The sequence below is a fragment of the Gopherus flavomarginatus genome, chromosome 14, assembly GCF_025201925.1.
Source record: "Gopherus flavomarginatus isolate rGopFla2 chromosome 14, rGopFla2.mat.asm, whole genome shotgun sequence".
NCBI classification, from domain to species: Eukaryota; Metazoa; Chordata; order Testudines; family Testudinidae; genus Gopherus; species Gopherus flavomarginatus.
In genome coordinates, this window is record NC_066630.1 from 31,114,217 (window position 1) to 31,172,426 (window position 58,210).

A 58,210-nucleotide genomic window follows, 5' to 3' on the forward strand; every position below is an offset into this window, starting at 1 on the left:
TTGTGCCACAAATGAATCCAGCTCCATAAACAATTGGTTAAATAATAGATCAATTTCAGTGTACATAGACTAATTAATAATTCCTGCTGACTCACAAGCAATTCATGAATCATTTTCTGAATGCTGAAAAGTGGTTCATGAATCTGGAAAAAAATAAGGGAAATTAACAAAATAAGTAGTTGGTAATTATCTTGCTCATGAGTCCAGCCATGGGATTTCAAGTTCACTATAATTAGTCTATCCAACTGAATCCTGAAGAACCAATTAAATTATCAGTCTAGAATTCCATTTCCCCTGACATCATTAGAATATTTCTATGGGATTGGCACCATTTCAAGTCCATGTACAGCCTCGACTGTTTAATTATGTGATTTCAATTCCAGGGTGAAATCTGCATTGGATAACAATCCAGACCATTACTGTGTCTTTTGTACATAACCAAGTTACACTGTTTAGGTGCTTAGTATTGAAATAAGAATGTGACTTGCATTCCTTCCACTCAATGTTTCTGTCTTTTTTCTTTTTAATTAGAGGGTCCCTGACATTGCCCTGGCCAAGCCACTTTTAATATCTGCTGTCAACCCTATTTCTCTGACTAAACAGTTACAAGACAGTGCAAAATATCCCAAAGATGCAGCTCACTGAGTTGTTGTCTGGTTGGTACATATGAAGAGTGTTCTACAAGTCGTGTGGCAGCTCAGACATGTGTTTTGAGGTTTTTTTGGTGTGGCCACATGTCACTCAAGCCTCTTGGCCCAATGTCCCTTGTATGGCTGGCTGATAGATTTTCTCCTAGCAGAATATGCTGCATGTGGAAAATAGACTTTGATTGGTGGAGTTGCCAACATATTTCCTTTGGCTGACATCAAAATATAAGAAATTCTGTCATGGTTAAGGCAATCTTTTTTTAAAAACCCAATATTAATTTAATATAATTAAATCAATGAACAAGCCTCATGTATTTGTTACTCACTGGGCACAGGTCCCCCCCACTGTGCCTGATGCACAGAAGACATAGGTCTGTTACATCACTTTTGAGAGCCTGGCTCATGCTTTTAGCACCCAAGATCCCCCAGTTCAAATCCTGGAGCTGGCCAAAGTGTTACTACTGTTGACCAAACAAAACAAAAATCCCAATAATTTCCAGCATCCCATAGGGTGCCCACCCCAAATTCCAGTTGGCTTTAGTGAGCATTTGTGGTGCTTTTCCTATGACAGGCTCAGCCTCTGGTTGTACAGTGGAAGTATTTGTCTTAATTTCTAACCCATCCAGACTCTCCCAGTTACTAAAATCCCATATTTTAACCCTCAGAATAAATATGCCTCACTTGCTGTGTGACTCTGGGCCAGTCATTTAATCACTCCGTGACTCCGTTTATCTGTCTGTATGGCGCAGAGCACATTGCCTTCATTGCAAAGAAGAGCCACAGACAAAAGCTTGGAGAGCCACAGATGGAAAATGCTATTCTTAATCACTTATCCTTGTGACTGACTATTTTAACATTCTAAATGGTAAGGGGCCTCTCTTATGAATTACTTTGAAAAGGATAAAACCTGCTCCAGGTTTTCCAGCTGTTATAGCTTTTTATGATGTTAATAGTGAGAAAGGGTACAAATTAAAATGCATATTACTTATTTTTGCTGTTTGGCTATAGAGGGGATTTTACTTTTCTTATGCTCAGACATACGAGCAACAGTGATATATATCCAAAGGAAATCTTTTATCCCATCCCATCCTTGGATGAAATATATTTTCTTCCCCTTTTTTTCTCCTATTATTTGTAACACTCACTGCAATCACATTGTGCCTGTGCTGGAGCACTTACAATGTCGTGAATGGAGTGTGTTATGATTCCAGTGAACAGCATACTGAATGGGGAGGCAAGAGACCTGAGGCTTAAGGTTAGTGGTAGAGGTGGGGCTAGAACCCAGGAATTTGATTTTCTGTTGCCCTGTACCCTGTGTAGGCAATTACATCAGAACAAAGTAAAAGGCTTTGTCAGTATGGAAGTCAGTATGGAAGCATTTTGCACTGATATCAACAACTACACAAGATGACGGGAAACAGAGAATCAACTCTCTGGGGTCTATTCCCAGCTCTGACACTGACCTTCAGTATGGCCTTGGACAAGTTGCTTTACCCCCCTCTGTGTATTGGACAGGCCATCTTTCAGAAAGAGCTATACATGAAAAGCACTATAGAAAACTGAATTATGTATTTTTTTATTTGCACCTCATATTTTTGGTGCGATATAAATACGAATATATTGATAATGGTTTGTTAGTTGTTATACTTTGTCCTTAGGCATTGCCAACTGTTAGCCTTAAGAACATTAAAAATGTAGAAAGAATAGTGTAAAGCGAAGGGTGTTGGGCTTCAAACACAAAGGGGACTTAGACTCAGCATTGCAATGGCCAGCATTTGGGTGCCCTCAAGCCTCGTTGAGTCTACAGCCCTGAGTTAGGCACCCAAGACCCTGCTTCAATGCATGGAGAGAGTTAGGCTCCTCTGAATGGGCTCCACAAAAGTCAGTAATCTGAGTAGGGAGCCACCAAAGACAGATAACAGGAAACACATAGGCTGGGGAGTGGGTTGTGCACGAAGAGCGTTAGATGTTTAAGACCTATATTCAAATCCATGCCATATATCAGGTAAGGAAGGATTTGAACCTGGGTCTCCTACATCCTGCATGAATGTCTAACCACTGGGCTAAAAGTTGTAAGGGGTCTACCTTCTCCTCAGGCTGTCTTGTGCATTAGGCACACCTGATGGCTTAGGCCTCACAGATCAGCTAGCTGTTGTCCTGCCTAGTTTGAAAATGCTGCTGGAACTTAGGCATGTGCTAGGTGCCTAGAGGTTATGCACTGGCAGAAATTAAGGAACCTATAGGGCTTTACCAGTGGAAGTGTAAATACATAGGGATTAAGGGGCAGCTGAGTTTTTGAGGATCTACATTTTGAACTTAGACACCTAAATCTCTTTGTGGATCTAGCCCTTCGGCACAATATAGAGTCTAAAGAAAAGCTCTGTTATACAGAAGTAATAGGGGAGTAACAAACTTCAATAGCTAGGCAGGCAGTCTCCTTGATTGTACATATGTTTTAACTTGTGGATAGACAAGAACAGTCTTCATGCCACAGATGTCTAAAAACTTGCTGAGCTGTCATCTCATGAAGCTATCAGTCAAGACCCTAGTCGTTTTGTTTCAGTCTCTTGTGGTTTTTTTCCCCACCTCTCTGCATTTTATTGTAAAGGAACTCAGAAAAGTCTCAAGTGTTGTTTTTATTGTTATTATTTTCTACAGAGCCTTAATCTGTTTTACATCTGTGTTTGACTGCAGAAAGGCAAGAAGGGGTGAAAATGGATCAATCCACAGTTAAGGCAGTCAGAAAGCTATTTAGTACTATGCTGAAATAACACCTGTCCAATCCTGACAGATTTCAGTGCAAGGAGCTGCAAGAAATGTTAAACAATCCTTCATAATTTTTTAAAGCTAAGTACTAATATTCCCTCTTGGTGCATTTCTAAAACTATTCATTTGTAGGTTCACTGGAAATATTTAGGAGAAACAGCTGGACATTACAAGGAAGCTGTCTTTTATACTTAGCCTCCTTATACAACTGAGTTCATATTTATGGAATTTTTTATTGCTTCAGACTTCCTCCTGCTACCCCCAAATTTGCTGTATTTTCCTTTAACAGGAAATTTTTTAAAAGTGGCCCAACATAGAGTGCAGATTTTCAAAACCCTAAGGACCTGATCCTGAACTCCTCACTCAGACACAGCTCTTGGAGAACTCCTGGTGCTTGAGTTAGGTGTCAGTTCAAGATCAGGTCCTGGGAAGGGGTTTACTCACTTCAGGAACGCCTCCCCATGGATGGAGTGTGGTAGCAGCTGTCATTTGGTCTGAAGCCCCCCGTTGATGGCTAGTCCATCACTGTAGTGTTCTCTCCTCCTATATCTCGACTCTACAATCAGCAGCCAAGGTCTGCACAGTCCAACTCCTTGCTGCTGTTTCCCTCGGCTTCTCTCTACCCAGCCTTTCTCAGGCCTTCTTCCCTGCAATGTCTCTAGGGTGACTCTTCTTTCAGGTTAGGATCCCAGGACTCATTCTCCTCCCTGGGCTTCTGCCAACACACTTCTCTGTTCCCAGAGGGGGACTGCAGACTCTCTCCCTGCAGCCCCTCTTCTTGGTCTTTTTTTTTAAAGAGGGTGAAAAAGCCACACCCCCGAGAAACATAGCTAAGCCAACCTAACCCCCCTAGTGGACAGCGCTAGGTCAACAGAAGAATTCTTCCATCCACCTAGCTCCTGCCTCTTGGGGAGATGGATTAACTACAGTGACCGGAGAACCTCCTCCCTTCCCAGTGACGACACTGAGACACCGCTGGAGCATTTCTAGTGGAAACACAGCCGTTGTCTTTGTTTTTTCAGCTCACAAGCCTTTCAAGCCCATGTCTACTACAAACCTCTTTTTTCTATACTAACCAGCCTACTCCTGACTAGCTGGGCTTCATGATCAATTAAGCCCGGATCTCCTTCCAGGTGCAGCTAGGTAATATAACTGGCATCCTAGGCCCACATTAACCCATTCATGGTCCATGGGGGGTACATACCACTTCACAGGCCTCTTAGGGGAGTAATTTTCTAAACCGTCCCTGACATTTTATATGTAAAACCGCAGCCACACAGATGTAGATCTGCATATGGCAAATCATATTTAATCAAATTTAAACATGCAGTCACCTGATTTGTGTTCACAAATACTCATAAATGAGTACAGCCAATTTTTCAGGTACTGCTTCTGCAAATGATGCTGTCAGTATTACTGACCTGCTGCTGTGAATACTTTAGGACAGAGTTATTGATATGCTTTGGTTTGGTCCAACACACCACCAATGAAACTCCACGACAGCATTAAATCATTTTAACTGGGCTCAAAATAGATAAACAAACATCCCTGAAGTCCGTGCTGCTATTAGATCATAATCTGGCTAAAACATAGAAAGTACAAAATGTCCTCAGAGGATTTTTTTTCCTCTTATTTTTGTTTCAATCTATCAGATCAAGCAGTTGATGCAAGATTTGGAATGAATATAACATTTCAATAACTCATATTTTAATCAGAATCAGCCGTATAAATTCTTTTTTGAAACCAGCCCAGAAGAATTTTCTTTAGGGTATTTTGGAAGCATTGCATATAAACTGTGATGTAGTATCTCCCAGTGTTCTGGGAGAGTATTTATCTTCATTACTACTAAACTATTTCATCATTATTTGCACTTGACAGTATAAACTGAACAAATAATAGGTCATGACAAGTAAACTGTTAGGAGAACCAAAGATATGTTTTTAGTGTTGTTTTTCCAAAAAAAGCCCCCAATCTGAGTTGGAGGAAAATGTGTGCTTTATAAAAGAACAATTTAAAAACAACTAAAACCCTGTAGTAATATTTTGCCATTCAAAAAAACAAATTACTTCTCCCCAGTAGATGACAGGTTGCTGACAGTCACTCACACAGGCCCCGATCCAGCAGAGCACTGAGCTCCCCTCTAAACTAGAAGCACTTTACCAGTATAAGAATACTGGCATGCTATAAAAGCGTGTTTTGCCGTGTCTACATTAGGGGCTTCTGACAGCCTGTGAATTCAGGATGCAGTCATTCCAGCAAAGCTGTGATTTGTACTGGTATTGCAAAACCACCTCCACAAGTGAAATGAGCTGTACCGAAAAAAGCCGTTTTGATAGTATAACTGCATCTACATGAGGAGGTTCTGCCAGCACTGATATGCTGGTCAGGGATCACACCTCTTCACACTCCGGACTGACGTAGCTAGGCCAGCTGAAATCTGTAGTGTAGACACAGCCTAAAGCACATATTCAATTTTATGTGAGCAGGGCTATTGCCTTCAGCAGGACAAATCACATACTTAAAGTCAACAGCATGCTTTGCTGGAACTGGGCCACACACACGTCCTTGCTCTCTGTACTGTGTGACAAACCCAAACAGCCTTAGGTAAGTAGCCTAGTCAAAGGGGCAGCGATAGCTGCTGGTGACCACTTAGAACCATGTGCTGCTCTTCCCCTTCCTTCTTCCCTGTTCGATTCAGCAAATTTTGGACCAGTGAGACCAGACAAGGAAGCAACTCAGCCCACAAGCTTGGTTCTTTCAAATCATGAGACAGAACCTCATATTAAAGACAGTGTAGGCTGAGGCACACTAGTGTAATATGCATCTTGATTAGAAGATCAGCTGTATTTTCCCCATCAACTTCTTATCTAGGCCCAGGCTACAACAATACAGTCTGGATGCATGGCCACTGAGTCATTGTTCTGATGGGAACCACTTGCTAGATCCCATTATGACTGTTTCTGTTTGACTGCCCAACACCATAGATGAATCTGATAGGATCCAGAGCTGAACACTGTACTAATTCCCAGAGGATGAGCCATGCAATCCAGAGAATGACCACTCAATTCCTCAGAGTGTTTCCTCCTTCCAACTAGTATTGCTATTGACTTGCCTGGGTTCACTTCATCTAGGTTCCAATCTCTTTCGTGCCCTGAGAGTTCCAGAGGATAGTACTGACTGTGCTGGACAAAAAGGATCTATGTATTCCCTAGAAAATGTTGTGTAATAATGTTGGTTATACATGGTAAATAAACTGGATAGTAGTTTGAGAATTAGAATAAATTAGAGATTGGATGGTAGGTAGTGAGTTTATTGGCACTGAGTGTAAATTACCCAAGAATGGATTTAAATACCTGTGTAATAGATGTATCTTCTTATTTTTAATTCCTCTTAAAGAAGCCTCCTCAATCCTCTGTTCCAAATCAAATAGATATTTTTCTCCTCTTTTTTTCATTCTAGAAAGAATAACTCATGGAAATTTTAAACTTTGTACCTAACTGTATCTCCATTCTAATTTCCATGAACCAATGGAAAATCTGACATGAAAACAAATCTGACATTTTCTGTTTTTTTTTGAATTTAGCAGGATTTCCCCCCACAAATACAACTGGTCTTAACTTTCCAAAGCATAAAAACTGCTTTTGTCTCTATCTCAAGACAATGCTGTAAATGATTTCTCCAGACACCTTCGCTTGCATAGTTAGAAACAGATTGTGATAGCCCTTGATTGGCTATTGTACCAAGGTATGAATTGTGCAAGGATGCTTCTCATGCTCCAACCCCTTTACATTGCGAAGTGACGCTTCCTACAGTAGTAGTTTGTGTGCTCGCTATTTTCTGGGGATCGCAGACACTGTTTGTTCCTACTTTCCTCAACAGGGAACAAGTCCCTCAAAACAGGGTGGTGGAGCAAGGAAGAGGCATAGCAGATGGAACAGATTGCATGTTGCCACCTCCTGAGCATACAGAGTAGCAGCAGCTGGCAAGATTGTGCCTGTCTGAGGCACTATATCCCTGGTCTTCCTTCTGGAGCAATGTGGCTTGATGCTGCCCCTACACAGGGCTGTAGTTTAAATGACAGGATCTAGCTCTTAAATAACATACAGCTTGAGTTTAAACTGTTCCTAGGTTCTAGAAAATAGTTTCCCAGCCCCCTGAAGGGATACGGGGAGAAAAAGAGAATGAATCTTGAAAACCCTTATGTTCTCTTTGGAAGAAAATTACCATCATCTGTTTTTTTCCTTTCTTGCAAGCTCCTAAAGCCTCTGAGTAGTGCCCTGCTGCTGTATCTCAGAACTGCCCATTTTGCCAAATATCTTTCTGATGCAGGTGCCAATGTCATTTATCCAAGGATGATGTCAACATTCTTGTGTCATACGTGATAAATGACAGCTTAAAGAGTGCCTCCTGAATTCTGTTCCTTTCACATGGTTCTTTCCTCATTTACTTTACACTCTCAAGTGAAATGACATTTTATTTCCCATAATGTTTCAGTTTACACTTATGCTGTCTCTGGAGAGGTGAACTTTCAAACTGGCTCAGGATAAATGATTAGTGCCAGGCATATAAGGCCAAATTCATTCCCAGTGAAAAATTAGGAAGGCACTGGAGGACTATCAATGGTTTAGCCTGTGTCCTCATTGCAAAGTGGGCAGATTACCAGCCTGGATGAAAATAGATGAACTCCAGCCTATCCCACCAGTGGGGCCAGATAGCCTGAGTTTAAAAGTACCACTAAATTCAGGTGAGAGGATTTTGTGTATGAACCGAAGGGGATTAGGGGCAGGGGCTCTATGTATTTTGCTGCCCCAAGCATGGCAGTCAGGCGGCTTTTGGCAGTGCGCCTGCGGAAGGTCCGCCGGTCCCGCACCTTTTGCCTACCCACCACTGAATTGCCGCCAAAACCACGCCAGGCATGCACTTTGTGCACTGGCGCCTGGAGCCGCCCCTGATTAGGGGTAATGCCCAAGTAAGGGCCCAAGTTATCTCTACAATGAAGACGTGGCTTTATAGTGAGATTTTCTAAATGGATCAGCACCCAGCATGCTACGGTCTTTGAAAATCTGGCCCCAATAGTAGCTGCTGAGCCACACTGAAAATTCCAGCCCTTGTGCCTTGAAGGTTGTTTGCACAAGTTCAGGGCACAGTATTCAAATCAAGATGAAACTGATTTTTCTGAAGCAGTTGGCAATCCATTCAATTCCATTATCAATACGTTCCCTCACACGGTCTATTGACGTATCCATCTATCTTAAGGTTTTTCTACTGCTGCCCATTCATGTAGTGCCTGGATGCCTTCCATGTAAAACCAATAGCAACAGCTAAGTCCCTAGTGGACTTCATGGAGTATTGGTCTCTTATTTCTATATCGGATAAAACCTACGTTAGAGGTTTTTGTTTTATCTTTGAGTGAGTGGGAAAGAGGTAGATTTTATTAATTTCCTCTTATTCCATCCAATCCACACTGGAACTTTAGCAGTTTGGGCCTACCAAACTATCTCCCCAAAATAACTGAATCTTGTCTCCCAAAATACACTACTTTGCACAGAGACACCCCAACTATTTTGAGGAGAGTTAAGGAAATGATTCTTCAGATTACACCCTATTCTGAAGCCACTCATTTTAAAGCTGGTCTACACACACGAACTTGCACCAAAATAAAGAACTGGTTTTGATTCACATCTTTTGTTATTTCAGAGCAAGTCTGCACGTGGACAGTAAAAAGGGAGATGTAAGGAAAAGCACTTTTATTCCACAAAATGAATGTGCACACACACAGAACAAAAGGGGTGAACTGAAAATGATTTAGTCATTTTGATGCACGTTTGCATGTAGACTAATCCTTACATACAAAGTATGTGAGGTGCAGAATCAGATCTTTCTTTCCCTCCTGCTTCCTGTGGCAGATCCTTTCATCATTAATGTTCATTTATGTTTTCAGGGGTTTCTTTACAAGGACTAGGGCTAGAAATGGTTTTTAATTTTATTTTTAAAGCAAAAGGTGAGATTTTTTTCTTTACATTTATCATTTGCCCAAATCAGGGCTCCTTCTTTAGCTGCAGGCTTCACCAGCCCCAAAGGCTGTGATCTTACCTTAGGCTGCCTGATACCTGTTGCTGGGTTTTCTTTTACAGAAATGACCAAAGGCTTGGTATTTTTTTCTAGACCTTAGATACATAATACGAGACCTTAAGGCATTTAATCTTATCTCACAATTCTACTCTAATATTTTCAGAACTGCCAGATCTCCCACCACCTACTAAATTACTATATTCCCAGAATATGTTGGTGACATTCACACTCACAGTAACTTAGTGCAAAGGTAGAGCTTTGCAGTCTGCAGCTTTGCAGTCTGCAGTCTTCTCTGGCTATACCGAAAGGAGGACAGGAGACATTTGACAAGGGTTTAATCAGGCCACAACTTTATTATTAGATGTCTGGGCCTACCCAGCAGATAAAAGTGTACAGTACAGGTAACCCCATGTTTATTCCATAATTACCCAGGGGACTTTTACCACTTCCCCCTCTTTTTCCATCCAGGTCCCTCCAGCAAATACATTACAAGACCGTACCATCCACCTCCCCACCCCCCTCATAGGAGGGTTAAGGTGGGCCATAATAATGGGGTTGGCTCCCTGCTGTACCAATCAGAGGAGTTCCCAACTGCGCCCCCACCTCCTATTCACTCCTTTACCGAACGTTCTCCTTTCTCAAGCCATTTATCCAGTCACTGTATTCCTTTCCTATGGAGTACCTGCACTGAACATCCGCCCTACACTTAAATAATGAGTTGCAACATATAGCCTGCTGCCCATGCATGAACAGAGCCCACCCGAACCCGCTATGGGGAAGGTGAAAACCTCCCAACTCCACCTAGGCCAGTATGGTGGCAAGGGAAAAATTCCTTCCTAGAGCCCTCAACAAAGGGGCGGCTAGTGTAATGCCCACAGCAGGTCTGGACCAAACCAGGCATTTCCCCAGCTAAAGGGGGAGGGAGGGTGGATGCTGCCTCACCATGTTCCATGCAAAAGGGAGAGTTAAGGCACAGGGCTGCCCCTTTAAAATCCCTCGTTCCCAAGGGATGAGTCAGCAACCACGCTGATCCTTTTGCAGCAGTCTTCATTCATCCCCCATCCCTAAGCCATAAAGCACAGTTCCCTTCATTGGCCTGCCAGCCAAATACCCCCGTTTCCCTCCACCTTCCACTTAAAGGTAAAGGGCGGACATTCTCTCAGATAATCCTGTTGTTAATATTTTTACGTGAAAGCTTTCGTTCAGGCTTTCCAGGCTCTGAGAAACATTCCTCATTCTCTAGTTACTGCCAGGCTTCTGACAGGAGCACACCAGGTAACTTTTCAAGTCATGTTAGGTCAAGATCACTTTAAAAAAAGAAAAGATAGGAATTGATAATTTCTTAATGCTTATCTAGTCTGGCTTTATCCATTATTCTTTAAGAGCAGTTTTTCTGTACTCTCTGTTTCTCTAATGAAGCCTCTTTACCAAAAACATCAGTCTCTCCCCTGTGCCCCTGTGCTTTATATGGTTTGTAACTCAAAAATTAGACACAGTTATTATAATCAAACTACCTTGCTGCCTTTATGTAGATAATTATCTATTTAGACTCTTTAAGGCAGCCGCAGCTCTTGTGCAAATACAGTAACTCCTCACTTAACTGTGTAGTTATGGTCCTGAAAAATACAACTTTAAGGGAAACAATGTTAAGCAAATCCAATTCTCCTATAAGATTTAATGTAATTGGGGGGGTTAGGTTCCAGGGAAGATATTTTTGCCAGACAGAAGTCTTTGTATATATTTTCAACAATTTTTAACCAAGCAATTTAATACTACGCTGGGGGGGAGGGAGTAGTGTGTACATGCTGTGTGTTTACAAACATACTGTACATACAGTACAGTACTATAGTTGGGAGAGTGGAGCATTGCACAACTTTAAATGAGCATGTTCCCTAATTGATCAGCAATGAAACCACATTAACCGGGATGACTTAAAATGAGGAGTTACTGTAATACCAAGGTTCAGGGGGATGCTCAGGGGCCTTGGGAACAGAAGAGTTAGTGGGAAAGATCAGTTTTATACCTTATTCCCTCAAGAACATATATGACTTGTCCACTGTTGTCACTCCATCCTCTCACAGCCAATCTAATGTATCCTCTCCACTAGATTACACCCACTGTGAATCCAGCCCAGATCAGTCATATCCAATGGCTCTTTGGTGAATTGTGTTGTTGGTGGTCTTAGTCCAGTTTCCTGGGAGGAAGTTTTCATATCACAAAGCACACTATCACACTTTGCATGAGCTGGGAACCTCATTGGCAGACTCAGCAGCGAGACAAAGGATGTAACTGGTGTAAAGACTGGCCTATCCCCTCCCCTATACGGGTCATGACTAAGACACACAGTGGGGCATTGTAGGGGAGCTTGCACAACTCCTGTCCTGCTGTGGATGAACAGATTACTTCAGATGTCAGTTGTCAGTACATCATGATTAGTGTTTGCATTACAATTACACCTAGAGGCACCACCTGAGACTGTGCTATGCACTGTACAAATACATAGCAAAAGATAATCCTTACTCTGAAGAGCAAATGGACAAGAGGTGAGGTAACTTGTCCAAGGTAACACAGCTGGTCAGTGGCAGAGCATAGGTTATAAAGCAGGTCTCCTTAGCTGCAGGCCAGTGCCCTGTCCACTTAGTCACATACATTTAAATGAAAGCAGCACAATTTTCAAACATATATCTGCAAGTTGATGGTCTTTGTTGATATTGGAAATTATACCTCAGTATAGAACGGTGCAACTTAGAGACACTAACTATATAAGGAAAGCACCAAAATGATGAGTTAGTAAATGGCATACGTTATCTGAACAGATTTCTGAGTATGAGGGTATCTCTATACTATGGGATTATTCCGATTTTACAGAAACCGGTTTTTTAAAACAGATTGTATAAAGTCGAGTGCACTTTATAAGTAAGGCCACACTTAGCACATTAATTCGGTGGTGTGTGTCCATGTACCGAGGCTAGCGTCGATTTCCTGAGCGTTGCACTGTGGGTAGCTATCCCATAGCTAACTCATAGTTTCTGCAGTCTCCCCCCACCCATTGGAATTCTGGGTTGAGATCCCAGTGCCTGATGGGGCAAAAAAAACATTGCCGCTGGTGCTTCTGGGTACAGCCTCACCCCTCCCTCCGTGAAAGCAGCAGCAGCCAACCGTTTCGCGCCTTTTTTCCTGGGTGAACTGTGCAGATGCCATTCTACGGCAAGCATGGACCCTGCTGAGCTCAAGACAGCAATCATGGATGTTTTAAACACCTCGTGCATTCTCATGCAGTCAATGCTGAACCGGGATCTGCAAAGCCAGGCGAGGAGGCGGCTGCTGTGGCAGAGCCACGACGAGAGTGATGAGGACATGGACACAGAATTCTCTCAAACCGCGGGTCCCTGCGCTTTGGAGATCCTGCCAGTAATGGGGCAGGTTCTAGCCATTGAATGCCGATTTGGGGCCCGGGAAACAAGCACAGACTGGTGGGACCGCATAGTGTTGCAGGTGTGGGACGATTCCCAGTGGCTGCGAAACTTTCGCATGCATAAGGGCACTTTCATGGAACTTTGTGACTTGCTTTCCCCTGCTCTGAAGCGCCAGAATACAAAGATGAGAGCAGCCCTCACAGTTGAGAAGTGAGTGGCAAAAGCCCTCTGGAAGCTTGCAATGCCAGACAGCTACTGGTCAGTTGGGAATCAATTTGGAGTGGGCAAATCTACTGTGGGGGGCTGCTGTGATGCAAGTAGCCAAAGCAATCACTAAGCTGCTGCTACGAAAGGTTGTGACTCTGGGAAACGTGCAGGTCATAGTGGATGGCTTTGCTGCAATGGGATTCCCTAACTGTGGTGGGGCAATAGATGGAACCCATATCCCTATCTTGGCACTGGAGTACCAGGGCACCCACTACATAAATCACAAGGGGTACTTTTCCATGGTGCTGCAAGCACTGGTGAATCACAAGGGATGTTTCACCAACATCCACGTGGGATGGCCGGGAAGGGTTCATGACGCTCGTGTCTTCAGGAACACTACTCTGTTTAAACGGCTGCAGCAAGGGAATTACTTCCCAGACCAGACAATAGCAGTTGGGAATGTTGAAATGCCTGTCGTTATCCTGGGGGACCCAGCCTACCCCTTGATGCCATGGCTCATGAAGCCATACACAGGCAGCCTGGACAGTAGTCAGGAGCTGTTCAACTACAGGCTGAGCAAGTGCAGAATGGTGGTAGAATGTGCATTTGGCTGTTTAAAGGCGCGCTGGCGCACATTACTGACTCGCTCAGACCTCAGCCAGACCAATGTCCCCATTGTTATTACTGCTTGCTGTGTGCTCCACAATCTGTGTGAGAGTAAGGGGGAGACCTTTATGACGGGGTGGGAGGCTGAGGCAAATCACCTGGCCGCTGATAACTCACAGCCAGACACCAGGGCGATTAGAAGGGCACACCAGGAAGCGCTGCGCATTAGAGAAGCTTTGAAAACCCAGTTTCATCACTGGTCAGGGTACAGTGTGACTGTTCTGTGTGTTTCTCCTTGATGAACACACCCCCCCTTGATTGACTCATTCCCTGTAAGCCACCCACCCACCCACCCCCTTCGATCACAGCTTGCTTTCTAAGGAAATAAAGTCACTCTTGTTTAAAAATCATGTATTCTTTATTACTTAATTATAAAAAGAGGGAGAGAACTGACAAGGTAGCCCTGGTGGGGTTTGGGAGGAGAATAGTAGGGAAGGAAAAGGCCACTAAAAAAATTTCATAATAATGAGAGCCTTTTGGTTGGGCTGTCCACTGGGGTGGAGTGGGTGGGTGCATGGAGCCTACCTCCACGAGTTCTTACTCATCTGGTGGATGAGGAGGCTAAGGAACATGGTGTGGGGGGAAGGTGGTTATACAGGGGCTGCAGCGGCACTCTGTGATCCTGCTGCCATTCCTGAAGCTCCACTATACGCTGGAGCATGTCAGTTTGATCATGCAGCAGCCCCAGCGTTGCATCCCGCCACCGCTGATCTTCCGCCTGCCACCTCTCATCTCGAGCATCTCTCCCTCTCATCTCGAGCGTCTCTCCTGTCCTCACGTTTGTCCCTCCTGTCCTCACATTGGTCCCACCTGTCCTCACGGTCACTGGCATCTTTCCTGTACTTTGCTACCACGTCCTTCCACTCATTCAGATGAGCTCTTTCATTGAGGGTCACTTCCATGATTTCCAAGAACATTTCGTCTCGCGTCTTTTTTTTTTTTCCGCTGCCTTATCTGAGATAGCCTTCGGGACAGAGTAGGGAGGCTTGAAGAATTTGCAGCCACATGAGGGAGGGAAAAAAGGGAGAGAAGTATTTAAAAAGATACATTTTAGAGAACAATAGTCATATGCTTTCACGGTGAACAACACTATTCACCGTACATAGCACATGTGTTTTCACTACAAGGTCGCATTTTGCATCTTAATATTGAGTGCCTGCGGCTTTGGTGTTACAGATCACAGACGCAGGTCCAGACAGCAGAATTCAGCTTGCATGTGGCCATGGTAAGCCATAGTCTTTCGTCTTCTGCAGCCTTTATCTATCCAGTGCCCTCCTTTCCCAAATAGCAAGCAAAGCCCGTTGAGTGCTGCTTCTTTCCTGTTAACGTGCGGCAGCATAAAACTACCCCGTGGCTGGTATCATGGAAGATCACTGCTAAACACCCCCCTTTACGTCCCCCCCAACCGTGTGGCTGGTAGCAGGAAAGATCCCTTCTAGACAAACGCAGAAAAGCTCAGCGCCAGTCGCGCCCCCACCTTCCACCCGCTTGGCTACCTGCAGGGAAGGATTTTTTTTAAGCTACAGGCAAACAGCCCAGTAGGAATGGCCATCTCTGTCCCCTTACTTAAATTCCTGAATTTCAACCAGGTTACCATGAACGATATCACTCTTCTGAGGATAACACAGCGAGATAAAGAACGGATGTTGCTTGAATGCCAGCAATCACCGGGACCATACACAGCTAGGCTTTGTCATGCAATGATACCAGATTACTTGCTACATGCATGGCATGGTCAAGTGTCCTACCATGGAGGACAGAATAAAGCAGCGCTCCCAGAAACCTTCTGCAAAGGCTTTTAGAGTACCTCCAGGAGAGCTTCATGGAGATGTCCCTGGAGGATTTCCACTCCATCCCCAGACATGTTAACAGACTTTTCCAGTAACTGTACTGGCCGCAAATGCATCCCAAGTCCTCAGGGCAAATTAATCATTAAAAAATGCTTGCTTTTAAACCATGTCTTATATTTACAAGATACACTCACCAGAGGTTCCTTCCATGGCTTCATTGTCTGGGATAGTTGCTTGGGAGGGCTGGGGGGATAATTTCATCAGGGTAAGAAAAAGCTCCTGGCTGTTGGGGAGAACGGAGTGCTGTGTGCTCTCTACAAGCTCATCCTCATCTTCCCCATCCACAGAATCCTCAGCCATGACTTCAATTACCACCCCTACCTCGGACTCCATGGACAGGGGTGGGGTAGTGGTGGCAGACCCCCCTAGAATTGCATGCAGCTCAGCATAGAAGCGGCATGTTTTTGGCCCTGCCCCAAACTTTCCATTTGCTTCTTTGGTTTTCTGGTAGGCTTGTCTGAGCTCCTTAACTTTCATACGGCACTGTACTGAGTCCCTGGTGTGGCCTCTGCATCATGGCCTTGGAAATTTTTTCAAATGTTTTTTCATTTCGTCTTTTGGAACGGAGTTCTGTTAGCACGGAATCCTCTCCCCATACAGCGATCAGATCCAGTACCTCCCATGCAGTCCATGCTGGAGTTCTTCTTCGATTCTCCGGAGACTGCATTGTTACTTGATGATGAGCTCTGCATGATCGCCTGTGCTGGTGAGCTCCCCGCGCTGGCCAAACAGGAAATGAAATTCAAAAGTTCGCAGGGCTTTTCCTCTCTACCTGGCCAGTGCATCCAAGTTCAGATGACTTTCCAGAGCGGTCACAATGGTGCACTGTGGGATAGCTCCCAGAGGCCAATACCATTGAATTGCGGCTATGCTAACCCTAATCCGACATGGCAATACTGATTTCAGCGCTACTCCCTTCATTGGGGAGGAGTACAGAAATCGGTTTTAAGAGCCCTTTATGTCGATATAAAGGGCTTCATTGTGTGGACGGGTGCAGCGTAAAATTGGTTTAACGCTGCTAAATTTGGTATAAACGCCTAGTGTAGACTAGGCCTGAGAAACCAAGTGCTAGTGTAAAAGGAATAAGTTAATGATATGGATGCTTCTACACACTTACAATTATCAACCTTTTACTTGCCCATCTTTTCATATGAGATGACAGATAATAGGAAGAAGTCAGATATGTTAAAAATATACTTAGCTTTAACAGCACTGAGACACTTAAGTTGTCAGCAGCCCAATTATTAATCAGATTAATGGACTTTTAGAAACCCACTGCACCCCTAGGACAATTGCTTGGTTCATGTTTCTTGAATACAGAATAAGGTTGCTCACATGTTACAAGACCCTCAATAATGAAAGATATTAGAAACTAGCATTCTTTAGAATGCGGTGCTACAGCATCTCAGCTACAGGGATGCTGAGTACTGCCTGTATGAGAGCATGGTTTAATGACACTTTTTCACATATGGGCACAGTGGGCGTAAGGAACTCTTGTCAAAACTTAATTTTAGAAAAAAATGTTCTGATTGTATTTTTAAAAAATTGTTTCTTTGTACACTATTAGAAATATAAAAAATAACTGTAAGAGCCAACAAGGGCACCAGCAGTAGTAATAACCAATCTAAAAAGTGCATTCGATAGCTAATTTATTTCAGCCAAGGTAACAATAACTTGACAATATGAAAGAAGTTTTCATAGACTTGTAAGGGAACTGAAATCTAACCACATGCTGAAATGAAATCTATGTCTGAGATTTTTCTAAGCCACCTATTTCCTGTTAGAAATGTGATGTCCAAAAAGTTCTGGTAGTCTTATAAAACTTTCAGTTATGCCTGACAAAATCATCTTACAATAATGGAAAGAGAAAAGGATCAATAAAACAGTTCAGCTTCTGCATTATTTTCATGAGATCTTGAAAATGCACAACTGGGTAGGCACATTTAAGACTGAGCAATACTATATTTTGTATATTGGCATTAATTTCAATATTTTGCTTAATTATTTGAGATATTTTGTTCATTTGCTAAAATTGTATTTTTGGAAGGCGGGAGGAAAACACATAGGAGTTTTGCCATTGAAGGCCTGATCCAAATCCCATTGAAGTAAATGGAAAAACTCCCATTGATTTTAATGAACTTTGGATCAGTGGGATCAGAATAGGGTCCCTTATGGTATGTCTGTCAGCATTTTAGAGCAAGCCTCACAGCCTTGGTTGACAGTCTTGGGCTAGTGCTTACACTAGTGATCATAAAAATAGCTGTGTAGACACTGCTTTGAAGGTGCAGCTCAGGTGCTGAAGTGTAGGCAGGGCGGGTATGCTGTGTAGACTTACCCTTAGAGGCCATTGAAGTCAATGGCAAAACTTCCATTGATTTTAATAGAGCGGGATTGGTCCCTAAGGCCTTGAGCCTACATGACTGACATGTATGGGATCTTTGCCATTGACTTCAAAGGACGTCAGATCAGGGGCTAAGTCTCTGGCTAAAGTTAAGCACCACGCTTAGGTGCTTTCCTGAATTAGGGTGTAAGTGACTAATGGATAAAGCAGGAACATTAGTGGGAGAATACACTTTCTAGTCCCTCCTAAAAGCAGTGGATGTCTGAACTGGTAAGAAACCCCTCTCCCCCCAGAGGAAAAGTAAATAATATACAAATAAGACTAGAGCCTGTATATTTAATAGCTTTTCAGTTTAGCAATTTAAACCTAATTACTAAGCAGCTTCTATTTCAACTACATTGCCACTGAAACTAGTTGCACTAAAAGGCATCTTTATATATTTGTCTCATGTATTTTATACAATTGTAATTTTACCTGTACATCTGTAACTTGCCTTTTTATTAAAATAGGGCTCGTGGGGGCTTTTAGGAAAAGAAATAATAAATAAAACCAGCTTCTCTTAAGGAACCACTAAACTTCTGCTATGTTGGTTGAAGCCAATAGGTATCGTACCCAAAATTACAAAAGTCTTTGGCCTTCTGTGGGGTGTGTGAGTTTTAGTTTAATTACCGTAAATATTTCCCCTTAAATGATTTATTAGCTTCCTTTGTAATTTTGTCAGTGTTCACTTGCCGTTTCAATCTGAAATGGCTATTAGCCCCCTCCCCCCACTTTCTTAGCAAGAAGTAAATCTCTGCTGTTTGCTGATTTGTTTATTACGGTCTGGAAACTTAATCCCCAACAAAGTCAGAGATTTTAAATATGTCAAATCATCTTAAAGCTACATACTAGTTATATGGGTGACATTATATGTGTTTGTGAGAAAATCATTTCAAGTACTACAAATGAGTCCTTTAGTAATACCCAGGAGTCATAATGTCTGTGACATAATGAACCCCCTAAATTACAGTCTACACTAATTAGATCACTACTGCTACATTCCAGTCCCTGAAACAATTTGCTTAAAGTGGTAGTTACCTTTAATGAAAAGACACATAACGGAAAATGTCAGCAACCTTTTACATTCTGCATGACTTATCATATGGACTGTCTAGTGTGAAGTGCTAACAGTCTTGCTGCATCGTCACCAATGAGACTGATTCTACTGTAACTGTGTGGCTAGGGCATAAGAAAAGTACAGTGTCCCCCTCACCCCCCGCCCCGAGGTAAAATATTCTGGAAAGTTTTGATATTCTCTTCACCACTTCACTGGTTAGGTGTTCTCTCAGTTTTAATCTTGAATCAACTCTGTTTTAAATGTAATATTCTATTATCTCTTCATTACATTTTCAATGTCCTTTCAGGAGCTCAACAATATTTTTATCCACTTACGGGAAACATTCACGCTTTCCCTCACTCACACTCTCTTACTTATGCAAGAGACAAAATGACATGGCTTAGTATTATTTGATGTTACTGACTGACATGCACACTGCCCTGGGAAAAGTATATGGGCCCAGTCCAGATATCGGCCCAATCCTTGCTTAGGCAAAACTCTCTGATCTAGTATCCCAGTGGGACCACTGAGATCAGTAAAAAGAAAGTGGCTGTCTATTAGTTAATTGATACTGAAGAATTAGAAGGGGGGCAAGACAGCACAAAACTTTGCTTCTAGGTGGAGTCTTTTAAAAAAACTGGGAAAATGGTAAATTATTTTTAAATAATTAACATTTAGAATATGGCAGAAATTCCAGCAATGAAAAGGGCTCAATTTTTTGTGCTTAAACTTTTTAAGCAGGACCCTTTTAAAAGAGTGAGATGAGACTATAAAAGTTGGTGGTACACTGTTGTGTACGCACATGTGCTCGTGATTGTCAGTTCAGGGTAAAGTCTGTCTCCTCCTCCTTACACCACTGTGGGTGAAGAGGATCCTCTCACTGGAGAATCAGGCTGGTTCCACTGCTCCTACTGGAGGACTGGACTCTGAGAACCAGTGTAGGGTGCACATCTTCTGCATACCAGAAAACCAGGGGCGGCTCTAGACATTTCACTGCCTCAAGCAGGGCAGCATGCCCCAGGAGACACACCTGCAGGAGGTCCACCAGAGCCACCTGCTGCCCTCCTGGCGACCGTCAGAGCGCCCCTCGCGGCATGCCACCCCAAGCATGCGCTTGGCGTGCTGGGGTCTGGAGCCGCCCCTGCAGAAAACCCAACTCCACTGAAGCTCCCTGAACCCCAAAGGTGGTTTGGAATGAGGCAGTTAGGATACCAGAGGTGGAAAGGTTCATTCCCTCGCCTTATCTCTTGCCTGGATCTATGTACTTAGGGCTTCACTGGGACCAAGAATAACAAATGTCTGGCATTGGAGAGGTTTGAACAGGTGAATGTTTGCAAGGCTGATATCACTTTCAATGCATAAAAAATAATAAGAATGAGTCATTGAGATGCTTGTGGCTTCAGAGTCACCTGGTTACAAGCAAAAATGTTCAGAAGAAACATTCCACCTTTGAAAGTGGCATAAACATCCTGGACGCCTAATCTCAACCCATCAACTCTTGCCTTTCAAATCTGCTTCCATACCTGTGCTATAAACACGCTCCTACATTAAACTATAGTCCTAGATTAAACAGCACATTATGATCTTACCAAGTTTCCTTCTTATGGTATTAGCTTTATTGACCACCCCTGCACTGTACAAGTTTTCATACTGTAGTGCCTAACCTCATAAAGTCTGTGCTGGACATAGATTCTCTGGGGGCCACCTTCACACCCACACACACCTCCTAATTCCTGATTTGTGCCACATGTTCCTTGCCTGCAGTGGTGACTGTTTTACTCTAGTTTTAAGGTGGTCACTGTTTGCAACCATGTAGGATACCAGCTCACCCCCACACTTTTTAAACAATGTTGCATTTTTAAATTAGCTTTTTAAAATTTTCTTTTCTCCTTTTTATGATACTTTAATATTCTTGTAACTTGACTGTTTGCTCAGCATCCTAAGCATGTTGGCAAGGGGAACGGGCAGAAAGGATATACCTGTATAAGTAAAATTGCTGTTACTTTATTTAAGATTAGCTTCTGAGAATTCTGCAGACCTTCCCACGCCAACACCCACCTAAACAAACATTGCATTGAATAGAATACTAGACTAGGAACTCCCTTGCTTAAACTTTTGGTAGATGGTATTTTCCTGTTACTAGAAAAAGTCTCTGATCCCTCCAGCTAATTTGTACATGAGCCTATGCTTTGACTTGGAATTTACTCTTCAGAAGACCATGACTTTATTTATTTTGCCTTCTCATTTTAGGAAGAAAACATGTCCATGTGAGTAAGAAGGACTCCACCTGTTGTTAAATTGCTGTGCGTACATGATGTTAAAGTAGCCAAAACAGTAACACAACTTTTTTTTCCAGCTGCCTCTGCAAAATAAGTTGCAAGGAACCTGGGACACTTAAGGAGGCTGACAGGCATGGAAAGGTCAAAATAAAGCAGGAGAGCTGTTTCAGCATATTCCTTCTGGTAATTCCCAACTGACTTTTCTTAGACCAAACGGCTTTTTTTTTTCATTCAAGAAAATTAAGAGATGACAGGCTGAAACTGCCTACTTTCCTTTCAGTGTCAGAAAAAGTAAATAGTTTTAATCTGCAGTGGTTTCTGATTGAATATCCTTTTGAAGTAATGATAGCTATAATTTAAAGCAACAGTTACCACATTTTCTTTTCTCTATGACATTCTTTGATGCAGTAAGTTTAACTCTGCTGAAAATAGCTGTAGCTATCCGTGAACATACTACTAGGATCTGCTGAGGTTCTGCCGTTAATTGCCATCATATGTATCTGATATCACAAACATAACTGACTAATGACAAGGTTACTGCAAATAATTTCTTGACATAAGAAGAAAGTAGTTCAGTGAGGCACATTCAGTTCAAATCGGTTTGCTTTCACTAAACTTTTTTTTAAAAGAAATTCCTTCTAATTAATGTAAATAGTTCTTCTCTGCAATAAGGCTGTCTGCGGCTAGCTGTACATGCGTCAGTATGCTATAATGAGATGTACTTCATGTTATGAGATAGCATCAAAATTCATGATTTTAAAAAAATGGAGTAAAGACAATTTCAGAAATTTATTTTAAGTATGTAACAAAACGTCCAGACTTCTTATATTGTTACATAACAAATTATATTTTATGAAAATGAAGCAGAACCCTCTTTGAGAGTATAGATTTTCTTTCTTGCTTTCTTCGAACAATTCAATTTTATGTGGTGGATCACTGGAATCTCACTTTGCACACTGCAGTCCTCTGAAACAACTCATGGCTTTTCATTCCATTCCACTGTAAAGACAGTTAAGTATGTCTGAATTCTCTCAATGGATTCACTTTAAGGACATGGTAACATTATTCTGGATGATTTTGCAATCCAGTGGAGAGGGAAAATGCACTGGACAATTATTTTAAATGACTTGTTCAATTATTTATTTTAAATATTTTTAAATTGCTATTTGAATGAGTGGTGATGAAGGATCAATCTGTTACATTTTTGCATGAGGGGTGAGACCTCTGAAAGGTCCTTCCCACAAAAACAGCCATGGCTTCCACTCATGAGAGAGTAGGGATTGCACAGACGCAGGTACCAATTAAGGATGTGTCTTAACTGCAGCATTCACTTGGGTGATTGGCACCCAGATCCGAGCACCAGGGTTAGCCTAGCGCTGATGTGAGCTGCTACACTGCAAAGCCATACTTGAGTTACTGTGTCCTCACTAGTGCTGCACTTGTGTGTGTGTTTCTAGAATTTCTGGGGGAATATGCCATGGTTCTTTGTGCTGCAGAAAGCTGAGCTGCTCTAGGATGCTTTCCCAGGGAATTATGGGAGAACTTGTCTGTCTTGACATACAGGGTGAATTGTGAGAAGGCAATGGAGGACAATCAGCACCTGAGTGGGTTAGCATGTGTCCTCATTGCAAAGTGGGTGGGTTACCAGCTTGAGTGAAAGCTTCACTCAGACTTCAGCCTAGAGCCCCAAATAAGCCAGCTAGTTTGGGTTGAATGCACCACCAAATTTCGGTCAGAGGTTTTCATGTGAATGGGATGGGGGTTAGGGGCAACACACATATAAGAGTCTGAGTTAGCAGTGAAAGATATTTCCCTAATTATAGAGAACAAATGAAATGTGCAGGGGTGGGTGAGAGGTCAGAGGGATATTAAAGGGGACCAGAAGGGTACATGGAGCAGAGAACCATGGACAGTGTCTTGAAGGGGAGGGCTCTGTCTATAGAAAGAACAAAGAGCTCCCCCTTCAACAGTGGGGAAGGGCCAAACATGCGCCCATGGAATCAACTTAAATACATGGAACAAATAATTAATAAAAAGAAAGGGGTGGGGGTAGACCTTGGGTCAAAGCAAGGGTTGCAGAATGAGACCCTGAGCGGAGAACCCTGGACAATACCCACTGCCCTGTAAAGATGTCATAGGAGTCAGTAGATGTAATGCGTCAGACTTTAAACCCAGGTGGCTGAAGTCCTAGCCATGATAGGTACTGCATGGGCAGTCATTACACAAATTTTCTGCCACCACTCTGGGAATGTGTCACAACCTTTTTCTGCAGGGCCCATACCCTAGCGAGGTGAGGAGGTGGTTTGATTTTCATCCATATTTGTTCCTTGTCCTCTCTGCTGAGACTCACAAGTCAACGCCAGCGGCAGTGGTGGCAGATTGGTTTCTGAAGGTAACTCTCAGGATCACACATGCTGCAGTGAAACAAAAAATCTATGAATTTACATTTTAAAGGGTTTTTTTTTCCTATTGCGATGCCAGTTTAGCAATTCATTCAATCCCACAATAAATATCAGACAAACATTGATTATTCTGCTAATTATTCCTTGGTATGTACAAATTAATCATGATATGCAGCACTACTCATCTGCAGCAGTGCCACCATCGGCAGCAATTTCTATCAGTCCACTGCTGGATAAATATCCCATACAGTTGAATGCTCATTTCCACCCAAGACTGTCAAATTATGCTTGCTTCACTCATGCAGGAAGGCCCCGATCCTACAATGTATTTAGACGCCTAACATCCATTGATTTCAATGTGGAGTAGGCTAAAGGACTGCATGACATTTTGGGGGATTAAAAGTCTGATTGAGAATCCTCTGATGGGGGGGGGGGCTCTTGGGTTACAACAGGTTTGCCACTAAACACATTCTCTACACTAGTTTTCCCATGCAAAGCATGGCAGCCCCCAAGGCCATCACAGACATTTGTTCATCTGTTTATGATCACACCATAATTTGCATGTTTAAGAATCCCAAGATGTTAAACTCATAAATATTTTTCTTTTAAAGCATGAAAGAAAAAATCACAAGGGGCCACAGAGAAAAGTGCAGCCTTAGCCAATGTATAATATGTTGTGGGCATGATCCCGCAGTACCTAAGTCAATGGGCATTTTGTAATTAACTTCAATGGGAGCAGTATTGGAACATGTGTTCCTCTGATGGCAAATTTCTGGGTTTGGGTTTTTTTTGGTTTGGATACAGAAAACAGGTTTCTGAGTTGTTAACTCTGGTAGCCGGATGGGGCTCCCAGTGAAGCTGATTGAACTAATGTCTTCAATGGAATCAAAATCAGGCCCTAATTCTGCTTCAGGCTAAATGGGAAATTGTTCTTTACAGTTTTTCTCATATTCCTGAATGTTCTCAAGCCAACTTTGCATGGTTTGCCTCCTTACTTATTTCCTCTTGTTTCTACATGAACATCTGTCTGAAGTTCTGTATTCCATACTAATTTTTCCATTTCATTTTTTTTTGCATGCTTGAACATGATCACAGTGTTTGAGTTCATTTGCACTCATTTGCCTAGTTTATATGCTTTTGATCTTTTTATCAGTTCTCATAGTTCATGAGTAGTAAGTGTGTATGTGACCAGGACAAGCATTTCTATAGCATTTCCTGTCTCAGCTAACTCTTTGACAGTGTCTTATATGTAAATGATAGGGAGCTGATGATGGGACTGTTATTTTTTTACAGAGAGTATCTAAAATGGTGTAATGTAGGAGTCAAAGTGACACAGTGATGGGTGGGCATTTACAATCTGCTATGATCTTGTTGGCTAGCATTGTACAGATATAAAGACAGTGTTGTTACAAGTTTGTGTATAGCCTAGGCCCTGATCTGGTCCCATAGGTTACACTGTAATAGAGATAATAAAAGTTCCTTGCATTTTTTTGGTGTGGAAATTTTTTGTGTGGAAATTATTCTCTACAGAACAATGTAAGCACAATATAAAAAGTCATATCTGAGGCCTGGTCCACACTACAGCGTTAAATCGATTTAAACAGCGTTAAATCGATTTAACGCTGTACCCGTCCACACTACAAGGCACTTTAAATCGATTTTAAGGGCTCTTAAAATCGATTTCTGTACTCCTCCCCAACGAGAGGAGTAACCCTAAAATCGATATTACTATATTGATTTAGGGTTAGTGTGGACGGAAATCGAAGTTATTGGTCTCATTCTTTTACTGAGCTACCCAGAGTGCACCGCTCCGGAAATCGATGGTAGCCTAGGACCATGGACGCACACCACCGAATTAATGTGCCCTAGTGTGGACACGTAAAATCGATTTTATAAAACCAGTTTTATAAAACCGGTTTTAATAATTTTGATTTTATGCTGTAGTGTAGACGTGGCCTTAGTGGACTAGAAATGTTTTAATGGAACGTGAACATCTTACAGCTAGTCTAGGGCATAGCTGTGTTTGTTGATTATCCTAATTAAAATTATGACTTTTGCTGTGGTGTTTGACATGGGACATTATTTAATAACTTAATTGCTCCATCCTTGGGTGAAAGTATTCCTGCAAGAGCAACCCCTGGAAGCATAGAATCTCACATTAAAGTTGCAGTGTGTCTTAACTGGGACCTTCTCTGCTCCCTTAGTGAAAGTGGAAGGCAGTGTCCATGCTTTGCTTTACTTCTGCTTTGAACAAAAGGAACTATTTTTGCATTGTGGTAGTAAAGCAGGGCAAACAAAGTGTGATTTTTTTTAAACAGACTGTCCCTGTGGCAAGAGTGAGTGTTATGGCACTATAACCATATGGTGTCTAACAGGTTCTTGACTTCACTGGTCTCACTTCCAGCCATCCTTTTTTAGTGTACTGTTCAGAATAAAAACATGACTGGTGATGGCTCAGATCACACCTCACAACATTTGCAACTCTTATGCTTGCCCACTTCTGCCACTCCCTCCAATTCCACAAGGCCAGAGAGTGGTTATTGGAGAAGTTCAAGCCCCCTCAGTTTAAAAGAGAGGAAGCTGCCAACAGGGCATTTTCCATGAGTGGCTTTCAGCATTGTAACTTTGGTCAAAAGCACTCACACGGCTGATCTTTATCCAGTCTTTGTGGCACAAAGGGGTTTTGATTTCAACAACTGTTCATTATTTCTGGTTCTGTGGGGAGGAGTTGCAGTGGTTTGAATCTTTTATGTGACAATCTTTTGTTTTACAGCACAGAGAGCCTAAGATGGGCACTCTTAAATATACATAGTACAAACTGAGAGAAATGCCACTTCTAAGGCTCATTGGAGGCAGCATCCAGACCTCTGGTCTTTTGATATTCTAGAATGGTTTCAGTAGGTCATCGTGAAAGAAGGCCCTTCTAGGCCCAACCCTAAATTACATGCAGAAGGCTTACACGTCCTTTGGCAGCTTTCTTATAAACCATGAGAATGCATTGCTGGGGCAAGGTTCTTTCTGTCTTAGGGATGCTCTTTTTGTCTCTCTACTGGGGACACGTTTGTTAGTTTATCTGTTGTTGTTAGGCTCCCATCTCGTTTCTGATACCACAAGGCTGACGTTATTGCTCAATTGGAAGATGTATTTCACCTTTCATTTCATTTCCCATTCCTGCTATCATAGAGTATGTTGATATATGTTTGCCTAGATCCATTCCTGTAGAGTTTGAGAGTAAAACTCTTCATCACATGTCATCTTTGTCTATAATTACTGTTCCATCATTGTCCTGGAGAAGAACATCTTCTGTCACCCCCATCATCAGTTTTTTTCTTAATTTTTGAAGCTTCACTGTCTCTTGTATGTATCACAGATGATGCTGATGTTAGATTTTGTCATGTCTTTTTTGATCTTCCTCTCACACACCAGCTCTTACTCCGCAATCTTCCTTGCATTTCTGTCATTGCTGATAAAATATATTTCTATCATTGTTATCAGTATTTTAATAGAATCACTGAAAATAAATATTCCAGCTGTCATAACAGCAAATACCATGCCAAGAGCCATCACCTTGTGTTGGCTAGTGCTCAGAGCTGTAGCTATATCAGTTCACATATCTTTCCTAGATACATCTCTTCCACAAAAGTCAGGTGGAATAACTAATACAATTTTGCAGTTAATTAGCACGCTTGTAAGTTTCTAAAAACATTCAAAGTCCTTCTTAACTTGTTCCTTATTCTATTGCCATACATTAAAGACCCTGATGCCTCAACCTCAACTCAATTTTAAATAGTTGTGGGACTTCAAATGCCTGCTTGCAATGGTATTGTTATATAGCTCGTTGAGTCTTTTTTTAAGTATCCTTTGTTTGTCTTTATATATGTTATATAAATGTTACAAGTAGAAATTGTCTATTGTACTAGCTAATTCAGAACTTGATAAAATACCTTCCCAAAGTAAACTTTTACCATTGCATTAAAAAAAAAAATAAGCATGATACTTTTATCACCCACATGCAGTTCTCTTTTAAAATATCTCCCATTTAAAAGTCTTTACTGTAATAACTAGGATATGAGCACAAAGGCTTGAATTTTTCCCAATAAGAAAGCTTTAAGCCATTATTTCTTAGTATAAAAATTTCTTTTTCTTAAATTATATACATGTATTTTCAGCAGGACCTCCTGAGTACAACTATGCAGTATGAACACAGGTATTACAAATACCCTCTCACTTTTCAGTTGCACGTTATGGTGGGGTGTTACTTGTGCTCAAATGTGTTACTCTCTGCTCTTCATTCTCAGGATCACCATTCTCTTGAGCTTCTTAAGACCTCTGGAGAGAAGTGGATCATAGACTTCTGTTTGGGAGTATAGATACTGCGTCAGAGCAAAGCACAAAGCACAAAGCTTCTTCACTTCACATTTTATACAAAATCATTTTTAAGCTCAGCCTTGTCGTTTGCTCTGTTGCATCTCCAGGCCTACTGCAAAATCAGCTGCTCCTCTTCCTTTTTTCTAAACCTGTATGTTCATATTTGGAAGAGAAAAATCTATCCCATTCTTCAAAAAGAAGGAACTGGTGCAGCAGCAAATCACCGTGTACTTAAGACTAAGAATTTCAGTGGAGATTTCAATGGGGTTTGGGTACCAAATAGCCTTAGATCATTCTGAAAATTGGTCTAATGGTTCTCTGGTTTTGCTCTGATGAGTATCAAAAATTACATTTGCAGTAGAATTTTTCCCTTAACTTCCCATATTCCTCCAAGGTGCACCCAACATAGAGTGCCTTAAGAGCATGGCATAGCATCCTCTAATTTTGCCTCCCCATTTCCTTCCCTCTGAAATCAAGCTGATTCCACTGGCTCAGGAAGGAGGAATCGCATGGTCATATTGGATCTGAGGTCTCTCATATGGTAACACATGACTGTCTAGAGTAACATTTTTTTGAAATTTCTATATACATTTTTAACTACTTCATGATTAACTCCCTTCATACCATGCTAGTCTATAAAAACAGTTATGTGGGTGTTGTGATTTTTTTTCCCATGAAATTTTTGTAAATAGTGTGTAAGGAATGCCTTACTGAACAAGGAAAATACTCAGACAATGTGTTTGCCTTTCAGCACATGAGCAGGGTTTAATTCAGCATGCAGTCACCTCTAAAAATCTAATACTGTTGTGGAGTAACTTTAAGCTAAAGATGTATATGATTCTATAATAAATAAGAACTTGCTCAGCAGTGTATTCAAAAGTCATGAAAGATTGTCATCAAAGTGTAATTAGCAATGCATAGTCTTGGAGCTTGCTTTTCATACTTCTATTTTTTATATAATTTCAACATTTAAAAAAAAACAGAATTGCATATGCATATGCTCTTCAAATTGTGAATGTTCTTTCCTTTATAAGAATTCAGCGTGAATCTCAGGAAACTTGCTAGTAGACAGAAGATAAGACTTCACCACAGATCTGACTAGCCTGGAGGGTCATATTATCACACAGATTAACCATTCTCAAGCAATTTCTCAAATTCATTAGGCAGCTAAGATGTTCTATTAACATTCATCATGTGTACTTTGTCCTTCTACCATTTGTTCTTAAACATATTTATTAGCAGGAAAAACCACTCAGTTAGCTTCCCATCTGTCCTTATAGCATCTTGTTTGTACAATTTTGTCTAATTATTTTTTCTAAAATGAAAGCAGTTAAGTGTAGAACAACAAGGTCTACTATGTATTGCTGCTTCACAACCTCGTGTCTAGATGAATGGTACCAAGAAGCACTTCCTTGCATGTGTGACACCTATGAAGTTTAAATATTATACAATAAAATAAGAGATAACAGGTTTTTATTCAATAAATGTTTTCATACGCTATTTCCTAAAAGTTAACAAAGCTAATGCATGCTGTATGGAGCCACTTGGCATTGATTCAGTAAATAAAGGTTTGAGCCTGCATGAACTCTGGGTGAAGTTGCTTAGTACATAGCCCTCTACCACACTTAGGGCCTGTGGAGCAACCACGTACCCTAGAGAGAGTCTCAGAACCAACCCTGCATGGGCTGTCTGGGTGGCTGATGTAGGGGGAGGGCAGAAGCAGGCTCTGAGAGTGAGCAGGCTGTGCATTGATATGGATCAACTGACCCCCATAACCTAAGCCAGTGACAGAGAGGAGCTGCAGTTGCTCTTCCAGGCCACTGCAAAGAGGCTGCTTTCACTCATAGGCCAAATGGCAAGGGAGTAGATTTCATATACTTTAGAACACCTAAAGCCCTCCCATCCTGGCAAATAAGCCAGAAGGAAGATCACCATGACAAGGCTTTGGAGGAAAAAAATGGGTAAATTCTTGTCCCATACAAACTGAAATTGAAAACTATTCTAGAACAGTTTCATTTCTTTTCCAATCATTTAGAACATAAATATTTTCTCTTCACAGAAATCGTCTGCAAAACGGTAGTCCTACTCTTACACCAACTCACTTAATAAGTTTAATTAAATGGAAGCTTATGATAATTAAACCGAAAGCCTAAGGGCCTGTTCTGTGAGGACTTACTCCTTGCATAAGGCCAGTTTCCATGTAATTTAGACAATATAATAGTGGAACTGTACTTTCCCATCTAATTTATGTGAAATGTGTATTCTCCAACCCAGATTTCTCTAACACTGCAAACACACTTACTCACTTAGCAGGAGTGAGAGGAAACTAATGCACAAGTACACTGGAAGATGAAACGGGAGGGATTTAAAAAATTTTTTTTCATTGTATTTTTTTGAGTGCACAAATTAAAGCTAAACTTTGCTTAAGGATCAAATATAGTAAAACAGTTTCGCTAACATATTAGCCACTTGTAGATTCTTCTTTCATATCTGATTTACGTCTTTCAGGTATATCCTTGAACTAAGGGTTGTGAGCAATATAATGGAATGCCTCAGTAGCTCTTTCACAGTGTCCCAAAAGAGTAATACCAGACATGATTCTGTCCTGCACTTGTACTTTTCAAACAAAGCTTCATGACTGTAGAGAACTACATTACTCTAGTTTTACACCAGTCTACCTTAACTGAAGTCAATGACTAGGTTAAAACTAATGTAATGCAGTGGGAAATTCCCTATTGTACGAGTGGAGGAATAGTAGTCTGACTGCTCCTTCTTTTCCTGCACAGGTTCTGGTGGTGCAGGTACCCCCTTAGGGAGGCAATGGAGATGCTCTTTGCCCTCGCTCTTGCTACTCAGGTAGGCAGCAGGCCCTTAATAGTTAGTGACCTCGCTGTGCAGGCAGTTCCATCATTGGAAGTCTGAAGTGGATTTTTCTCCTCTTAACACACACAAAGACTTAGAATGTATCAATTTTAAATCTAAGAGCATGAGCAAGGGATAGACAGCAGTGGGTATGGTGGTTTTTGTAGCAGAAGATGATAGCATTAGAAGCATCAGCATGAACATGTTGCACTAGGAACCAAACAATTCTTGTGTATGCTGCTTTGTTACTCACTAAATGGTTACTTGTACATTTTTTCATATGGTCAGAGAATTAATACACCTATTTGAAGTCCACTCATAGAGCTAATAGGCAACATCATCTTAGGTAGCCTATATCTGTTGCTAATACTTATCTTCCTGCAGCGGTAGGGAGTCACTGACTATCTTTATACTGCTGCTTCACTTCTACGGCAGGCTGAATACATGACAAACAGCTAAAACTCAGCCCAGACAATATGGAAATATTCGTTGTGGGACACACCATCTGGAAGAGCTCATCGCTTGATGGCTGCCCTATGTATTGGTGGGATTTAACCCAAGCAAACTGAGGTTTGCATCCCGAGGGTCATTTTTGACAGCAATCTGAACTTGGAAAGCTTTTATTTCTTTATTTATGAAAGCAATCGCCAAAAGAGGCTTTTTAAAAAAAAAAGGATTCTAAAGTATTCAAAATTTGTGACCTTTAATTCCAGGCACAGACCTTGTCATCGTGATCTATGTCTTTGCGGCCTCAAGGCCAGATTACTGTAATGTGCACCACTGAAAACCACCTGCAGGCTGGAGCTATTGCAGAACACAGAAGCAGGACTGCTCAAGGGGCTTCATCTGTGAGAGTTGGCAAACCCCCATGCTCTGTAAACTACATTAGCAAGTATGATTCAAGGTCTTTTACTATTATTTTTTAAAGCCTAAAACAATATGGAGCCGGAATTCCTGAAGTAGTAGTTATAAATATAATATGATCTAATGACAACAAGTGCAGGGTGTTCTCACTCTTGGGGCAGCAGCTCTGGCCTGATCCATCATGCACTAATCATGAGAGTAGGTCTGTGACATTCTTTGATCTCAGGATCTTTGTGCACCCTGTTTGGTTTATGTTGTTTAGTGTCAGGTTGTTTGAAAATATAACCACCATAGAAGACAGAAAAGAGCCCCATCAAATCATCTAGACAATTTCCCTGCCAAGGCAGGATTGCGGAAACAAAAGATTATTCTCCAGTGCATATTTAGTAGTGTTGTGTCCCAACCAGACAGTGGGTCTTCCACCATTTTCCTTGGCAGCCAATTCCACACCCTACTAGCTTATGTATCAGCAGGTTTCTTGATATTTTGAGCACATTTTTCTTTCTTTTTAAGTATGACCAAATCTCTACTTCAATTAAAGAGACTCCTGAACTAAAACATCACATCTGACCTCATGAGTTTTGTATCCTCACCTACATCTAGACCTGCAGCAAATAAATGGCCCTATCTTTAGAACAAGTTAAACTAAAACATCTCATCGAACACATCTTCACTTTATAATGGGACCCAAATACCTTGAAACTCCAGAGTGTTAAAATATGGATCCAGACTTAGCAGGTGGGCCTAGCGTTCCTCATATTCTATGGTGTGATGCTTCTTTTGTTTATTTTGCGCCTGCACTTGGAATTATTTGGATAAGTTGATGATGTGTGATAATCGGGTGCCTGATTTTTCAGCCCTTAAATGTGTGACTAGTCCCACTAAAATCATTGAGGCTATTCAGGTGCGGATGGATTGCAGGAGTGGGCCCTTAGCATTTTTGCTAAAGCTCAGAGAAGACTTTGGGCATGAGGGACAGATGGAGGAGGAAAAATGCCAAAGATAGTGACTCTTCCCCATTCTACCCCTGCTAAAATTCCATTGAGCCAAGTTTGCATGAAGCTCTTTTTCAGGGGCCTTTGTGTCAGAGGATCAATGCCACAGAGGCAGCATTCCTCCTTTTTGCACCCACCATAAGAAATCTGCCATAGCAACCACTTCACAGAAACCAATGGAATGACTGAGGCCAATATTATTATTATTATTATTTTATTGCAAAGCCACTCCCATAGGTAGGTAAAGCCTTTCTTGCATGCTGTCAAATGGTTGTGTATTTAGGAGGAATGTTCTACTGCAAATTTTTCAGACAGTGCACTCACAGGGACAAAATCTGTTATCTGTACCACAGGTTTAAATTTGGCTGTGGTGCTATGTTAAAAAAAAACACGTCACAAGGAAAAAGATATTCACCCACAAATTACAAAACCAAACAATCACACTTTGTGTTCACACACATTTCCTAGCTGATATAAAGTCTGTGTGTCAGGCCAGAGTCAGACCTGGTGTAATTTCCATGAAAGTCAATGGGATCATACCCACTTACACCGAATCGGAATTTGGCCCATGGCATTTGTTAAATGTCCCAGAAAAATGATAATTTATCTTGCAAGAGCAGAGTAATCCAACAGCCATAAAGAAACAAACAGAGTACAAGCTGAACACAGAGCTATAAAACTGAGCTTCTGAGGTAGAACAATCCTTCTCATGTACTTTCCAACGCCAGCTCTTACCATCTGGTTTCAGACACATTTCCTTAACAGTAGTGTATCAAGTGAAGGAAAAAATATGTCTTATTAGTTCACATGCGGCACTGAGATTCTGAACTACAATGATAAATAATGTACAAAGCTGAGAAAGTATAATTCTGTTTATTCTGGGCCTCTTGTTACCAAGATGTGAGGTAAAAGGAGAAAAACACTTATCCTGCTAAATTTGTGGAGCTGACAACTATACTGGCATGGCAGGAACTAAGACAGATGAGACAATCAGTTAGCCAAACATACTACATGCCTGCCAGTCATCTGCAGTCTTAGTTCACTAAGGCTCTTTTCATAGGAGAGATTCCATGTACCAACACATTGCAGACACAAAGCCATTTCTAGGATGTCATTCCCTTGCTGTTATTTTACACGTCCTTCTCAAAATCTTCAAAGTCTATTTTTAACATATTTTTATTAAAACTTTTTATCACTTATTCAAAAGAATGTTTGAATCACCACTTGCAACCCCACTGTCTAATGCTTGCCGACTTGCTGAAAAAAAGGAGGCAAGGGAAGCTTTGCTTTGTCGGGAGGAGAGGGGGGAAGAAAATAAAGAGAAATCGGCCTAGCTTCAAAGGGCACATTTCCATAATTGCCCTGTAACTTTGGCAAAATAAATCTGAAGGGCTGAGAAAAGCGCAATCTCTCAGATGAGTGCACTACAAAAGCCCTAGAGATTCCCCAGTCCCACTTGTTACTATTCTAATTCAGTGAGAGAATTCAGTTCCCTAACCTCAGTAACAAAAGCCATGAAATCACTGTCCTCCCATTCCACTGGCCTATTCCTAAAGAATAAGACCTTATCCAGCCTTTGTCTCCAGCCTGCCCACTAACATTCAGTTAAAAAAAAATTAGAATAGCATTAAGAAGCAGAAGAGCTGCTAGAGGTGAAAAGAGAGAGAGCGAGAGAGAGAGAGCGATTCCCCCAACCTTGGTTTCGTCTTTCAAAAGATTTGCTGAAATCTGTTCTCACATAATAAATGACAAACCTATCCTTTTTGCTTCCTCTAACATAACATTAGCCACATTTTTTTTTCTTTTAAGACTCACTGAACTAAATTTGAGTTGCTTGCCTACTAAACTTCTGGGACAAAACAATCATAGCACATTTCTTTTGTTTGTTTTGCTTAAAATCTAACATCTTCAGTAAACGCTGGCCAAATGGTTTCGTTTTTGTTCTAGGCATGAGGCCATCATTCCAAATAAATAATAGGAAGGATAACTTAAATAAGCTTTGAGAAGAGACTGTTTCAATGTGCCGTTTTATGAGGGTGTCCATGTTTGCTGGTACTTCAAGCCAAACCTTATAATGCTGGAATGAAAAAAAAAAAAAAAGACTATGGCGTGTGAATAGTAGGCCTTTTACAGGAAAGGCCCAATCACCCTTCATTTGGCTTCTCTCTGACTTTATTTTCTCAATAAGACAAGCTTTTGTGGTGATGTTCAGTATGGACAAGCAGGATAGCCTTATAAAGGAATTTAGCAGTGTACACAAAGGGCTGCGGCAGCATCAAAGCCAGCCCAGCAGCACAATAGAGATGACATTTTTACATCCCAGGGCTTGGGCGGGCATTGCCTCAATACTCTGTCCATAGAGGTGTCAGTAAACAATGAATAAACTGGGGAAGGGGTAAAAACACAAGTCAAAATCTTTTTATTGGTGTCCCCTACACATTCATTGGGCAGTTTTAGCTCTGTATTTGAAAGCTCTTCCATTTACTTACTCTCCAGACTCTCCTATTTAACTAACTGACTGATGATGGCTCCATTTTGATATCCGAAAGAAAAGAATGGGACTTTCTTACTAGATTAAATATATTAATCCACAAGGTTTAACTGCATTTTGTTTGCAGTGAACAAAATATTATCCCCCTCCTCTTTTTCTTAGTGGGATAATGTCAAGTTAAAAAAAAAATCATATGTTACCAAAAAACAGCATCTGTACCCAGGCCGCAGATTATATCTTAGATGCTGATAAGTGAAAGCATTTTAAAATTTAATTTAGTTTTCTCCATTTATGCAGGTTACTTTTTTTGGATTGTGAAAACAGACTAGTCTGTTTCACTTTTGATTCTAGCCAGTTTCACTTCCAGTTTCTCATGTATTAGCATAAGGCTGCAATATTGTGGGTGCAGAACCTGCAGAGAAAAGTTTAAAACCAAAGGGTCACATCTTTGTTACTTTGTTCAAGAAAACAGTCCTGTTGACTTCAGTGGGTATAACATGATAGCTCGCTTTGACCGAAAATGTCTTTCCACTGAATTTTCATTTTCAATTTCATGAAACGATTTCTATTAATACTAGTTTATTCATTTAATTTGGTAAACAAAACCTAAATGTTGACCCTAAATTTCCTGACAGTCTCATTCAACAATTAGAGCTCTGCGCAGATACAAAATTTGTATCTGCATCCAAATTCACAATTTGCAAACATGGGCTGCAGCTATAAAGCATATATCCACAGATTTGCAGGGGTCTAGTTATAAAATTTGGATCTGCGTCCCTCTGCAATCCACAGATGTGGCTAATCACAGATTTGCAGGGCTCTATTAATAAATAATACCTTGTACATGTCTTCCATATGAGCACATACACACTAACCCTGATGTCCTACAACATTTCTTAAATGCTTGTTCATATTAAATTATTGGGAAGTGGCTAATCACTTATTAATGGAAGCAAATCAGTATGAAGAAGCTTACTGTTTATATCTAATTTCATTTAAAACATATATTTTATGCATATCAAATTAACTGTTTCCTATGGAGCTTGCAGTAGTATGTAGAATTATTTATGCGGATAAGGATTGTGTATTTTTGGTGTGGTACACTAATAATTATTGATGAATTCTATTCAGTGGTGGTGCTCACATATTTTCGACAGAAATGACCATATTCCTTTTTCACTGTTTTGTTTGAAAATAAATTTAGTGATAAGATGTTAATATATCAGAACCATAGTTTCATGCATAGCTAGTAATTGTATTCTAGACTGGCTAGCTGGCCTACTGACATGCATTTCTACAATTGCTAAAAATAATGAGGAATCCAAGTGACATGCCGTTATGGCTAGGAGTGCCATCACATCCCTTGACCTAATTGATCATGCCTATACACCTTAGCGTGCTTTGCATAACCAACTTAGACAGCAGCAAGATTTTCAGCCAGATTGATTGACATACTTTATTTCGAACTTAAGCTTAATCATGACCAAGAATGATTCATTTCTACCTCAAACTTTAGGAATTGACACAGAAGACAACTAAGCTGCAGGCTCCAGCGTAAGTGATGGAACAATCATAAGTAGCTTAATAAACTATATTTATATAGGTTTTTTCCCCTCATAACTGCTGAGGCTGATGTAATAAAATGGATTAATTAAGTGGTGGCAGAGTTACTTTATTTTATACAACCTATGTCAAACTAAATTTTTGCATAGACGGTTTTATCCTAAATCACTCCTCTACTGAACATCTGTGCGAATAATTGTATCTAAAACCTTGCAAATGTACTGTATCATACCTTTGATTTCTATAAAACAGGTGGCCAATTTTTTATAAAGCAGGTGGTTCACAGCAATAGCCAAACTGATTCTCAGGCTTAGAATCTTGGATATTTAAGGCATAAAACATCTTCAAATGAATATCAGAGCTTTCCATCTGATTTGCCTAAAACAACGAGAACAAAGCTCCTAATAGAAGAGACTGTAATAAAAGTGCTATTTCCAATGTGTTTGCCTGTGACTGCTCTCTGCTGAGAATGTCCTGTAGCACTTTTTAACCGTATTCTCTAGTGTGTCAGCAAAGAGACTCCATCAGAGTATTTAACATTGCTGGGAGCAAAGGAATAAAGTGGAGTCACTGTTGATTATTGCTCATTAGCCACAAGGACACCTACTTAACACGTGAATAAATGAATGACACCATGTCCTAATGGAAATGGTCTCAATATACCTTTAAGCAAAATGTTGTTTAATATCTTCCATTTGCTGAATAGTAAAGAGGCCTGTTGGACATTCAGAGTCAGCAAGCAGCCATTGTCGCTTTGTTCCCATTTCAGCATTTAATGAAAGATTTTGTCTTAATTATATACTACACTTTTAAACATCAGCTTCCTAAAAACCCAAAGGGCAGCATATCCTTTTCCCAATCTGCAGATTCAGACTGTTTTGTTTAAAGGGTTAACATCCAAGCAAATATTTAAAAGGTGCATGTTCCTTTTTATTCTGTTTTATAGTCAAACCTATGTAAAATAAGAACCTGTGATCTCTTTATTGGTTTTCTTAGATAAAATGCAATCTGTGTATAAGCCTTAATTTTCTTATATCCATTTGTTAACAGGGAAGAGAACACTTTCAAAAGTACATGATTAGGGCTCACTTTGATTTGTATCTTGTTAGTGCTTCCAAGGCAGATTGTATTATTGTTTTGTTTCACTCATATTTCTCATCGGTCTTAAAAAAAAAGAATTTTGAACATGTAAATATTAGACGTGAAGGTAAACGGCGTAGTCTGAATTGCATTTTGAAAATTGCCATGCCTGAGCATATGTTGGAAAACATAAATCATCACAGATCAGAGATATATTAATATCCTGAAACCCTACAGAAACAGTCAAAATGAGACTGTTAGCCTGCAAATCACTGAAGCAATAACTTATTTAATTCAAGACTTATTTTTCTTTTTTAAAGTTTGCCCAATTTATCCAAATAAAACAGCTGCAGATTAAATATTAAGGATGGTAATCATATTAGAGACTATGACATTAATATTGTGATTTACATGATCAAGTACTGTGACAGAATGCATTCTTTCTACTGGGATAAAATGGGGTTGAACTATCCAAGAAGTATAAAAAAGCAAGGGTATAACATGAAAGGTTTCATTTTTATTTTCACAGTATATTTTGATTCTAGATAGCAGAAAAGGTGGTTTGTTTAGTTTTTTAAACAATATTTTCCTTCCCACTTTCTGTTTGTCTGCAAAATGGTTAAGTAGATTGAGAGGGAGCAGTGTGCTGAAGCCAACTCACTGATATTTATTAGTTCAGAGGAGCTTTCCCCTCTCTTATCAAAAGTCCGTGATAGGCACTTTGGCTGCAATGAATGGCAAGCATTACATGGCTTGCTGAACTCTGAGAGCTGTTTTCTAACAGGCTCAGCTAGAAGTTGGTTTGACAGCTTGGAAGTATTCTCCTGCCATCTCCTTCCTGTGTCACTTCCTCCCTCCTTGCCCCATGGAGGAAGGGAGTGAGCAGGAGATGATTACATCAATCTGTGTCAGGCCTGGGCACTGTGATTTATGAATATGCATAATAAGTTCTCACCTTTGAGAAGGACTAGCTAGGAAGATAATTGATTAGACAGAAGAGAGCAGCCTAGAAAGAGAGACTGAGTGAGAGAGAGAGAGCAGGAGGGAGGGAGGGAAAGACAGGGAGGCCTTGCTAAGAGGTCTCAAATAGTCCCTGCTCGAGTTCCAGTAAACTGTGACAGTGAGAGACGGAGCTTTCCAAACATGTAAACAAGATTTTGAATGTCTCCCTGAAACATGCATTGCAAAATCTTTGCTCACAAAATTAATGGGAGTCTCCTCCACCTTATTGAGGATTGGCTAGACCTATGGATTCCTCCAGGCAGCCCACACCACCCATTCAATAGAACTCCCTCTCTGAGGAAGACAACTTCTCCAGCAACTCCAGAGGAGGAAAGGGTGGGAGGAAATTGCCTCTGGCTCTCCCTGCCCCCCCCCCCCCAAATCTTATGTGTGATTAACCTTTTCCCAGAAGGAAGAGAAGCTGGGAAATAAAATACAGCAACTTGGGTTCCATTTACATGAGATACAACCTCCTGCTATACATACCACCCAAGGAGTTTGCTCATCTGTAGTAACTACACGCAAGGCTGTTGCACAGACACCTAGGGCTGCAGGGAGAAAACCTATTTATTTCCTGAGTGATTGGTGCTGGGAGAGCACATTTTTAAAAAGAAAGAAGCTAAAATGCACAGATTACAAACTGCTAAACTTTCTGGGCCCCTTCTGCCTGCCTCTGTTTGTGCTTAAGCCTGCTCCATTGCAGTGATTATTAACAAAAGCTCAGGGATTTGTGCGCACACACACACACACACACTGCAAGGTATATTCACTCCACTGTGAAGCAACAATAACATACGCCTGGCAGTTGGAATACCAATCATGTAATTTGGAGGAGGGGGGAGACAAAAAACGTGCTGCTTACAAATATCTAGAATTTAAAATGTAGTTTAGCAGCCTACTGCAACCAAATCCTATAAATAATACATTCCTATCACTATGACCTCAAAATGTCAATACTGCACACCCCTGCACATTTGCATATCTTGCACTGTCTAAACTTGAAGCATGTCAGCTATGCGCTTCTGTTTGTACTTTAACTTTCATTTTAACTCTTGCCTCTTAGCACCTAGCACCCTTCTTCCCATAGGACCTGGCCCCGAAATAAGTAAGGCCCCAGCCATTTAATCACCACCTCCAAAATTCTGCCACTGCCAGGATGAGTAAAAAAAATTACAGAGGGAACGTAAGCAAGAGGCTCTGAACACAAGCTGGCAAGAACTGTCCTGCTGCTTATACAGCCCAAGTTGTTAATCACAATAGTTTGTTAGCGCCAATATGACGTGTCATTTTCAACATAGCCCTGCTCGACCTCATTACAGACTTTACTTTAGCTTTTAACATTCAATAACTGCTCACATGTAATTTTGGAATTTACCAGGGGAAAGGAAAGGGAGGGAAAAAAGGCCTGGGCTGGTTTTAATTTGATTGTACTGATTTCACTAAGTCTAAAGCAAAGGGGTCAGCCTCTAGAATGTGTCTGCTTTAATTTTCTTAATGAGAAAAGACAAATGCATGAGGAAGTCCTCCCCCTCTGAAGCCCTGGCTCCTTTCAGGTTGCAGACACAATTTTCCCAGCACTCTCAAGCTGGCAGGTAGAATTGAAGTGACTCTAAGCGTTTTGACCTCTTACAGAGCTGACCAATTTTCAGCACTTTGCCAAGGAAATGAAGCTAAAAGTTGTCGACGCTGCAGCTAGCCTCAGCTTAAAATGTAATTTGCAAAGTTGTAGCTATTTTAATTAAAACCAAATTGGGGAGGATCTCAATAGCTCCCCGCCTTTTGAGGGTGTGTTTTAGATTAGGCATAACAAACCCCCTGTTTTAGGTGGGTGATCCCTACCCTTTCACTGTGCAGGGTTTGCAACATGCTCCCCAATCAAAGTAACAGTTCATTAGAAAATTATTTGCTCTAAATTCTCCTGACTAGGAGAGCAGCTCCCTTCTGCACTTGTATTCGAACCCAAATATTGTTGTTACTTTGAGAATTCAAGACCTGATCCAAAGCCCACTGAAATCAATGAAAAAAGATGTCCCTTGACTTCAGTGAGCTGTGTTGGGTGATCAGACAGCAAATGTGAAAAATCGGGATGGGGGGGTAATAGGAGCCTATATAAGAAAAAGACCCACAAATCGGGATTGTCTGTATAAAATAGGGATATCTAGGCACCCTAGTGGCTCAGGCTCTAAAAGCTTTACATAGTATATACAGAGAGCTATATTACTCATACGATATAAATGTATCCCATCAATAACTTATTCACATGGCGATCCAGTAAGTTTTACCACTCCTGCAGCAGGGCAGCTTCACAACAAATTATAATGATACCAGATATTATTGTCATTATTTTACTGCTGGCAGAAGACAAACCATCTTTATTTTAAATAATATCATGTAAAAGAGTAGCCAGGCCCCATCTCCAATTCCTTCACAGTCTAGGCAGCACTTAAAAAGCCATGTTCACTCAAAACAGAAGCTCAACAAGAAATGCACAAAGAAGGAAGTCAAACCAAATCGACAAAGACTCCCCATCACCCCATTCTGTTGTTGTTTTGCTGCCATTCATTGAACTTGCAGTGTAGCTTGTTTCCTACATAAGCAGTTACTCCCAGGGACAGAAAGCAAGGCTCTTCTCTAGTCTGACCTCTTTGACTCTGAGGCTCTCGAAGTTTTCTTTAAATCAAACCCTCCCTTACTCCATGATTCAATTGCCACTTGTACGGGGGTGGGGGAGGAGGGCAGCCATAGCTAACACCGAGTAATAAGGTCCTGGAGGGGGTCATAGGTCACAGTTGAGCTGCTCCCAGATAGTCATTGCTCACCAAGTGAAAGGCCTCCAGACTCACCTCTCCCCACCCACTTCTACTTTTCCCCAGGGGATTTTTAAATCACCCTCCCCTCCCCAGGCTATAGGTGTAACTTACATGGCCATCGGTTTTGGAAACCAACGCAGCTCTGATTCTTAAACAAATAACCGCCAGACCGTTCAAAGAACAACGGAGAAAACAAGACAAAAGAAGACAGGAACATAAACTATTTTTAAAAGAGAAAAATGTTGCCAGTTGGTGTTCGAGTGGGAAGAGGGCCCGGTAACTGTATAGGTGTCATTTTTTTTTCAAGGGTGCCTGCAGGAGAGAAAGGGTGTTTTCCTCCTGCAGAGGGCGCTCCAGTTCCAGATTTCACCAAATTCCCTGGGCTCATTACCACGAAGACACCCCTTCCCCCTATCGCGTTCTGGCAAAGGCCTTTATAAATAGAAAAGGCAGCATAATAAATATAATAGAATCGTGTAAAATAGCGATCCAGCCCTCCCCAGAACCTCAGATCCCAGCACACCTTCCACGCCAGAGCTCACTCCCCCTCTGTCCAGCCTCTGCTCCTGATTCCTTTAGCTTTCGCCTTGGCAATCCCTGCACCCCCACCCTCTGCACAGTCTGTACCCCGAAAAGGCTGGCCTTCCCGCGGAGCTTTTCCAGGCATGAGCGGGGGGCAAGCACAAAGGGCTTTTTTTCTTTTCTTTTCTTTTTTTTTTTTTTCAAATAACTGAAGAGGGATCCTGTTTCTGTGGGGGTTTCCCCGCAGGTTTGGCTCCTAAATCTCGCCCACAGTTAAAACGCTAGCCCCGAAAGGACGTGGTGCGAGCCTCAGACATGCAACTTCAGCGTCTCCCTTACCAGAGACCCGAGAAAGAAAGAACCTCTCCGCAGCCCTGCCTTTCCTCGGCCGCGTTCCCCTACCGTTTCCCCTCCGCGCCCTTTATCCTGTATTTTACGATTCGATCCTCTACCCTCAAACTCCTGCCGCCTTCCAGAGAAGTTTTGAGCAGACCGGGCATCTAGAATCGGCAGAAACTGGCCTATTTAAAATTCTCCAAGCCACCTTTTCAGGCTTAAAAAACAGAGGCGGGGGGCGGGGGGGAATAACTCCATTGGTGGCGGAAGAGAATGTAGTCAAAGTGGCAACAGTTTATTTATTAGCCAAAATATATACTTTCTTGTACAATTTGGTTCACACATATGTACATTTTTACTGTATATACAAAAAAAAATCGAGACACCTAATTCTCACTGGACTTCCAAAAAAACCTCACGAACTCAGCTAATCCAGATGATAGTACAGAAGCGGTTTCTTTTCTTTCTTTCTCTCTCCTTTTTTTTTCTATTTTTTTTTTAAATTTTAATATACGGACATGCTTACAAGTTGTAACTATACAGAGCTTTTTGTTGTTGTTTTTGTTTTCTTTACACAATCATTACAATATTAATAATAATAAAAATTAACTATGATGATGACAACGCTGATAGAACCATAGCTGCATCAAGTTGGTTCTGGGGCCTGGAAAAAAAATGACACAGAAGAAATATTTAACAGGATTTCTATTCCGGCTTAGTTGGCACAGTTGATTTTTAACTTTAGATAGCAATTTGTTGGTTTTAAATAAAAAATATTTAAATATAAATATTAAAAATGTCTATAAACTTTATACTCATTTTAATTAGCTGTGATATAGGATGGGCCCAATCCGTTTTTTCCCGGCCAAAGTGTCACTGTCTTGAGTGGGAGTTATTCATGAATGAGGCTAGGCAGGATCAGGCTGAAGTTTCTTGTATCCCACCTCCCTTCCTGTATCTTTTGCTACTGTTCTCTGAATTCCCCCTGAATTCCCCCTTTGTTTTTATCCAGGCCTGATTTTTACCTGCACTATTTAAGGGATAAGGACTATGGTAACTATTCCTGCTGCCTTGCCTATTTATTTTAAACACAAAAATAGTAAGCCCACAAATCAAGAAGTGCCTGATGCAACGTTGCAAGGAATCGTTTGCAAAGTCGACAATACTAAATTGCAAAGTCAACAATACTTATATATTCAAAATGATCATAACACCCCCACAAACCGCTCCGGGGAAGAAAAAGCTGCTTATGACTAGATACTGTAAAGAGAACCAAAGTAGCAGAGAAAATGGTCTATTTACAACTTTCTCTCTCTGTGTATATATATATATATCCATAGGAGACTGAGGAAGTAATCTCTTACCGCCTCTGAACTGGCTGGAAAGCTGTCTTTATTAACTTTTTCTCTACTTCCAAGGCACTAGATCGATCTAAAAACAGAAAAAAAATGTTCCTTTTTAAATTTACTCTTTTCCCCCCGTCCCCGAATGAAGCCGCAGGGGAGAACATTGTCGCTTCGGGGGAGGATTGGTCGACTGTAGAAGTGACTGTAAAATACTGAAGCAAGTCTCAGGGCCAGTCTTCCCCACAAAAGAGTTCCAGCGATGACTATTTTAGCAGCAACAACAACAAAAATCTCCATTGGTGGCAAGTTATTATTTTTAGGAACTGAATAGCGTCGCCGTGTTGCATTAAAAAGGAACTAGCACCGCTTAGTCATTCTCTTCCACGCGAAACACAGGAAGTGACTGTATTGCAACTGACAAAACTATACAATTCAGCCTTGCAGGTCTCTGCACAGCACCACAATTAATGCTAACTTAAAAGGAGACAGGTTCCAAAATATAAACAAACACAAGCAACAACATAGAGAACTAGCCCTGAAATATAACTGGCCCCGCTGGCCAAGCGAGAATAATTTTACCATTAAAAACAAAGAAGAGGTTCTATATTAACCAATTATCATTTTTCTGTTCAGTCCCCCACCCGCCCCTTTCTTGGGCTGCTAGTAATTTGGAAGAGTTGGGATTTTAAGCATTGGGGTTGTTCCATTTTTTTAAAACTGTTTTGGGTTGATGGGTCCCCCAGGCCTCTACGTAGCTGCTCCGAGATGAGTCAAAGGGATCAAAATCTGTAACCGTTTCAGCCCCAAAGGGAAGCGCTGATTGTCTGGGGAAGGAGGGGATCCAGCCAGCAAGGGACAGTGGCAGGAGGGGAGTTTCTCTGCCCGCAGGATGGGGTGGGCCTCTCCAGCTCTGTCCCTCCACCTCTCCCCACACTCTGCCCCCCACCCCAGCCCCCAGGTCCAGGAGACCCCTTAGCCATCACCTGTTCCAGCGGACTCCGTGCTCTGAGCCTGGTCGGCGGGCCTGGGGAAGGCAGCGATGGCTGCAGCGCTGGAGGCTGCACCGGGAGTGGCCCCGAGTCCCAGCAGGTGGGGAGTGCTCAGTAAGGTGAGCGGGTGCGGGTGGTGGTGGTGGGCCGAGAAAGCCCGGCTGGTCCAGTTCGGAAACTTGCCCAGCGGACAGGAGGAGACGAGTCTGTGGGGCGGGGGCGGAGCCAGCGGCAGGCTCTGGGGGGTCGCCGCTGGGGGGGAGCAGCCGCTGCCGCCCCCGGGGGACTTGCGGGGGTTGTCCGGGCTGGTGGCCGTCTCCGCCAGGGACCAGATCTTGGGCTTCTGCCCCACGCTGGCTAAGCTGCCCTCCGTCGGGGGCGAGGCCGGGGCGGGCGGGGAGAGGCGGTGCTGCTGGGGGGGCAGCTTGAGGGGCTCCAGCCCCCCGGCGGGCGGGTGGGGGCGCCCCCCCTCCATGGCCTTGAGGAAGCGCTCCTCGGAGCCGGGCAAGTCCTCGAAGCCCTCGGAGCCTTCCGAGTCCGTCTTGGAGTCGGAGTGCAGCAGGTCAGGGTCCTCCTCCAGCTCGTCCTTCTGGCTCTCCATGTGCTCCGTGTCGATGTTCTCCAGGTCGATCTCCTCCTCGTCCTCCCGCTTGTCCTCTTCCCCCTCGTGGTCGCTCCCGTACGAGTTCCCCTCCTCGTCCGTCCGGCTGCGGGGCGCCCAGGTCATTTTATTCTCCTTCTTGAGCCGCCGGCGGGCGTTGGCGAACCAGGTGGAGACCTGGGTGAGGGTCATTTTGGTGATGATGGCCAGCATGATCTTCTCGCCCTTGGTGGGGTAGGGGTTCTTGCGGTGCTCGTTCAGCCAGGCCTTGAGGGTGCTGGTGCTCTCCCGGGTGGCGTTCTTGGGCCGGGACGGGTCCCCGAACTGGTACTGCCCATAGGGGTAGAAAGCGGGGTGGTGGTGCGGGAAGGCCGGGTGCTGCACGCCGGGGCTGTCCTTCAGCTCGTACTGGGCACCCTAGAGCCAGCGGGGAGAAGGAGAGAGAAAGGTTTCAGGGCGGGAGGGAGAATAGGGCTCTGGCTGGATTTCCCCTCCCCGAGGTGTCCCGGGCCACTGGGCAGGCGTGCGGGGAGCCCCCGCCGGGACTTGGGGGGCGGCCGATGGAGTGAAAGGGGCCGGGAGCGGGCAGGTCTCTCCCTGGCTGTAAAGGCAGCGCTCAGAGCTGCCTAGGCGGCCCCGTTTGCGGGGTGCAGCCCCCCGTCGAGCGGGACACCCCGACCTGCCGTTGCAGCCCCACTTTGCAACTTTGCAACCGCTTTTATAAAAATGGGCGCGCGGGCAGGCGCGCATACACACAGCGACACACACACACACACACCCTCTGTAACAACAACAACGCAGCCAGCCAGCGGCCAGTGCTGCGGCCCCCGTAGCGTGACGTGCTGTTTATAAAACACTTCTAAAGCATTTCGGAGACCCCTACGAGCACAAGCAGAAACTGTCAATCAAAGTCTCTCCCGGCAGAAATTCAACCAGGCCCCTCTTTCGGTGCGTGGATCTGTCTCTGTTCCCAGCCGTTCACACCGCCGGCAGATTGTCATCCCTATCAAACCTGCCTTGGCGCAGCGAGAAACAACAAGCCCCCACTTTGGTTTGTTTACAGTTCATGACTCTGCCCCCCCGTACCTGCCTCACTTTTAACTGGCCACCAAAAAAAAAAAATAGATCATTGTTCTTCTCCTTAATCATTAAAATCCTGCCAATGTGCAAACGTGTCCTTAACTCGGTGTTGCTTGTCCCGGCTTCACACAAACAGAAAGCAATGTAAAAATAAAAACTAAAAACAACCACCAAAAACCCTTCCTTTCCTCCACTCTCCTCCCCCCGCCGCCCCCCATCGAAAGAATTAGATCCAGGTGAAGATGGTCGCTTGGTTATAAAACAATCGGGGGCTTGCTTAGGCGACAGCAAGGCAGGCAAGTCGGATTTCCTTGGAGAGATTCGCTCCAGTTCTCCACTTCAGTGCCAATCGCTCCTCCGCAAAGGCCAAAGCCGAATCGTTCCGAAAACACCAACAAGCCCCCTCAAGGCAGAGGGCGACCCAGGGGCATGGGGGGACGGAGGTTGGCCGGGGAGGGGGGGTCTGCGCGGCTCTTACCAGCTGCGGGAAGATGGGGAGCTCGGCGGTGTAGGGCAGGAAAGCACCATATCCTTGAGCTGCCGCGGCGGCGGCGTAAGGCGCTCCGTACATGGAGGATAAAACATTGGAGAGCGTACCGGACGGGGTGAGCTCTGTCCCGCTTCGAGCGCCGCCGCTCCCCTGGCGCTCAGAGGGGTAAATCGGCCTGATATACTGGTAGCCCAGCTGGGGGAAAGACATGGTGGGCAGAGGGGGTAGGGAAGGGGGGGGGGAAGAAGGAGGAGGGGGGAGAGAAAAAGGGAGAGAAAGGAGAGAAAGTAGAAGGGCTGGTAGAAGAGGAGGGAGCTGGCTCGCTCGCCCTTGCTGGCTGTCTGCACTTTTCAGTGCCTCCTGCAAACTCTTGCAGACATGGGTGGGGAGGGGAGGGGGAGAGAGGGGTGTTGGAGAGGCCGTGAGCTTCCTCCTCTGGCTCTCCGGCCGCTGCTGTACACGGTCCGATCGCTTCTTTCTTCTCTCACTTTTCCTATTGATCTGAGTGGACTCAGGTCAGGTCCTAACAGATTGCCTGAGATTATTGGGACTCTGGGCTCTGATTGACATTTCTAGTCTCGCGCAAGCCCCTCCTATTTCTTTTAAGTCTCTCTCTCTCCCTCGCCTGCCCAGAGCTCTCTCCCTGGGTTTGTCACTAGCTTTTTTTTCCCTTTCCTCCCCTTCTCTAAATCTGTTTACTGACGTCGCGGTCTTTTATTTGAGTTGCTTTCCAATCTCGTTTTAGCACTCGCCAATCAGTTCTGTGTTTTACCAAGGTTTAAACCCTGCCCTACGGTTTTATAATTTATATATGTGTTATGCAGTATAGAGAGAGAGACACACAATTATTTTTCCATAACCCCCTTGCTCCCCCTCTCCCCTGAAATAAAAGAACTAGGAAGCTGGGGCTGGCAACTGTTGGAAAATCGCACGCCGGAAAGAGAACAAAAAGTTATGCGACGTATTTAAATAAAGCCTCTTTCCTTGCAGAATTTTACGTTTACAACCTTATCTAGTGTAGCTTCATTTTTGGTTTCTTTATTAAGAGATCCCCTACTCCTCCCCTCCCCCCCGGCCCTAGCATGGGTTACATCTCCTAATATAGATTTAATGTCTATTGGATTTGGTAATTTGCATTTCCAGAGCCAGTTTGAAACGTCCTAATTCTGAATCTTTAAGGAGTTCTCTACATTTTGTCTAGCCTAACAGTGGGCAGATACAGTGAAAAAGCGAAGTTAATTTTCTTCCTAATAAGAGACTTCAAAGAGTTGTAGGGTCACAATTTTACATCAAAGGCAGAAAAGAAGGCAAATTAAAATCCTAACAAAGAAGAGACGGGAGCAGCCCTCTGGGCCATTAGTAAATACGTGGTGTGAAGAAAGGGACAATGACAGGCCCTGAAATTAAACTAATTAACACCTTTTTGTCTTGGTGCGAAATCACTAATTAGGAAATTTATGATCATTTTGCTTAGTCCCTCTGTTCTGAAGCACTACACGTGCAGCCTTACCTGGGACATAGAACCATTGTAATGGGTGTAGTGGCATAATGTTTTAAAGAGTTACTGGGAGCAAGTCGAAATGTGTTTTAATTACTGGATAACCTTATTTTATGATCAACACAGTTTGAGATACTGTTTTTCTGCAACCAGCGTGTGAGTTGTAATTGTAGCGTTTTAAGAGGGGTTCAAATGCATTTAAGACTAAGTGGGTATCTTGAAAGAAAAGGCATCTTCTGATTTGTTACCGTTGTGTTGGAGGGCTCGAGTAAATGGAACATAGAAAGTTTTTGCAACCTGTAGAGTTAAGACTTTGTTGGGGCAAAATTCTGAATTTACCGCTGTTGCTTTCTGGGAATTAAATGGATTAAAAACAAACCTCTGAAGGTTCTTCTGATGATTTTATATTTGTTATGCTGGAGAGTCATTTCATCATATTCTCCCATGTTTTTGAATACTCTGTGGATTTATTACCATTAAAATATGATTTAGCTACAATATAATAACTGTGCTCACAGTATGGGTTTTCACAACTACATTTCTTTAAAAAATGAAATTCATGTCAGATTATACAGTTAAAGGAATCGACCTTCACAGCTTGCTATAATAAAACTATATCATCTTGTAATAAATACGGATTATGGCAAAGCAAGACCCAGAATTAAAATTCCCTGAATCAATATATGAAAATCTGTAGGAAACATCTCTAATCGTATTAAATTCGTCTTTATAGCATTCCCTATCTGCTAATCTAGCGCAAAAACAACTCTGGGTTGGAGGAATTTATTTTCTCCTATTCAACTTTGCCCTTGTAATAGGTTTTTATAATATAATGTAATGGAGATAATATTAAATTCAGTTGTATGTTTGTTTCTTTTTAATTCAAAAGGAAAGTAGTGAGTGAAGCCTGAGTCCTTGTTTCATGTAATTCTCTGTACAAATTGCAAGGTTTGATCGCTGCGATTCTGAGAAGGTTTGGAAATAGCTTCAAAGCGGAACACAACTTTTAGGAATGTATTTTATACGGGGGGAGGTGGGAAGGGAGGAAAGGTAAAAGTATCAGAGAAATGACTTATCATTTGATCAATTCTCAGCAGGTAGTCCCCATAATTCTACCTACTATTCTACCTACGTATTACATATTGTACCCACACTCACACATGATAGATTTGCATACACGCAGCCCAGACCTAACGCATCCGACACGTATTTTTATTGTGGCGTCACGATTGACATCACTACTGCTCATTTACTGAGTTTATGAACCTGGCAAGATTATTTTATCTCATTCTACTGTCTTGTGTCATCAAGATAGATTTTTAATCAACAATACAATCAATATAAGTTCATCCCGAACGGGAAAATACATGTGTTCGACATGGATTGTTGTACTCATTCTAATTCATGACTGACATGAGTAGAAGCTGAATATAGTACAGAGAAGGAATATGGGTTTCTCTGGCACTTCTTTAAAGTGCAGAATAAAACCAAAAACGTGTGTGGAGGGATGGGGGGGGGGTGAAGAAACCGCCGCAACCCAGGTGAAATGAAAATGTAGAAATGCACCCTACTATCAAACAACACGGAGAAAAGAAGTGAGATTGAAGATACGTGAGAGCAAACGCAAGCCCTGACAGAGGGAATATGGGAGGCGAGAAATTTATGGGGGCGAATGAATTCAGGTCAGGATAAGGATGAATGATGGTTTATTAATGGGGAAGAAACGGACAGGAAATGCAGCCGCACCAAATGGACTGGAGGAGAAACCTGCAAAGCTATAGCTGTTAAGCGGAGAGGTTCAAAAGAAACCCGAGCCACCACCACCAGGAGCAGGGGAGAGAAAAGACTCCCGCCGAACTATGGCAGGGGAATGTTCAAAGCGTCTCCCCGGCCAGAAACGCACATGGCACCGGGAGGATAGCAACACCAGCATGTGACAGCCCCGCACCGCCTAGGGAGAGGGCTACGGATGGGGCAGGGAACTTGCTAAGCGTGGAGCCATTCAAACAGCAGCCTTGCCTTCAAACCAGGGAGTGCTAAAGAGTGGGAAGGAGAAAAAAAGCGACGCTGAAGGAAAGCTGGAAGAGAGAAAAAATAATAAACGGCAGACGGATGCAAAGCAGAGAAGTGGGACACATTTTGCTAAACATCTGGCAACAGAGAGGAGAAATAAAGTGAACCCTGCAGCTGGCTTGCAACGAATGTGCCTGCCCAGATGGAGAAGAAACCTATGCAGGGGCAAGATGGCTAAAGCCAATAGGACTGGAAGTATCTGCTGCTCCCTCAGGTCAGCCGGCTTGTCTCTGTGCAGCGCTCCTATTCCGGACAGACACGTGTCTTCTGGCCGGGATCTGTCAAAGCTGGGAGAGCTGCTGCTGATTTATTACCCCCAAACATCCATACCCTCCCTCCCTGGATCACCTTCCCTCCTCCCCCTCCCCGGCTCACTCACACGGTCAATGAGCTAAAACCAAACCTCCTCAAACTTCAATAGAGCCTCCTTGACTCCAAGCTCTCAGGCAGAAGCAGGGACCCCATAATAAGGAAGAAGCGGACTGAGACCGAGACGGGTGCACTGGATTTGCGTTCATTTGTACCGAAGCTGCTGCGGCTTTCGCTTCTCCCCATGCAAAAAGAGCCTCAGTCCTCTGAGGCAGGACCCAAGCCCTGTGCATAAAACATCCCTGCCTAGAAGTATTTGGACTGTTCTTTAATATATACATAAATGAATCAAAGCGCCTGTCACACCCTACCTGGGCTTGATAGCCCTTATATTTCGTACCACTCACATTCTGCTGCTCCCAGATACCTCAGGTCACAGACTATATAAAGTGGACACTATGCCATGTTTTATCCCGTTTCCTTTGAACGTCTCCCTCGCTTGCTCCATAAACATCCATAGTTCTAGAGATACTAGCTAGGAAAAAGGGGAACCGTGGCCCAGATAACCCGCCCAGACTTCGAATTCAGGACCGCAGCCTGGTAGAATGGGTGTTACTTTTTGGAAGTTGTTGAAAAGCTGTCACTGAAGCTGTGAGTTTAATTAGGCTCTTACCTGCCCTTGTGAAGTCCAATTTCCGGGACGATTATGATAACTGCTTGATTAGGAACTGTGGATTGCCAAAGCGTTGGCAATTTTCACAATCAACACGGGGAAGAAAACAAAAGGCTGAAAACACTGAACAAACCGCCAATATACAAGCCCTAGAGGTGGGGAAGGCAGGGTATAAACAAACAAGTGAAATCAGGGAAAGGGTGGCAGTTAAAAAGGAGTTAAAACTAAAAGGAAAGATCAAAGAGCTGAGTAAAAGACTCTTCAAATTACACGTTTGAAGCTTTTCCATAATTCCAAGGCGACAGATAGATAACAAGCTGCACATTCGTTATCACATATGGAATCAATCTTAAAGGAGTCTCTTGATCAAAATCTGTTAATTGCAGTGACATATGATTTGGAAAGAAAACACAATTAATGACCCTTCATGTGAAGGCTTTGGGAAGAGGCCACTGACAATTCGCGTTTTACAACCGACATCAACTTTTTTTATTTGTAAGCTATTAGGAGGAGACATTCATAAAACCTTTGCGTTTGTTTTGTCTCCTCTTATCTAAGGTTTCTTTACAAAGGGGAGGGGGCTAGAATGCTTGTGTGTTTCCTTAAGGGGTTTGGGAGCTAAAATGATTTAGTGCCTTGTCTGTAAATCTAATGACCTACGGTGAGGAAAAAAAATACTTCGTCTTTTATTATTACCATTTGTGGGGAGCGTTACCAGGAAACAGCAGAACCCTTTTCAAATTGCAAATATATGTATCCATCTTAAAACCATTGTTACACAGATTCCCCCCTCCCAAAGCGAAATAAAGAAACTCTGCCAAATAACATTCTAGCGCCCTCTGTCCATGGCAGCTGCTGGGCCGTCTCTAGCCCGGACCATTTCAAAGGTATTTAGTAATTGTCATCAACAAGAGACCACGTTCTATTTTCATATCGGTGCCCCACACTCCCTGTAGTTTAAAAACTTGATAGGGGTGTGTGTTTCAAACCGATTTGTGCGCCACACGTTTTACAATATTAGCCAAAGAAGCAGCAACATTTTTAAAAGCTTTACTCTGTCATTAAAAGGTAATGGTTTTGTTTTAGAGGGGGAAAAAAGGAGGAGGGAGGGAAAGGTTCATTTGAAGGTTATAAAGCATACACTTCAATAGGATCGAAGTGAAATTAGTTAATAAGAAAATGCTGGCCAGAAGCTCTCTGGGCTTTTAAGTGCTCTCTCGGCCATTTAAGGAAATTGAATAAGAACAGACTCAGTTACCTGTAGACCTAAGTATTATCTCCAGTCCTCCATGGAGGCGAGCTGGAAGACTCCCGAAGTCCTGTGCACCGCCCGTCAGGATAGTTCCTCTTTCTGCACCGAATAGTTTTTGTTGTTGTTGAACATAGCAAGCGGTACTATTTACCGTAGAGGGTTAAGCAAAGGTAAGAGGCCATTAGCAGATGCTTTAGACTTCCCGGGCAGTTGTGGAAAACAAGACTCCACCGCTTTGGAAAAGCTGGCTTCTCGGCATGATTGTTTCTCTTTCATTTCTAGGAACCTTCCCCCCATTGTGGTTCTCTGCAGATTTGTATTCGGAATGTTGCCAGTCGGTCACTGTATTATGTTACCTAACTTTCTATCTGTTGCCTTTCTCTCTCTGTTTAAACTTTATAGATTTTTGAGGTGTTAAAAAACCTTTCCCTTGGTAAATGGTTTATTAGAAACCCCACCGAATGCTGGAAAGACTTCAGAAAAGCAGTGTTCAGGACTGAGAGATTAGGAGAAGGCTTTTGTCCAAAAATGCATAATTACTGCGAATCTTAGGAAACAATCTTTATAGGAATTCGTGATTCATATCTGTGGTTTGACCATTTGGTTGATTTATAATCTGTTAGTACAATCCACTAATTTTATGCCAATAGACTTTAATGTACACTGTTAGAGTTTCCATAGTCCATGGAAATGAATGGCTTTTGTGTTAATTTAGCTATTTTATTTTGATATCCAGCGAGGGATGTTTCCCTTGCTCATAAACTGGGGGGCGGGGTTATTGGGTGAGGGGGAAGTAGACAGAAAGTATAAGTGCTGATGGGAAAGTTCCCCTCTCCGTTTTCCTCTAGACCTTTCAAAGCTGAAATCAGCAGGGCCAGTTAAGAGCCAGCTCTATCCAGAAAGCCACACTCTGGACCCACTTTGCGCACTCTTTTTTGTTTGTATTCCAGTCAAGTCTATTGCAAACTATTCGGCGCGTACACACAGGTTTGGGCTAGTGCCTCTCTGGCTACACTGTGAGGCTGCCGGGGAAGTTGAGTGAAATAATTGATGGGGAAGGCCAGGGCTGCAAGTGTCGCTTTAGTTCTTTGGGTGCCCCCATCACTGCTCCTTTGTAAATATTCGCCTCTGTTGATCTTGGGCTGAACAGGGGTCCTGGGGTTTTATTAGGGGCTTTAGGCCTGATTATTCCCCCACCTGCCGCACGCTATTTACCCTTGTTTGTCCTCGGTGAAATCGCTGATGCTCTGAGACTGAAATGGGGGGGTCCTTTCTTTCCGCCCCCCGCGAGCTGCTTCTAGACAAATGCCACAGGGAAGCGTTAACTGATCAGTGTAAACAGAGCCTGCTAGGGCCAGCTCAGGGGCTGCCAGGCCCCAACCACCGAGCTACGGCCATCCCCCTTCCTCCCCGTCTCTCTCCATTAGATTAGCTGAAGTTATGGCATGATTCGAAACCACCAGACTCGGGCAAGCTTATGGCATGATTCGAAACCACCAAACTCGGGCCGGCTTATGTCCTGCTTCTCAAGACTAGAGATCCCGCGATAGGTCTGTAGCATCGCCTGTAAAACCCTGCCAGGCTGGGGAGCGCCTGCATTCACCAACCGGGCTCCCCACCCCCCGCCAGCTTCTTTTTAAAACTGCACTGCCCCAAAGAGGGCTGATAATGGGTCCTCTGCAAATGTACCAACATCCCGTCTCCTGCCACACAGCGATCACCTCTACCAGGATCAAATGTTTCTGACCCCAGCCAACATATTTGCTTGGTGACTTTGCCCGCAGACCGGCATTTTGACGCTATCAGATAAACAGGGTGAATTTGTATAAAATGAAAGGTAATCCTCCCTTGCCTGTGATTCAAGATAGCACAGAGTAGCCCCTGACCTTTGACATCTTGTAAATTTCGTCATTCTACATTCATCACCCAGGAGACTCAATCTTATTATAATAATATGTTTGTATTAATTATACTTATTCAAACAGGCCCGAAGATCTTACAAGCCACAGCCACCTGGAATGCTACTTGTGTTCGGAAACAAATTATCCTTTAGCTGGAAAGGTAACCTTTACAGATGGCAACGCCCAAGATATCAGAAAGCCCATACTCTCTCAACCTGCGATTTTCCAGTCCATTCCCTGAAAGGGAGTAGGATATTTTTAATCAGAATCTTATTCTGATTTAAATATCAAAGCCATTGTGCCGGTACATGTTCTATCTCAACTTTTATACTGCGATCACTACTGCAGAACTGCTTGATTTGCTCCTCACTCCATAGATGCTGCCTTATATCAGTAACAAACAAGCATTGATTTTATGGTAAAGTCACTTTGGGATGGGAATGAGTAACTCCAGGCAGTGCTATCACTGTATTACATGGAAATGGCCCAGGTAACAAGATGAACATTGATTCAGCATTATGTTTGATCAATAATGAAATAAGTAACTTCAGGGCCAAATTAAAATGCAAGCTGGCTTGACGTTGCCAGCTTCTGGGCTAAGTGACAAGACTAATTCAGCAGGGAAATGGCAATATTTGCATTAGAGGCTGCATCTGTTTGGTGGAAGTGGTTGGATCGGTAACAATGCTGTATAAAACAATGGGCTGGAACACATTTGAAATGAACTCCGGCGTGCACAGAAAGTTTGCATGAAGATGTTACAAATGGTGGCGTTTGGGGCTGAAAACCCATGCAGCCATTTCAAATGCAGGACAGTTTAACACACTGTTTGTACCCCTACCATAAGGAGAGTGCTTGGCATGGCACTTCGCTCTGGCTTTTGGAAATGACTTAAGCGAACGACACAAGTTCTTCTAGGCAGGAGAACAGAAAATCACGGTTCTGTTTCCCACTTCCCCAGATGTCATTAGAAAAGGCAAGATGCTCTTAAAAAGCCGGTGACACAAAAGGCTCCACCCCCTTTATTTTTTTCCTCCTCTCCCCCCAAGAACCTTCTAGGTATTTTAAAAGCGAGCACTGAAAGGGAAGCGATTTAAGCGACGGGTGGTAGCATGACCCACGCTCCCTGTATCGGTGGCCTTTGCCCTAGTTTATCTGCTGTTTTCTCCATGGCTAGTTTTTACAGCTCTGCCATCATTATTGAAACCGTGACTCACATTGATTTCCAATAGAGATTCTCGCCTTCAGCCAGAGAGCACAGACACTGGGGCATGGACCGGGTTACCAAGTGTCAAACCTCTGCTAGGAGGCAGAGAAAAGGGGGCGAAGGAGGAGGACAAATCTTCGGGTGTGGGTCATTGCAAAAATTCACTAAGTCACAAAGGCATTCGACTGGATGGGTGGGAAACAGGCTACCTCTCTGAGCCTTGAAAACGAAGAGGGAGTATAATTTAGAAAGCAATAAGCATGGAGGAAATATGTAGGCAGCCTGAGCCGTCAGTGTGTGTGGAGGGAGGGAGGAGTCAGACAGCGACAAGAAAAGGCTGTGTGGGTCTAGAGGAAAGAGGAGACCTTGACCGATCTAGAGCGTAAATGAGGAAAACCAAGTTCCACCCTATTTTTTTTACTTCTCTCCCACCCATTCCTGATACACTTGTATACGCCAGGGAAGCTGAAAATATCAGGAGCTCACTCTGGCCTCAGACCAGGGGAATATCCTGCGAAATAACTGACCGGTGAGAGGCTCCTAGAAGATTCAAGACTAAAACTCGATCCGGCAGAGACCTTGGAACAACAAGAAAGCGGGTGTGCAAAAACTAGAAATAAAAAATCTACTCCTCTAACTGGTGCGTTCCCAAAATTGTCTTACAAGGAGCAGGAGAAGAAGGGAGAGGAGGAATAACCCGCCCCCCCAACTTGCCTGACCATCTTTAGGAACACGAATCGGTCGAAGGCAGTTATCCCTTCAACAGGTTTATCCCTGACTCGTGTGAAGTGACATTGGCACCGTTTGGGTAGGTTCCTTTCTGTACGTTGGTCACACTAAGCCCTTTATCCGCTGCCTCATTACAGGAATGTCCCTGCACGTGCCGAATTTGTCATCAGCCCAGAAACTTGACCCCTCAGCAGACCCGACTGTTCTACAGTTGCCAGGTGAAGAAATGGAGAAGAGTGGGGGGCTGAACCCGACTTACAGGAACAAATAGACTGAAAATAATGTGAACTGAACTGGTTAAAAAAAGAGCGGACTGGAAACCACCTTCAACTAAATGGAAACGGTAATGAACATAGGAATGGCCAAACTCCACCAGGGCCCGTTAATTAGCGTAGTCCTATAAAGACGAGGGCATATAAAGTATTGGGGCAGCAACCTTTTAGTGACGGTGAAAAGAAGCCGCAATGAAAAGCTCGCATAAGGCCGGCTAGCATGTGGGACTATGACATGGAGGCTGTTTTCAGAGAGCAGTGTTTAATGGGGTTGTCTTTTACTTTAGAGGATATTCAGCAAATCCTTCTGAATTTCTACACAGCTGTGCAGTCCCTAAACCCGTTTCAGGGAATTGTGGATACGAACGCTGGGTGGGCTCCTGAGGGAAGATGGCTGACTCAGGCGGTCTTTACTACAATCATAGCAACTTTGCACAGAGTCTTGCAAACCAGGGTGCAGATCGGAGAGCAGAGCCCGGGTTTTTGGAGACTGGTGGGAAATTGATCTAGCGGTATATCTGGTAGTACTGTTAAGTTATAGCACCTCTCAAAGAGTCCTGTTGAGGACCCTCTCTCTCTGAATACTGCACCACCCCTCAGTCAATTGCTAACCCTTGAACTAAAACGGTTTCAAGATAGAGTATAGGAGAAGATTAACAGAACAGGGTATAAGTTCCTAGACCCGTATTGATGCGTATATGGAAACCATACAGAAATGCTTCGGCGTTTTCTATCACAGAACACTATGTGCGTACGATTAAATACATACGCACTTCAGCTCTCAGTACTACACTCTGTGTGCAGAGATAATATAATACATATGTCCTTACGGATTGTACACATTGCACATGGAAACCCGTGCAAGCGACGGTTGCTACTGTTATTGCTATTTTCTTAAAGGGGGTCAAATGCGATCGTTCGGTGTTATTGATTCCTGCACAGGCTTGCAGTGATTTGCTGAAAGTAAGTAAGGGCGAGCATTTAAGTGTAAAGAACTGTTCTGGAATTAGCCTTGGAAAGATAACCTTGCGGCTCGTAGCGGAGGCAGATGTTGCCCGTTACAGGACTGCAGAGCAGTCCTGACACACAGGCTAGGAGTGTGGAGTAGGGGAAGCGAGAGTCGAGGCACAGCTCGCAAGAGAGGACGAGGGCACG

At 42.8% G+C, this 58,210-nt stretch overlaps 1 protein-coding gene and 1 long non-coding RNA gene across 4 annotated transcripts; one reads left to right on the top strand and one right to left on the bottom strand.

Moving 5' to 3' along the window:
- The first annotated feature begins 21,195 nt into the window (after window positions 1-21,195).
- Window positions 21,196-32,448, top strand: LOC127034088 (uncharacterized). 2 transcript variants are annotated; one of them, XR_007769295.1, is made up of 4 exons: window positions 21,196-21,328; window positions 21,418-21,523; window positions 30,897-30,966; window positions 31,686-32,448. It is a non-coding gene; the product is annotated as an uncharacterized LOC127034088 (long non-coding RNA). The 2 variants fall into 2 exon arrangements; XR_007769296.1 differs by lacking the exon at window positions 30,897-30,966.
- Window positions 32,449-42,914: 10,466 nt separating this feature from the next.
- On the bottom strand, window positions 42,915-47,767 carry IRX3 (iroquois homeobox 3). Of its 2 annotated transcripts, XM_050922568.1 has the most exons (4): window positions 47,130-47,765; window positions 44,965-45,988; window positions 44,000-44,066; window positions 42,915-43,299 (listed from the first exon to the last, which is right to left on the bottom strand). In XM_050922568.1, exons 1-4 carry the CDS (start codon window positions 47,349-47,351, stop codon window positions 43,245-43,247), a joined length of 1,368 nt encoding a protein of 455 aa, XP_050778525.1. In that variant the 5' UTR covers window positions 47,352-47,765; the 3' UTR covers window positions 42,915-43,244. The 2 variants fall into 2 exon arrangements, with proteins under 2 accessions (XP_050778525.1, XP_050778526.1); XM_050922569.1 differs by lacking the exon at window positions 44,000-44,066 and having other exon boundaries at window positions 47,130-47,767.
- Between the last annotated feature and the right edge of the window lie 10,443 nt (window positions 47,768-58,210).

Coding starts and splice junctions, on each gene's coding strand:
- IRX3 (XM_050922568.1), bottom strand. CDS start 47,351: ATGTCTTTCCCCCAGCTGGGCTACCAGTATATCAGGCCGATTTACCCC. Junction 45,989..47,129: donor TCCCCATCTTCCCGCAGCTG/GTAAGAGCCGCG, acceptor CGCTGGCTCTAG/GGTGCCCAGTACGAGCTGAA. Junction 44,067..44,964: donor CACGGAGTCCGCTGGAACAG/GTGATGGCTAAG, acceptor TTCTGTTTTTAG/ATCGATCTAGTGCCTTGGAA.